This window comes from Chanos chanos, chromosome 5 (assembly GCF_902362185.1).
Source record: "Chanos chanos chromosome 5, fChaCha1.1, whole genome shotgun sequence".
NCBI lineage: Eukaryota > Metazoa > Chordata > Actinopteri > Gonorynchiformes > Chanidae > Chanos > Chanos chanos.
Genome location: NC_044499.1, coordinates 47,545,559 through 47,617,006, shown reverse-complemented (window position 1 = coordinate 47,617,006; position 71,448 = coordinate 47,545,559). Strand labels below are relative to the sequence as shown.

Sequence of the window (71,448 nt, the reverse complement as noted above, 5' to 3'; positions counted from 1 at the left end):
TTCGAGCATTCAAAAATATATGAATTTTGTGCTGGAGCTTTCCTAACTATTCCTTTCATACTGAGCGTATGTTTTGCTGTTTCCAACAAAAAAAAACATGTTTGGCCTGTCTTGTTTTTCCGCAAGGTGACTATTGTCAAATAAAATTTGATGCCAAATAAATGTAGGTCTTAAGTTTTAACAGTGTCAGAGACATTTTTCAGCAATGACAAAGCACTCATCCATGCCCATAAAAGACATTTTTTTGGGGGGAAACTTTCGTAATAAAAATTCCACAAAGATAACAAATGTTTGAAGTGAGCTCGAAAGTTCCATTTTTCAAGTGTAGCAGCCAGGTTGACTTGAAAGGCTTCAGTCCTTGGATTTGTTGTAGATTATTGGTGAATGTCTTTGTAATCCTGCAACAATGTTGCAACAATACAGAGACAATACAGAGAATTACAAAAACCAAAATCATCTCACAGGATGAAGTCATTATAACTATGATCTTTTATGCTAGGTCATCGCAGGACAAAACTTAATGATTTTTGAACGGATCAGAGTTCGTTCTGAATGGGCCCTTAGTTTGACCCGTTTCCGATCAGACCATCGTTAAGAGCAGTGTCTGTAAGCCAGCTGTGATGGCTTTTCTCAGGAATGTCTCTGTTTTTTTGCTGAATCCACTCAAACATCTGGATGACCATTTGAGAGACATGACAGGAGAATAATGGGATTTTGACCACTCATCTAACGCCCCCCCACCCAAAAAGAAATCATGATTTTTTTTTAGCTTAGCTTAGTAATCATCATCTTCCTTACTCTTTTAGATCATTTTCCAACTAAAAAAAAAACTGTTTCACTTCAAGAGCATCTTTTATGAAACAGGTGCCAAATGGATAAGTGGTGATAAGTTGTCTTGTTTACTCTTTTCTCAGACTTTTAGGACAACATGATAAATGAGTGGGTGTCCACAGGTGTGTATCCATCATCACAGGATGTGTTTTCATGACTCCCCTTTGACAGGCTATAATATTTAAGAAAGTTTAAACTTGACCCAAATAGCCACACTTGTTAAGAGGCACCCAGTCATGCAGTGGCTTCGCCCCCCTTCTCCCGCCTTCATTTTTACAAGCCTGCTGTCTCCCCCTCATAAAAGACAAATCCCGGCTCTGGAGATTTATGATCTGCTCTCTGGGTTCGTTTACATCGGCCATTACATGTGCCGTTTGACACCGGGCCCGAATTTGACAGAAACAATCCCAATCAGATTTTACCAGCAAAAAAAAGACAAAAAAAACCCCAAAGTGTTGTAACATCAAAAGCATCAGGTGTAAGATTATGCAGAGACAAACCAACCAGGATGATGCATGTGGTGTGCATTAAAAGAGTCTTGTATTATGCCATTTAGAAAAAAGAAATTCTAGAAAGAGACTTCAAAGCATGAAGAACAATGCAAAATGATTGATTTGGATGAGACAGAATGAGGTTGAGAGGAGAGAGAGAGGGAGAGAGAGAGACAGAGAGAGAGGGAGAGAGAGAGACAGAGAGAGAGGGAGAGAGAGAGAGAGAGAGAGAAAGAGAGAGAGAGAGAGAGAGAGAGAGAGAGAGAGGCCTAATTTGTCACACTCGAAAACTTCTGACTAGCTGCTGGCATCACAGGCTATCTCTCAAGCCTGCTCTTCTTCTTCTACTTCTTCTTCTTCTTCTTCTTCTTCTTGTTACATCAGTCAAGGGTGCTGAGAGTTTGTACAGAGGCTCTTCACACGGTGCACATATGACAATGGAGTAAGCCTGGGGAAGAATGGTTCTAATTAAAATGGTGTAGGGGGAGAGTCTAGACGCTGCATCTGGGAAAAAAAGAAAGTCCTGCCTGTCTCTTTGCTCCTCTCAGCAAATTTCAGAACCAACCCCAAGCCAGAAAACACACCTGCTCGAATCTGATATCCCGCTTTTTTTTTTTTTTTGTCTCCTCACAGTAATGTCCCCTGAGCTACACCGTCCTACCACTAATTCACTCCGGCAAAGGCAAAAGCGAACGGCAATACACACTAGTCTCCCTCTCTTCCTCTCTCTCTCTCATGCATTTATTTTGAAACCTCTCCTACAAGAGAGTAAATGGAGTTATGGTTTTCACATTTAGAGATGACCCGAGATCGGACATACACTCACACTCCGTGTTTCTTAGGCCAGGACGATGTTGTATCCTTTAGAAGTATCACAAGATTTAGAGAGTGAAGAAGAAAATTTGAGGCCTATGTACTATGCCAGTACTGGGCTTAAACCAAGCAGTTGGCCTTGAGAATCATTGAGAAACAACAGCAAAAGTTAAGCTATGACAATGCATGAAAAATCATTCATTCTTTGGGCTAAAAAAATCAGACATTTCCTCTCTCCAGTGCAACCATGTAAGCCTCATAGTCCCACTTGGTGAGAACATTTGTTTGGGAGTTCACCGGGGCAGTGTTCGGAAATGTGGAGCAGAGCTCATGATTTCCTCAGGTTTTTGGGTTTTTTGGGGTTTTTTTTCAGCTAAGTTGAGAGCACAGAGGCCTCGAGGGAGAGCTGTCAGTCAAAGCTGGCAGGGTTGTTGAGAGCTAGGCATTGCTACAAGAAGCTGCCACTGTTTATTAGAAATGAAGGTTGATTTAATGTTTGACCATAGCTGACGTGTCCGTCGGGAAAAATGGGAACTTGCCTCAAAGGAATCTCCCTCTCTCTCTCTCTAACTCTCTCTCTCTCTCTCTCTCTCTCTCTCTCTACCTATCTCTCTCACTCTCCCATTTTCTATCCCTCTCATTGCACTCACAGTGTATTTCCATCCATGTACCTTTAATCGCACACATGATTTGCAACACTGTCTGTTCTGGACAGGATCATTTTTGAGATTTGTTCCTTTCATTTTTTTTCCCTCACAGTCGTTTTTACTTTCTGATCATGCCCAAATCACTCTTCCTTCGCTGAGTGAGTCAAGTCATGACTCACCATCTCCAGTGCTTCTCCACAGGAATGTTCTTGTGCTTCTCTGTAAATCAGGACCCACATCTGGCTGTTCGGATGGAGCCCGAGATTCCCGTTTCTCAACACAAGAGCTTCTCAGAACCCACGGTATATTTGGAACACATCGGCTTTCATTCACAGTCTAGTGGTCCAACTTTCCACCTTGTTCTCTTTCAGTCAGCTTCAAGGGCATAGGGTGTGAGTTGTCTAAACGGTACTCGATGGGACAGATAAGCGTCACAGTCTTGATTAGTCGGATTTCTTGTCTCCATTTCGAACGTATGCAATTATCATGTGGGAACCCCTCAGGCAATTTTCGCTCCGTTCTTACAACGCAGGGTGCAGAAGGACATATCAAGCTAGAAAACTTGGCCTCGTGAGCTAGCCAAGCAAATAGAAAACAGATAGGATGTTAAATGGTTCAGACAGTGGGTTTCGTGGAGAAGAAACTCTTTAAAGTTTTGCACGTGAAACTTCCCAGCAGACACTGTTCGTTTGATATCCTCTTGGCTGCCCCAAGGTGTCTACGGAGACCCAGTGTGAGATGAAGATGATGAGAACGCTGGAGAGCACTCGGCTCGGCTTGACGCTGAGCCACGATGCCGGTATGAAGAGTCACGTCTGGGTTTGGTTAGTCCCAATTAACCCAATTCAAAGAGCCTCAGGAGAAGAGCTGATGAGTGAAGGAAGAGGGGTCCAGGTTAAATGCTTTTCACATCTTATATTTTTTTTTTTTTACGATGGACAGGTTCCCTTAGCTTCGTGCAGTAAGTTCTGAAAAGGTCATTGCTGCATGTAAATAAAGACAAATGACTAATGTTGAGAACTTTCCAGAGGCTAATTTTGAAAGATGAGAGATAAAATTGAGTTAAATGTACATTCATAACTGATAAAGAGGGAGCAAACACTTCAGTCCCACCATCGAGACGCGAGCTGTTATCAGTCATCTCCAAGTGAGATCATATGTGTCCACCGAAGGTTCAGGGGTCATGCTTAGAGGTCAGTGGGTTCACATTCCTCCAAGAAGTCACTGAAAAAAAGGAATCTCTAAGTCGGTGACCTTACCTCTTTGAGTCTACCTTTGACCATCAGAACTGTGATGTTATCACATTTTAACAGAACCTGTTTTGACATCTGGCGACTATAACCTATTATTTCATTCTTTCTCATCTCCTTTACTCTCTTTTTAATCTCTCCAAACTATCAATCACTCAGTAAGATCTGCTGTCTGTTCAAATGTCTGTTTGAGAACAGCAGGTCGATAGTTCATCTTAACTCTTGGACAAGTGTGAATAGGTTCGTCTGTTGCTGATATTATAATTGTTCATTACAGTCGCCATTGTTATTGTTATCGATGATTACAATTTTGGGCCGTACGATTTTCTCTACAAGGACACAAAATCTAACTGTGTTCTGGCAAAGTCTCGATCTGTTGGATGTTACATGGATGTTTGCATACTTGCAATTTGTTTTTCCTTTGGAACCAAAGAATATTGCCACAATGATTCCATACACTCAGCGGGCCTCTTTTCGGGGGTGACTTGGAAACACTTGTTTCAGGTCAAAAGCAGTTTCATCCAAAACAGTCTTTCGTTTGGAAACTCTGAGCTAATGTTCAGCTGTTCTCAAAATATACCTTGAGACACTTTTGATGTAAGTATAAAACAGTATCTATGAGTCCATCCATGAACTTTCCTAAATCCATCATGCACAAACAGCGTTGCCAGTTATAAGAAGATATAAGCTACACTGTGCGACTGGATTGCAAAGGGCTCTAGAGGTTCAGACAAATTCCTGTCTGGGCTGCAAATGCTATCAGTTGAAATACAGACAGGATAGAGGCTGCCCTTAACACTGAGGAGTCTTCAGCTAGCAGATTAGTGGAATGAACCCAGATTCACTCTCTACAGGTCCATCAAAAAGGAAACTCAGTACTACAGTTTGAGCAGGTTTCACATGCCCAGATTAGGCAGTTTATTTGTCGACAATTTAAAAACTGAGATTGAGGAAGGCTGAAGATGCTATACAACTGTGCACTAAAGTGAATCTTTCACAAAATGATACTAAACAATTTTTTGTGTAGACCTTTCCAAAAAGTCAAAATTTGACATGACTGAGTGAAAAATGGAAGTGAATTTCAGTAAGCACATCACTGCTGGTTGACACATGGTGGTCCCAGCTTTGTTTATGCCTGTGAGTGAGTGTCCTTTGTAGTTCTATACCACAGGGACGAACTGGATGGGTTATGTACTACTGCACCTTGAACCAGTAAAGCATCTCAAGTAGCTATTTTGGGAGCCTGAGGGTAAGTCCAGGAATGCAGACTCACAGTAGGGTTAGCATGGAAGGAGGGGGGGGAAAGGTAAAACTAGAAATAACACAACAGGGTAATCAGCTGCAATCTTTCTGCTGCTGCACCATGATTTCTTTACTCTAAAAGAGTTTGAATGAAGACGTACCTTGGGAAAGCAGAATTTTCTTTCCAATGGTTCTGAGCATAAGTTGGAGAATTGAAAAATCATCATCTTCTTTTAACTCCACAACTGTGGTTCTACAAATTCCTCGTCTTCGCCGTTCTATCCATTTATTTGTTCCAGTTACATCAGGTCCATATATGGTTTTCTAGATTTTTTTTAAAAAAAAGGCCTCAAGATCAAATCCATACATGGAACAAAATAAACTAGGTTTCCTAGTACATGACTTGCGTGCTGGTTTTCCTAAACAATGTGGTTTCATTGGCCGAGAAGGCATAGATTTTGTGTCAGTCACTCTTAACATGGGTAACAGCTGATTTCAGTTAGAGCGGTTACTTTTTTTCTCTCCTGGAAACTATCCGTTGGAATCCCTATCTTAATTCTTTGTGTTCACTTGGATCAAGTACACTTTCCCATCTTTCTTTCACGTTGGTACGCTTTCCCATCTAGTATAAGTTAAAAACAAAAACATTTTCTGTAGTGAAATGAACAGATTAAGGGTTCAAAGGATACAAAGGATTCACAGGACACCCAGATTGAATTCAGTAAATGAGCTGAATATTTTGCTATTGTAAACTCACTCCAACCAACAGTTATCTTGTTCTTATTAGCATGGGTGGGAGGGAGAAGGGTGTATACAAGTCAAAACAAAGAAAAATGGAGACCACACAAGATTTCATCTAATCTTCTCCAATCCTCTCCATGACAAAGACTTCAGTAACCTAGTTACTTACCAGCAAGATGGAAATGGTTAGTTTTGGCAGTAATGTCAAGTTTTTTTTTCTCCTTTCATCACTTAAAAAGGGCTGGAATCTGGCCTCAACAAACAACTGGAAGTTTAAGAATGAGTCAGTAGACAGCCATCTCCTTTGAAAACCAGTATATTCCCTCTGCAAAACCCCTTTAACATTCTCAATTGATTCCACCAATCACAATTCTGAGTGGCAGGTTCTGCTGTATCATGGTGGAACCATGGCAAAATCCTGATGAAGTTAAATGCTTCACAAGATCATTGGGAATTGCTGATCAGACACTATTTGGGATTCGTTCTTGCTTGATATTGACATCGTGATACATCAACGTCCTCTCACAATGTCTTACTCATGCTGCATGACGATATGAAGTATTATCCATTTTTCTCTGACTCTCCAAATTTTTGTCCGTTTTCCTCTTGATGTGGAATGCCCAGTTACCCACAACCGCGCAAGTCCCCCCTCCCAGCCCCATCCCCCCCCCTGCGCAACAGCTGCCTCGGCTGAAGTGAGTCAGGCTGGCACATGCTTCTTGAATGAAATGTGAAACCAATCATTCACTTCTCCACACTTCAAATTGTGTGTTATTGTTAAGCCAAGTCGTGGCATTTGAAGGGTAGTATTGTTCTCTGAATATATATATATATATATATATATATATATATATATATATATATATATATATATATATATATATATGCACTAATCCATTAGAGACCACTACCTATGTGACCAGAGACCCTGCCCAAACCAAAGGAACACAGTCAGCTGTGCTCCTGTGGACTCCTGGCTCCAGTCAGCAGACTCCACAGACAGAAGTTAAACAGTGTCTTAACTGGTCAAACAACTTGTGAATTATGTGTGTCGCCCTTTTTATATCACTAACCTTTCAGTGATGGCTGTTTTGGTCTCATTTGACTTTATGCCAAATCTAAAATTGTGTTGATGCCTGAAGGAGGCTGTTTCGCTTCTAAATTGAAATACGCAAATGTTACCCCTGACCCTTTTCAACAGGAGGGGAGGAATCCGTCTCTCTAGATGATTCCATGACATCATTACTTCGTTTGTGATTTTGAAATATGATGCTCTCTGGCTGCCACAGAGTTTTAGTGTTGAGCTGGAAAGCATGGTTTTAATTCGTGGGCTAAAAGATGTATAGAGGTTTATATATCAGTGATGAATAACCTGAGGGTTTGTCCTGAAGGTCGGCCCATTTTGTCCCCAGATATTTTTCAAGCATTTGTCAGTTTTAAAAAGTGTAGAGAAAAACTCACATTTCAAGCTGTTAAGGAGGCACGTTTGCAGTTTCTGGTGGATGTTCTTGGATGTTTCTCATAAGTGATGCAAAAAAAAAGCACCTATTGTTTCTTTCAAAAAAATCCCTTTCTTGCTATTGTAAGATGAAGTAAATTTGTCAAGAAGCATTTGTGAAATATTATTGCCTCAAATTACCCATTATATACGCGTTCGTATGCACAAAATAGCCATAGACCTTTCACTTTGCGTTAAGCATGAAATTGAACTATAAATGCATACTCATTCGTGACTTTTACAAGACTGGAAACTATTCAAGGATACAAAAGGATATAGAGAGTAACTTGGTAACAAAGTGAGAGAAACAAAAATAAATTATAGTGATAAAATCTTTTTTCCCCATCAGTCCAAGACAATGACATACTCGTATAAAATGGTTGAGATGAAGTGTGGATTCTTTGGACCTTCTCTCTCTCTCTCTCTCTCTCTCTCTCTCTCTCTCTCTCTCTCTCTCTCTCTCTCTCTTTCTCTTTCACACTCTAAGAGCAGTGGGCACAGGTCCAGTCTGGAAGCCATTAGCCAAAAGTTCCACTGCAAATGACAGATAAGTGAATGCTTAGGGAATCAGCAAAGTGGGAAAAGCTAGAGAGGCTATATTTGGCCGTTATGTAACTCAGCAAATTCAGCCCAGTTACGTTAAAGGATATCTTAAGGCTTTATTCTGGAAGGTGCATAATGCCATAGCTTACCATAATTTATAGAACGGGTAAAATCCAAAGACTTTATAAATGCGCTAGGCCTGAGGTCAGAGCAAAGTAATGCGGATGGTTTATCGCAAGCCAGCTTCCATCTGATTTAGAGATTGTGGCAGAGAAATAGTAGCCCAAGGCGGTTCGAAAAGAGAGGGTCAATAATTTCTGCTTAGTAATAACCCTTGTTTTTGTAAAGATATTGGCAGATTAGAAACATGCAGTCAAGATTCATATACGAATATCTATTAATGGGGTTAACTGCAACGTAAGTTTCTTTTGCCTGGAGGCAAAACCATACCCAAAACCACACAGTCAATTGATTTTCTAAATTACTGCTATTCATTTAGCTTGATGCTTGCAGAAGAGCTATCTGAGGACTGAATGCACAGCTGCAGAGAATGTGATCTTTTGAGTAAACAAATAAGAAACCCTCATGAAAAAGAGTACATCGAACACTAAAATAGGGAACACTAAAAACTGTTGACTAAATTCAGTTTGATTTTGGCGATTTTTTGTTCTGACAGAAATTGCTTAAAATAACTTGACTATTATATGATTCAAACAGAAATATCGTTTAGTCTCAGGACTAAGAACTAAATCGAACAAAATCAAAAACAGCAACACTACTCCCCATCTCCTTCTCATTATCCTCTATTTATTCCAAACTAGAGACTCCTGACATCCAACAAAGTGTGAGAAGCCAGCCCAGAGCTGCATGTCCAAGACATCTGAATTCTCTCTCTCTAATGTTCACCATCCTTCATCAAGTCACTCTCTTAACCTAACCTTAAGAGGTTCAAATTCATCAATTTTTCCCCAAAGGCTCAATTCACTTTAGTGCAGTTTTGTTTTTATGGTGCTTTTTACAATAGACTTGGTCACGAAGCAGCTTTATTGGTTACCATGCCTGAATTAACCAGAATCTACTATACGTCATTCATATTAGAGGGTACTTTTACAATGATTTGGAGTCCAGATAGTGAAATGAATATGCAGTATGGATGTCGTGTATCCTCTTGGCAAGTCTACTTACAGTATTTGGGATTACTTGTTTATCTGCAGAACTTCTTTTTTTTTTCTTTTAATCCAGTCATGCAGTCCCCCACTGATAAAGCTGTCTGTTAAGAGCATCTTCTGGAAATGTCCTCCTCATTTCTGTTGGCACGGCATTAAATGTGGACATCATTTTCCAGAAACAGAATTCTTTCTAAGAACCACAACCATTTGTTACCCGAGTGATGGACATGTTCCAAAAGCAGAAGATGAATCTGCGTTTCTTCAGGAGATTTACTTTCAAGTTTGAAACTGATGACTCCACATGATTCAAAGCGACTTGTCATATTTTTCATGGTGTTATTTTGGGATGTGAAAATCCTACCTAAGCAGTACTTTTATGTAACCGGCGAAAATGAGGCTGTTATTTATGTCATTTTCAGGACTGGAGGACATATAACACACACGCAATAACACACGCACACACACACACACACACACACACACACACACACACAAACATCTATAACATATACTCACAGCATTGTGCAATAGGGAACACCTAACTGTATGACCTGTCTCTTTTAGAAATCAGAGAGATCAAAGTAAGTCATAAATGGTTGCATTATCACTGTCCCTGAACTCCTCTGACATCACATATATATATACTTTATTTCAGCACTCTACGTACATTTCAGGTAAAACTGAAAGCCTGACAAAGTGAAAAGCTCCAAGTCCAGTCTGAGGCATATTTATGCTGTGCTAAGTCCTAAAAATTGCGATAAAATGGTGTTTCCTGTGCATCCACATCTGAACAATATTATCACAGAAGACTCTACAAAACTCTGTTCTTAGTTCTTTCATGTAAGAGTGGTCAAAAGAGAGAGACAAATGTATGTTTTGCGTATAACATGCAGTCTTATGCAATTCTTATTTTGTCGATGGTAAGTACTTTGTGAGTGATAAATACCTTTTAAATGTACTTCTTAGAAATGTAGAAGTCTCCTGTGCAGGCGGTGACTTAATTCAAGGCTTCTGAAAACATTTTGTGAAAGCACAAGGTTCGTTTTGAATGCTATGCTATGTAACAATTCGGTAACTCAAAGATGAGATACACTCTTGTTGAATGTCATATCATATTTGCAACATTTTTAAAACTGACATGAGCCAGAGAAAGAAATATCAAATCGGAATTCCAAACAGCAACAACAAGAACAGCAACAACAACAACAACAACAACAACAACAACAATCACAACCTTTCATGCAGCATGTAAAATGATCTCACCCAAACATCTCTCTCTCTCCCTCTCTCTCTCTCTATGTATCTATCTGTCTGTCTGCCTGTCTGCCTATCTATCTATCTTTTCTTTCTTTCTTTCTTTCTTTCATTCTTTTGTAATGAGTCATGAGCACATGAAGTTTAGTCCACCCATTCTACGGCTCTTTTAACCAAAAGGGACTCTAGGTCTTATGATGAATGCATTTTGGCAGAAAACTTTTTCGGAGTATGTTGTGTACATACATGCAATTCATTTCCACTGATGACTGTTCACCATCAGCCAGAATAATCTCATAAGAGACTGAAAAATATGGAAAGATAAGGTAGAAGGCACTGGGAACAGATTCATTCCAGCTCAAGGGAGAGTGAATAAATCATATTTTCTAACATGATCAGATGCAGCCAAGGCAGGTTATGGAGAAGCCCTTTCGGAGACTGATCACATATTAATGTATAGTGCTGTCACAATACTTTCTTTTCCTTTTTTAAATGTTTTTTTTCTTTTCTTAATTCTAGTACTTACAGTGTAATTATATATTCCTCCACGATTTTCCACTGATGATCCTCTTTCGTTAAGGAGAAACATGTATACTCACATATTTGAATCAGTCTTTTCTGATACAGCTCAAGAATGATGAAGTCTTGCAGGGTAAACCTTTTCAAATTAAAAACCTACTTTTCAAAAATACTGTGGTGAGCTGGGTTTTATCTGGAATAATGACACTGCTTTAGCTCTTTTGGCATCAAGCCTTTTATTTTGCAGCAGTGCAAAACAGGAAGTAACAACAACAGGCAGACACAGCAGGAGGGAAGTACACCATTCACAAAGACAGTAACACTCAGAGTGCACAGACAATATAAAACTATTGCTAGAATTAATAACACAACACAAAGACTAAATGATCAGCAATACACATACGATTCTACTAGACACAATGGGAAAACATAAACTGAACAACAATGAACTGGGGTTAGGCGACAGTCCATCACCCCAAGGCATGCTGGGAAGCTCCGCCCACCTACCCCCCCCCCCCCCACACGCTACACAGCTAACCGCCTAGGTGGTTAGTTGTCTCCAGCACCCAATGCGCCCATGACAAAGTCCCTGAGGTGTTGGGGCAGCCGACGCTGTTGCCGAGGCAACTTTGAGGGTTCCTTGTGGCTTTTGGTGATGGAGAGGGGGTCTGGGGCTGGCCCTCAGTTTCTGACTCTCAGACAAAGCCAAGGGTCGGTAGGGTGCGAGCTGGTCATGGCGGAGCACCGCCACCCGATTCTGTTTGACCAGTTGCACGATATACACAACGTCCAACAATCTCTCAAGCAAAGTACAGGGTCCGACCCACTGGCTCATCAGCTCACTGTGTGATATACCTACATCACTGTTACTGAGAGAATCCAAAGACTCGCGGCTCCTTTGTTCCCTGTGAAGGCCTCCAATCACAAACTATGACAGGCTGTCATCAAATGTCAGAGAGAAACTGTCCAGCAGTGTTTGCAGTGATGAGGTAGAGGAGGGTTGAGTTCCTCACAATCTGAGCACTTCCAGTAGTCTGCCTTTGTAACCTCAGTATCCTCATCAAGCAGCTATCCTCAGCTTCAAAGCTAGTGTCTTCATAAACCTCATCATCTCCAGACAAAGGAGCCTCATCGTTCTCACTGCAGGCGTTTGGATCAATAGACTCCACCTCGAACTCCACACTGCAGTTATCAGAGTCTGAGTCCTGGCCTTCCTCTGGCTGGTGGCGACAACATGGAGGACCTTCTGGCTGGCAGTGACGACGTGGAGGCTGGTCCCACATTCAGCAGCATGGCTACGTCTGCCAGCCGGCCTGCGTAGGCCTGGCATGCCCCCGGCACCAGCCGGGGGTCTCGGAGGAGCGCCGATGACGGCCAGGGGTCGCAGCGGCATTGGAGATCCGGCATTCTTTCGGCGGTCCGGGCGAAGACGTCGCGTTGGGGATGCTGGCTCCTTCAGCGGCCTCACCTCGGCAAAATTCCGTGCAGGGACACAGCGTTAGGTAGTCTCGCTAAGCCTTTTATTTTGCATCAGCATGAACTAGGAAGTGACAACAACAAACAGACACAGAAGGAGGGAAGTACACCATTCACGAAAACAGTAACACTCATAATGCACAGAATAACGTAAAATTATTACTAGAATTACTATCACAACACAAAGACTGAATGATCAGCAATACACATACGATTCTACTAAACACAATGCGAAAACATAAACTGAACAACAACAAAATGGGCCTAGGCAACAGTCCATCGCCCCAAGGCATGCTGGGAAGCTCCGCCCACCTACCACCAACACGCTATAATACGTTTGCCACGTCATCCACTTTTACACACTATACCGCTATTTAAAATATAGGCCTACAACGAGACAAGAAATGTTGGTGTGGTATGTAAAATTATAGCTTTTACCACGCGACATCTTACTCCGTGATGTCAGTGTTTAACTTGTGGTTTTCAGCTTAAATATAGAATGTTTCGGTGATCCCTTTTCAAAGACAATTTCTTTCTCCCGTGAAACGCACAGTGTGTGGCATTCTGAGTTAACGAGGTCACCTTCTTTCCACTCAGTTACTATCTAAACCTGACCCTACTCATAACCTCTTCGCATACCTACAAATGCAGGCGTGACCCCAGCCCTTACCCTGAAAGCCTCGGGCAAACTTCTTGCCAAAAGCAACAACGAATGAGCAATGTCACAAAGCACCGACGTAAACCACAAACTCTCTCTCTCTCTCTCTCTCTCTCTCTCTCTCTCTCTCTCTCTCTCTCTCTCTCTCTCTCTCTCTCTCTCTCTCTCTCTCTCTTAAAGACTCCTCCTCGAAAGCGAAGAAGCGCACACCACACTATTAATAAAAGTGAATTCAAGGGTCTTAGTTTTGCGGAGGCAACTGACGAGGCTGCAGTCGTCAGGAAATACTTGATGCTTGATATCATAACCTCATTGCGCATCTGCACATTAAAATAAATGTAGAATGTAAACTGACTGACGGCGAATACAACTGCAACATCAGTAAACTTTGTGCGCGCATCACTCAAAGCCCCAGTGCACAGAAGCCGCTGGGGTCGGATATTACGCACGGTGCTTTTTGGATTATTTTTTGCTGTCCTCAACACTGAGAATCTGGTTAATGAAGAAATTTAATCGGTTTTTCGAACTCTTTTAAGAGATCTCACTTAAGTTCTTAATAATAAAAGGACGTCGTCCTTTCTTCAGGTAAGAAATACCCGCTTCTATATTCTACACGGAACTTTTATCTTTACCGTTGGTGGCCAGTTAGTGTACCACATATTAAAGGGATGGTTTTGGCGTAATGTTTTATGATTAACAACAATGCACGGTGCTTTCACAGCTTTTATAATTACACACGGTTTCTTAGGGTTCATGCTAAAGCAATACTCTGCGCGCGCCAAAGCCCGCTATTTTGGGTACCCTAGAATGCCGAGTTTTGATGCTGCTGGAAAGCTGAGCATGCACAATACTCTTTACAGGATTTTCCGAAATGGGTTGTTGTTGTTGTTGTTGTTGTTGTTTGTTTCTTTTTCATGAATTGATGTCTAACTTAAATATATATCAAATGTGTTGCACGCTCTGAGAAACTGAGAAAAGTGTCATCTTAATCGCAAAATCGAAAAAAAAAATGAAAGACACCAACGTGCAGGTGCTTGTCTTATGTCCAAAGGCATTATGACTCTCAGAAGATGTCACGTCTGGTTGATCTGTTTGTTTCTGAGCGCTTCGGCTCTCACTCCAGGTAATTATCTCAGACTTTACTTTTGTTGTAAACAGTCATATATTTTTAATTAACTATGATGAGTTAAAAGTAGGCAAAATCATTGATGTGTCTCTTTAATTCAGTGTCAACCTTTTTCACAATCTCTCATAGACGGAGAGGTGGAGGATGAGACCGTGTTTGACCTCTTTGAAGCCAGTGGCATCTCCCGAAAGACCATTGGTGTAAAGCTTTTCAAAGGCCTAGATCCGGACGCGCCAGCGTACCGCTTCATCCGTTTTGACCAGCTTCCCTCCGTCAGCCCCGCAGCGCTACAACAGCTGCTTCAGCAAATCCAAAACAACGAAGGTTTCATCTTAATAGCCACGCTGCGTCAGGACCGTACGTCCCGTGGCACTATTCTGTCTCTAGAAGGCCCTGGACAACGGCGGCAATTTGAAGTCGTTTCAGATGGACGCACAAACACCCTGGATTTGGTTTACTGGTGGGCGGACGGCTCACGCAATGTGATTTCGTTCGAGGACGTTGACCTGTCAGACTCACAGTGGAAGAATGTCACGCTCCACGTACACGGTGAGACAACGACACTGTACGTGGGCTGCAGGTTGATTGACAGCTTTATTCTGGACGAACCGTTTTATGAATACCTGAGCGCCGCTGGAGGGCGCATGTTTGTTGCCAAGGGCGACACACGAGAAAATCATTTCAGGGTGAGAATATTTGTTGTGTGTGTGTGTGTGTGTTTCTGCCTAAACAAATGCACTTGTGTATGTTTTCAAATGACAAATAGAATATCTGGTCTGATCAAATGAGCACTTACCATGCCTAGTTCCCTTGTACATTTGGTTTTCTCTTGGGTGTCTCCTATGAGCACCACTCACTTCAAAACCAGCTTCGAATACCAAAAATCTAGACATTACCTTCTGTTTCAGATTTAGAGCTCTGCTCTATTACAGTAGATTATAACTTAGTTTGTCTCTTTCAGGGTTTGCTGCAGAATGTGCAGTTTATCTTCGACACTCCACTTGAGGATATCCTGGAGTATCGTGGATGTGATCTTTCAAATCCAGGTATTTCATACCCTCTGCTCCACTGTAACACAAATCACGTCAGTGCATCGAAGCCGAAATAACCTCATAACACATCATCTTCACTGCTGCTTTCACCATCATTTGGTTTGAAACTGAATGCTGAGAAGCATTTGAAGACATTTTAATTTTTGTCCCCTCCATTCGGCATGAACAACAGTTTGACTTGTGTGCAACCGCCGTATATAATCAGTATACTATCACCATCTGAGATGGAACCAGTCAGTATTGCATTGAAATCAGATGTGCTGGCTCACTTTGTATGAAGACAAGCATGTAACCATACTGTAAAGTGCAATCACGCTGTAAAGTGCAATCACGCCCATTTTAAACCATCTGGACAACAAAGTCGTTATTGTATATTTTTCTACGGTTCGTTCTGTGAGACAGAAATTATTCCTCTCTAAAGCACACTCGGGACATGACTGAATTCATTTGTGGTTTACAGGGATGATTTGAGAGAGACAAGATGTGTGTCAGATGTTTCCTTCTTTGGTCTATAGTGTGTGTGTGTGTGTATGCTTTTGGAATAGGTATGACACAGCCAAGTAGTTTTCCAAGACCAAGATTTTTTAAACTGTTTATCTGTAATTTCACAATGAAAATGAAATGTTCTGTGGTCTGACGTTAGAGCTCAATTCTGTGGTCTACCACTTTGTTTCAAAGTCAATTCTTCTATTTCTGTATGCCGGCAGCTGACTCTCAGAATTCCCTGTCAGCACTGGAGAGAAAAAAAACCTGATTCTAAGAGCAGACACACTTACTGGGGACGCACTCTTCTCATGGTATTTTAACACTTGGCAGTCAACTATAAAAGACAAACAGCTTGAGCTACACACACACACACACACACACTCACCAGTCGGCAGTGCACACATTCTCCCAGACACAGATATGCCACAACATGTTTGACTGAGAGAAATGATTAGTGAGGAAGGCTCATGACTGCATAGGTGGCTTTGTCATAATGTACTTATTTACATACGTTTAGGTCATTCATCACATGATGGTCATGTCTGTGTTGCAAATAAGTAGGTTAATGTTGCTAAATGATAGCTATACCTCTGAAGCCGAGGAAGTTATTTTATTTTGGCCTGTTTCTTCTTTGGCCACTGGTCTCAAATGTCAGAAGCCATGTGTGTAGACGAGAGACATGGACCAGTACAAGAAAACAGAGAAAAGACAGAGGAAGTTGGCTCATAAAAACACACACACACACACACACACACACACACACACACACGCACAACGCGCACACACACACACGCACATGCACACACGCACACACACACACACACACACACCCCTACACACTTGCAAGTGCTCACTAGAGACTTAAATAGATTAAACAGACACAGAAAAAATGTACGGAGTAGAGAACAGGGTCCAATGGAGACAGATTTTAAGCCAACATGCTCTTATGATTAGAGACCTTTTGATTGCTGTTTAGTGAATGACCAGCAGGTCTGTGGGTGAACTCTTGGCTTCAGCACCATACATCCAAAAATAATACATTAATCTTCATGTGCATAGCAAAAGAGCACTCACATTATAACTACACAAAGGAAATCACAGTTTCATGCCTGGAGCTGTCTAAATGGTGTTTTTGAACTGTCTTGGGGAAAAACCCGACCGTCTTGTTCTGGATGGGTCATGCACTGTTGTAGGACACACAGAATGAGAGTCATGAAATCCAGAGACTTGGAAACAAAGGTTAAAGGAGATGGTTAGCACTTCCGTTACACCAAACCACATTTTGGTGAGATAAAACATTGTTTTTCTATGCTTTAGATTGCCCTGTGGCATCTTTAATTACATTTTACATTCAAAATTATACAATGGACAAATGAAGTCATCTCTCCTCAAAAAAGAAACGCTACTTTTAAATACTTGCTCACTGCATATGTGAATGAAGTTGTGTGTGCGTGTGTGTTTTTGAGTTGTCCTTTTCAGGACAGTGTTTACAATCGTGCCCAGTAGGTGGGCTTTCACAAGCAGCTGCCCTGCCTGTGGTTTCTTTAATTCAACGCTTCATTTCTGAAGCTCCCAAAATAACTTCAAAATCGTTCTCTTCAAAAAAAGAGAGAGGGCGAGAGAACAGCCCCGACGAACAGCCCATGAAACGAACCTTTGCCACGGCAGAAAATTTCCACACGCGCGATGACACAGAGGACCCTGAAACGTATTCTTTTGGCTCTGCGAGTCCAGCGCACAATGAAGCTTTATTGCAAACACGTTTTGTCATCTGACTGTAAGCAACTTTTCCGTTGTTAAATTCCGCGCGTTGGGTTTTCCGCGCTTACCGTTTTCTGCAAAGCGTGCTCTTCCCGTTCGCTGCGGTTGACTGCCATCCAGTCTCTGGGGAGAGCTCGACAGGCAGAGAGAATGAGGCCTCTTGACAAGCCTGTGTTTCCTGGATGTCTGTTTCGTGCGCGATACGACGGCAGAGCCATGTATTAAATTTCCAGATTGTGTTTGCGCAACGCCGTGCCCCCTTGGAGAAGGAACGCTCGTTTAAAAACGCTGTGTTACCCGTTTAGCCAATTAAAACACTTTTCCTGATGGGGTCCTCACTGGTTTTTCAAAACATGTTTTATTACTCAGTGGACACTGAGAGAATGAGCTATCTAAACTGTAATTTGTAAGGGACGTTTAGTCTTTATGGGGCTAGAAATAAGGTTGATAAAAGTTAAACTGCAGTCATTCAACGGTTTCTCCAACTTTCCATTTTTCTTGTTGTAACTGATTTTTTTCAGCAATACATCACTTAAATAGTCAGAGAAAAAAAATGAAAGAAGTTTTCTGTACCAATTTTTAGAACCAAACAGCTACAAAACCATACATTGCAGATTCTAACAAAAAAAAACAACCAGCAAACTCTCGGTGATGTCAGTGCCACAACTCCAAATTGTTTAACTTCCAAATGTCCAACTTTTCTCCCTCCATGTCCCAACTTCCATCATCACTGTTCTTCATTATCCATTCTTCTCCATCTCCACTTCTCTCTGTCTGTAGAAGAGGAGAACATTGTGAGTGAAAGTACCGAGGTAGTGGACGTGACCTCCTCCTCCATCTCCACCAATGTGATTGGCCCGAACACGGACCCTCCTGCCACCAGCTCCTCAGAGGTCATGTGTGAACGTTCTTGCGAGGAGCTCAATAACCTCTTTCAGGAACTGAAGGGCCTCCGCGTTGTCGTCAGCAACCTCATCGATGGACTCCAGAAAGTGGTAAGGTTCTCTCCCTGCCCTTGCCAGGGGTTGGGGGGTGGGGTGTTGCGATTCAACCCTCGATCTCTCCCGGAACGCCACGGAGTTCTCAGCTTGTCAGCTTGACTTTTCATTGCTTTGGTGGACAGCCATTTGAGAAAAGTCTAAAATCAGAATTTGGGCTGAATCCACGACTACTGATGGCAATGTTTCATCATTTTCCAATTTCCATAAGTGTTAAACATGTAATTGGCCCCATAATTGGTATGTGTTCACATACCTGAGGAAGGAATGTTTGCACAGTAAATCATTGCATGTTTTTACACTTTCCCTGTTTCATGGAAATTTATGACCATTCAACTGGTGGAATCCGTTGTAGGCGTGTGTGTGTGTGTGTGTGTGTTAAGGTCCCTTTGGTGCATTTAGACTGTCTGGTGCCTCATGTATTCCTGACTTAATTTCAACAAACGCGCTAACGCTAGTTTTCTGGTATAGCACAGAATTCACTTCAGATTTACTTTCCATTTCATTTCTACATCTATGACGCTGCAATTATTCACAAGCACGTAATGTTCTCAAGTGCTCGTTACGCGCCGCATGCGAACCCACATACAAGTTTTTTTATTTCGGGGCATAATTATCATTCCCAGAGATAATCTAACACGCTCCCAATCTTGTGTGCAGACAGAGGAGAACTCGGTGATGCGCGACGCACTGAACCAGCTGCAGAACCCTGCGGAGCAGAGCCTGTGCTGGCACGATGGCAGATTGTTTGAGGATAAGGAGGACTGGATCGTCGATAGCTGCACCAAGTGCACCTGTCAGGTCAGTGCAGCCATCCTCTCTGGGACCGGGAGGGGGGAGAAGGGCGGAACGGCAGGGGGTGGTAATACGTGAAATTCACTGAGGAATTTATGCGGCGAAAACGCGTGCGCTTGTTTTTTCTGAGGTAAAATTTCTCAGAGTTACGCAGGGCTGATTTGACATTACGTAAAAAGGTTATGTTGCATTACATGGCTACGCAGTTTCAGTAATAGCAAGTGTGGATTGTACCAAAAAGTCTCAAAGTTCATGAAAAAGTGGTAAAAACGGATAAATTTGTTGTGTAGCCTAGTCAAGGAATATACGGTTATGTTGTGTCTAGTTTTTATTTACCTGGCTGTTTATCAACGGAGTATCACCCTGTAGGTGCTATTCTAATCTACTCAGAGTGAGTTGTATGGTTAGTGTGAGTGACCTTTTTTTTTCGTTCTTTGACAGGAGGGAAAGGTGGTGTGTCGTCAGATCACATGCCCTGCAGTGGCCTGTGCCAACCCGTCCTTCATTGACGGGGAGTGTTGTCCAGTCTGCCTTCGTACGTATGCCAGCCAACCAGCTTCACATGCATAGACATGGTCATACATAACACGCATGTTCATATGTGTGTGCCTGTATACTCGCTCTTGTTTGAAACTTCTGAATAACTGTGCTTTTCCAGCAAATTTTATATACGTGTGTGTGTGTGTGTGTATATGTGTATGTGTGTGTGTGTGTGTGTGTGTGTGTGTATGTGTATGTGTGTGTGTGTGTGTGTATGTGTGTGTGTGTGTGTGTGTGTGTGTGTGTGTGTGTGTGTGTATGTGTATATGTGTGTGTATGTGTATGTGTGTGTATGTGCATGTGTGTGTGTGTGTGTGTATGTGTGTGTGTATGGTTCTGTGAGCAGCTCTGCCCGACAATGAGGACGGCTGGTCTCCGTGGTCAGAGTGGACTCAGTGCACAGTGACGTGCGGAAGCGGGACGCAGCAGCGTGGTCGTTCCTGTGACGACAGCAGTAACACGTGCTCCGGACCCTCCATCCAGACCCGCAAATGCAGCCTGGCAAAATGCGACAGACGAGGTAACCACACCGCCACACAGGCTCTGTTAAAATCTCTCAAAAAGAAAAAGAGTTTTACAACACCAGAGAAACCGTGTTTTACTCTAAGTGTCTATGCTGCTTATTGTGGATGACTGGACAAGGGCTACCTTCTAAGGAAAGGAACAAGTACACAGAATTTCCCATTTGAAGTCAAAAGAACTGTTCCTGGAACAAAACTGTGTTCCACTGGTTTCTTTATTTTAAATGCTTTCATTGTCAACGTCTTTGGTTTTGTCCTCATCTTATGGGCTGTTTTTTTTTTTTGTGGTCAGTTCGACAGGATGGCGGCTGGAGTCTGTGGTCTCCCTGGTCCTCCTGCTCAGTGACGTGCGGGGAGGGGTTGATCACCCGAATCCGTCACTGTAATTCCCCTGTCCCTCAGAGAGGAGGCAAAGACTGCCAGGGTGAAGGGAGAGAGACACAAAGCTGCCAGGCTGAGCCCTGCCCTAGTGAGTATGACAGTCCAGATGTGACCAATCACAAACGTTCAGCCACGTGAACATTCACTTAACAACCAATCTCACTAGCCTCTGCTTGTAGCCCTGTTTGCCAGCTGTGAGCTGAGAGAGAGAGAGAAAGACAGGGATAGAGAGAGAGAGTGCGAGAGAGAGAGAGAGAGAGAGACAGAAGGAGTGATGTCATTTTTTCCAGTACTCTTAACTATCATTAACGCAGTGTGGGTACATCTCCATAGGGTTGGTTAAACTTACCGCAAAGAGATTATGACTAAGACACTCTGGACATTCACAACGGATAGACTCATCAGTCAGACAAAGAGAATGACTGTCTTCATTTGGAAACACCCAAAACCTTCAACCCAAAACTTCTACCCAGTAACACCAAAGGCTTAGTAGCTGGCAACCCCCCACCCCCAACCCCAACCCCCCCCCCTCTCTCTCTTTGCTGTGTAGTTTCTGCGAGGAGGTGTTCCAGAGGAAAAAGAGAAAGAAAGGGACCTATGTGCTGCGTCTTCTGCAGATTTGACTGTTTATTTTATATTTCCACATCAACAAAGCACATGGTGTTGAGTGTTGAGGGGGTTTTAAATCAGTTCAACTACTTAATACAATGTGCAACCCAATTAGAGAGAGAGAGAGAGAAAGAAAAACCAGTTTGAAATCAGCGACTCAAATTATGGGAAAATGTATCCAATCTGACCGCCGTTAATGACATCTTTGGTTTAAAACTGAAATAAAATATTATTTCTCCTTAGTGCATTTTTTCACCTTTTTTTTTTCTGATGATTTGATTGTTCAAGTGGAACAAAGACCACATAAAACTAAATAATAAAATGAACAAATGCAGCGTAACTCCAAACAACAAACAGATGGACAGTGTCAAATCCAATGTGTGCCTTGGATTACGCAACCTATTTCAAAAGGCCCAAGTGCAGCTGTTTAAACAGGATGTGTATCGTAAGCCCAATCTGTAGTAAGCCCAGAGATTATACATGGCAGTGTTTGTTGGCATGTCTAACGCAGCCCACTGTAAGCTCACATGGTGTCTCTGTACAGTTGACGGCGGTTGGGGCCCCTGGTCGCCGTGGGCGACTTGCTCGGCAACATGCGGAGGGGGCCTGAAGAGTCGTACCAGAGAGTGTAACAGCCCCGCCCCAGAACACGGCGGCAGGAAGTGCATGGGAGACGCCATCGAAAATGAAGTCTGTAACAAACAGGACTGCCCCATTGGTGAGTGCTTAAACGGGAAGGGCCTCTTCTTTTTGCCGTCTTTCCCAGAAAGAAAAAGACACAGGGAACGTTCCTGCGTGACCATGGTCTTGAGCCTTTTCATAGCGTAGTACCTCCAGCTACCTCACTCACAGTTCACGAGTAATCCTAAAAGCCTCGAAACTTGGACGTGCGCACGTTTCATAAAACGAAAAGAAAAAAAAAAACAAAAAAAAAAAACAGCAGTTAATATTTTGAGCAGCATTTTTTTTTATGGAAAGCTTTTTGTTTTATGGCACTTGCTGTGTTATTTTGACAGATGGCTGTCTGTCCAACCCCTGCTTTGGTGGAGTGGAGTGTAGCACAGATGCCGATGGCTCATGGGAGTGTGGGCCTTGCCCTCAGGGTTACCGTGGAAATGGCACCACCTGTGAGGATGTCAATGAGGTCAGTTTTTTCTACAGGTGTATGACAGTTGACGATCCTGTCTGATTAGTTATTAAGTCGACGTAAAGAGTTAAGTTCTACTCAAAAAAAAAAGGATGTTTTCATTATGTACCATATGATGAAGTTCTCATTAATCCAACGCTCTCTCTCTCTCTCTCTCTCTCTCTCTCTCTCTCTCTCTGCAGTGTGATATGGTGTCAGATCTCTGTCATAAAGTAGGAGGGGTCCAGCAGTGCGTGAACACAGACCCAGGATTCCACTGTCTTCCCTGTCCTCCACGATACAAGGGCCCCCAGCCTTACGGCATGGGAGTGGAGGCAGCTAAGCGCAACAAACAGGTCAATAAAACAGCACTAAACTCCCACGATACTCACTGTTCAGACAGCGCTTGTCCCTGCAACATATAACAGTAGACCGGGGTGAGGAAAGACATACCAAAACCATACAAATGACAGTGGGTGTTAGTGTGTAACTTAAACATGCAATGATTTTCTCACGTTGAACCTCTTTTTCCTTCTTTCTTTCTTTCTTTCTTTCTTTCTTTCTTTCTTTCTTTCTTTCTGTCTTTCTTTCTTTCCTCCTTCCTTCCTTCCTGCCTTCCTTCCTCCCTCCCTTCCTCCCTTCCTTCCTTTCTTTCTTTCTTTCTATCTTTCCTCCTTACTTACTTTCTTGCTTCCTTCCTTCCTTCCTCCCTTCCCTCCTTCCTTCCTTTCTTTCTTTCTTTCTTTCTTTCTATCTTTCTTTCTATCTTTCTTTCTTTCTTTCTTTCTTTCTTTCTTTCTTTCTTTCTTTCCTCCTTACTTACTTTCTTGCTTCCTTCCTTCCTTCCTCCCTTCCTTCCTTCCTTTCTTTCTTTCTTTCTTTCTTTCTTTCTTTCTTTCTTTCTTTCTTCCTTTCTTTCTCCATAAAAAGGTGTGTGAGCCGTACAATCCCTGTAAGGATAACAGTCACAGCTGCCACAAATATGCACAGTGCATCTTCCTCAGTCACTTCACCGACCCCATGTACAGGTGTGAGTGTCGTATCGGCTACGCCGGCGACGGTATCGTCTGTGGAGAGGACTTTGACTTGGACGGCTGGCCCAATCAAGACCTGGCATGCAGAGCAAATGCCACCTACCACTGCAAAAAGGTACTTCGTCATCCACAGTTATCTCACACATAGATTCACAAGGTCACCTTCAAATGCAGCGATGGAATGTCTGCCAACGTTGATTCTGAGTATGTCGCTTAGAGTCGTACGGACAGAGGCTAAAAGAATAAAGACATTCAGTTATTTTTAGTGATACTGATGAATTCAGAGAGGAATGTAGTCTACATGTGTTCATCACAATCCTTCCAGCGAAGAATTGCTAAAAAGCTAAAAACTGATTTCAAAGAATAGTTCCCCAATTAGAGGGAAATTACTGTCACGGCATAGATGGAAGCAATATAAATCTCGAAGCAAACAAACTTGTTAAAATGTTAAAAAATAGCTCTGTGTTTACCGTCTATTGTCCTTCTTGGAATGTGCGATTTTATGAGCAATGCACATTTCGACGAAATCTTTAATAAAGGGGTAAAGAGAGTACAGAGAGAACTCAGGATATTAATGATTACATCATGCTTCTCATGATGGATAATTGCCTGATTATGTAATTTTACGTCCTGGACAGAAACCAGGACCACGATCCGTAGTCTGCAAGATGTCTAAGGTCTCACATGTTGAATCACAGCAGCTGCTGGTTGAGTGAGGAGAACTGAGAGGACAAAAATATACAAAAATAAGAAAGAAAGAAAAAAGAAAGGAAGAAAGAAAGAAAGAAAGAAAGAAAGCAAAGCAATTCTCACAACAGGGAAATTATATATATATATATATTAAGCATATCTAATAAGCATAAGCATATTAAGCATATATATATATATATGCTTAATTTAATCTAATATATGTGATCTGTACTGCAAATGGTCATTTTGTGCACTCACCAGGTGCTAGCACATGCTAATTTCTCAAAAATGTCTTTTACTCCCATAGGACAACTGTCCCAATCTACCAAACTCAGGTCAGGAGGACTTTGACAACGATGGGCAGGGTGATGCTTGCGATAAAGACGATGATAATGACGACATTGTGGATGAGAGGGTAAGATTTGGATTAAACTGAGCTCTGAATACAGATTTTGAGATTCGAAACCCAATTTAATCCAAAGCAATATTAATCTATATCTAAGGGGTGGGCAGTTCATCTTTTTTACGCAAATAACAGGTCTGAATGGTTAACTATCCGCCAAACGAGTAAGAAAGCATGCTGATTGTTTGTTTACGTTTGCCGCGGCAGGATAACTGCCCGCTACAGTATAATCCTCGCCAGTATGACTACGATAAAGACGATGTTGGCGACCGCTGTGATAACTGCCCGTACGAGCATAATCCCTCACAGACCGACACGGACAACAATGGAGAAGGAGACGCCTGTGCCATCGACAAAGACGGAGATGGTACAGAGGACCCTGTCATACGTTTGTGTTTTAGAGACTCCTTTATTGCTCACTTTGAATGGAGGAAGCTGAAGAGGGGTTTTTTTCCCCTCTTTTTTCTTTTATCTTCTCTTTTGTTTCCTTTTTCTGTCTCTATCTGCAGAGATTCTGGACGACAGGGATAACTGTCCGCTCATTTATAACACGGATCAGAAGGACACCGACTTGGATGGAGTGGGTGACCAGTGTGATAACTGTCCTCTAATTCACAACCCACAGCAGGTCAGTGACACCTCAGACATGCCTATGAGAAATTAGTTCATTTATGAAACTGGTTCATTCATGGATGATTTTTTTTTTAAGCAAGAAAATTCATAAAAGCTCTTCCATTCTTTATTGAAGAATGAACATACCGTAGAGTAACTGTAACATAGATTTTATTGGCTTTTTGAAAAACTCTGCTTCCAGAGTACACTTTATTTATAAAACATTTTTCGTCATGTCTGTTACAAACGTCACCTTGAAAACCCAATTAGTTTTCTTAGAAACAGTTCTCAGTAAAAGCGTTAAGTGAATGGTCATTAACATGAACACTCTCACTTCTGTAGACTGATTCAGACAATGACCTGGTTGGGGATCAGTGTGACAATAATCAGGATATTGATGAGGACGGTCACCAGAACAACATGGACAACTGTCCGTACATTGCCAACGCCAACCAAGCTGACCATGACAACGACGGCAAAGGGGACGCCTGTGACCATGACGACGACAACGATGGCATACCTGACGACCGGGACAACTGTCGACTGGTGCCCAACACAGACCAGGTGGATGCTGATGGTAAGGAAAATATAGGAGATAATGGAAAGGTAACAGAAACAGTACAAATGACTGTAAACCATCGTTTTTGGTAAAATTGTTTTACTATTTATCTTGCTGCTGAATAAATTACAGTAGTTCAAAGAAACAGACATGACATGGAAAAACAGATACAGCCTTTTCTGTACAGTCTATATGGGAGCACAAAAAGTACAAGCCAATCAACCATAAACCCTTTAATGAGGCCATCCTCACCCGTAGCATCAGTGTTGTTCCGGAGAGTTCTGGAGTTAACGGGAATATGCTCACTGCCAGAGCCTGTTTGTCGCCCTCGGCGACAGCATCTGATTTGTGACTTCTGGCTCTAAACTCCCACAAGCACAGTTGCTCTGCTGACTGTATAGATAAGTGATAATGATTTCTGGAATGTTCCTCCAGGCCTTCCGTGCAAGTTTGTCTTAGCGTTAACTTTGAATGACATCTATTTTGGAATAATATCCTTGAATTAATTTTCTATATTAAAGTAATCCAAGGAACTGACACTTGAAACGGGAAAAATATACAAATTCTAGATGTCTGATAAAACTGTAGATATGAATAGGCACTTTCACAAAGCGTAAAATTTGCATCTTAGCTAATGCTTGGTCGATTAAGTTGTCCTCTCGAGTTTATTTAGGATACCTCAGATGTAAAGAAGGATATTATGTTACTGAGTTAAGGACTGACAGACAGTTTAAAAACTAGATCCCGTGCCATGTTGACCATTTCACTAAATTACTGTAAGCTAATGGAATGCGACCTTTATGCAATGAGAACACACTTGGATCCGATTCTGGAGTCAACTGACTTGGGTAGTGCATTGGGATGAAATTAACGTTTGGCCCATGTGTATGTCTGGGTGAGCTTCTACAGAACTACATGTGTCAGGGCATGAACAGCTCCTGGAGATCTCATGGTTTCTCTTGGCTGCGGTAACCAGAGCCTAAAGCAGTGGAAACTGACATACTTTTCCCATCCCTTTGAAAGTAAAGCGCGTCTAGCTTGGCTAAAATTTCACTTAAATACCAGCCCCGTGGATCAAACGGTCAACCCAATTTCATTTCACAGCTATCTTACAGCTGGCGATGTCATAAATCCTATTATGGAATTTTAAAGGTCAAGTCGGTTTGGCTGCATAGCGAAAGTAATACTTTATTGCCCGATAGAACTTTGCGCTATAATACAGTTATAATGAGTCATTGCTCTAAGCAGCTAAAAGCCCTTACAATAGGCTAATAAGAACTTCATGATCTTAAAGAAGTCTCTACCAACCTATTAAACAACAACTTCAGAGAGGAATGTAACCAGCTGTGAAATAATCTCAAAGCATTAAAATAAAGTGAGACTAGATTAGACTGGATTAAGAATATATTAAGAACTGCATCAGACTGAACCTCAGTTTCGTGGTTCCCCCAGGTGATGGCCGGGGTGATGCCTGTAAGGATGACTTTGACAACGACAGCATTCCCGACATCTTTGATGCCTGCCCGGAGAACAGCGCCATCAGTGTCACAGACTTCAGAAAGTTCCAGATGGTTCACCTGGATCCAAAGGGAACCACACAGATCGACCCTAACTGGGTCGTTCGAAACCAGGGCAAAGAGCTGGTACAGACAGCCAACTCTGATCCTGGCATAGCAGTTGGTGAGTGAGTGAACAAGAGGCACGCGAGTGACTAAGTACTTGAAGACTGAAATATTAACTACTTCAGTGGTTAACTGGTTCCATGAAGTCTGACTATCCTTTTTCCATCTGTTTTCAGTAATCTTAACAAATACTGTGGTTTCAGTGCGAGTTTGTATCTCTCTTTCTTCTTCCTTCTTGTGATCAAAGGTTTTGATGAGTTCAGTTCGGTTGACTTCAGTGGTACGTTCTATGTGAACACCGACCGAGATGATGACTACGCTGGCTTTGTGTTTGGATATCAGTCCAGCCGGCGGTTCTACGTAGTCATGTGGAAGCAGATCACACAGACTTACTGGGAGGACAAACCCTCAAAAGCCTTTGGCATTTCTGGGGTGTCCCTCAAAGTGGTCAACTCCACTACTGGCACAGGGGAGAACCTCCGCAATGCCCTGTGGCACACGGGCAATACAAAAAATCAGGTGAGTTGTTTCAGTCTTAACTCTCACAGTAGTTTCCACTTTTAATCATACTTGTAAGGAATGCGATCTATCTATGAGTGTGGTGGTCCTGCTGTGTCACACAGACCTACTAATCTCAGTAGGTGTAGATTTTGCCTTAGAATGTCAAGTATAATCCAGGAAATTCTCTGTCCATGGTGAGGAGAAGTTCATCATGCCTAAATTTCTTTTTTTATGGGCTAGGGCAGGGTTCCTCACATCCATTTATGGAGGGCCGAGGTACTTCTGGGTTTTTATTTGAACCAACCACTGTGGTCTCTGGTTGGCTAAAGAGCACACAAACCTGTTTTCCAGATAAAAAAAAGAATCAGCCTCTAATTATGAGGTGAGACCAAAAAAAAAAAAACCCAGCAGGACTTCCAGCCTAGAGGGCTGGATGAAGGAGGCCCTAAGCTCGGGCTACCTGTGTTTTAAAAATACATCTGGTGAGCACTCACCCGTAATCATCCAATGAACAGAACTGTGATTGCTATTTTTTACTCTTTCAGGTCCGGACCCTTTGGCACGACCCTAAAAACATTGGCTGGAAGGACTACACTGCATACCGCTGGCATCTAATACACAGACCTAAGACTGGCTTCATCAGGTATGGCCTCGAACACTAGTTCATTGGTACCACACACATTCAGATTATTTGTATTTTACAGGGTCAATTACTTAGTGAGGTCAGTGCTATTATTGTGTGTTATTTGTGTAAGCTCAGAAGAACAAAACAATGCCTCGGCTAGACTATTTGAAATATCCTGAATTTTGTTCCAGCTGCATTAACCTAAGGCATGTTAAATTATGTATCATTTTCTTGTCTGCTCTTAGAAATCAATAAATAAATGTTTTCCTTAGCATGTCAAATCAGAAGAATGGTAAAGTCTCTCATGCGAGATGTTCTACATTTATTTCGGCCGGCTGAAAGAAAGTTTGATTTAAACCGAATTTTTTGTTCCTCGTTGTCTGTCCAGGGTTGTAGTTTATGAGGGGAAGCAGATTATGGCTGACTCAGGGCCTATCTACGATAAGACAATTGCTGGAGGGAGACTGGGCCTGTTCGTCTTCTCACAAGAGCTCGTCTACTTCTCCGACCTCAAATACGAATGCAGAGGTGAGAGAGAGTGAATGACATCATTTGTTTTGAAATGAACTTCCTCTATAAGGATAGGCAACTGAAACCTGAATGTGTGTTACATTTCAATAAAATATGTGGTTTGGTAATTAAGCAAAATGTTTTCTTCTTACAGATAACTGAATTTGATTTGAGAAAGTATGCGGCCTACCCTGGACATATTTAGAGAAATTTACCATCTTGGATAGATGACACAAGAGGACGACGCCTTAGAGAGATAACACACTAACAAGATCTCAACACTTTATATATAACTGAACCACAAAAAAAAGGTGCAGCAAATCTCAACAAAAGTGATCAGTCAAATGATGTGTCAGTCCATTTGAGAGCTGCCCAAATCATGTCCTCTTGCATCCATGAAATGAAAGTACCAGTGAATTTACCTTAGACTCGATTCACAGCACGTGGAATAGTTCAGCTAGATCCAAATGAAAACAGCTCTCTATGTTACTCTCTCTGCTTTGTTGCACAAACAGCCTTGGCAATACCACATTGAGTCCTGCCTTCTTGAATATAAACCTAAGGGTTTCATTTTTATATTGACTTATTTAGACCTTTTTGTATGTGCCATATTAGTCATTTTTTAAAAAAAAATAATAATAATTTTATGCAATTTTATGTGGTTTCTAACGTTCTAATTGCCAGAGGAATGAGATGTACTATATTCGAACTGTCGTAATTTCTACTGTAAATTATTTGTCTTTTTTCTATGCAAGGATATGAATTAGCAGGTTTTGTTTGTTTTGCTTTTGCTAAATATTGTAAATACTTATTTATTTGTTTACACTGTCAAATTTTCTCAAGTGAATCACCAAAGATACTTTTTACATCAGGATTCCAAATTAAAACAAAACCAGCTACCTGATTTCATGAAACAAGAATCAGAATTTCAACACATAAATCATTAAATGTTCGCTTAAAAATGATCTGAAATGTTATGTAAATATTATGTTACATCATGTAAAAGTTTCAATTTACTATCCCAATTCCTCACCAAACTCTTAACCTTAATGATTAACAACTTTTTTTCACACAACTTTTTAGCATTTTTGAAGAGATCATGTTTTAAATTTAAATAACAACCGGCAAAAAATCATAAATAGCGGCCTCCAATGGAGGGAGTGTGGAATTGCAAACATGTCAAATGTTGACATTTTCCCATAAAGTGTGTCAAATTCTGACCCTTGTCCACCACATTTCATATCTCACACCAGTTTCATGAGACCAGGTACATATGAAGCCTGGGACAAATGGAGGATATTCAATCATTTACAAAAGAATTTTCAGAGTAACAGAAAACATCTGGGACCAGGAAGAATGCAAAGTGACATCTCTGAAGTAACTGCATAACATCAGAAAACATACGGTAAAAAAAATCAGTGTAATAGCAATACCCCTAATCTTTTCATCTGTCAGAAAGTCCTGACTTGTGATGGTATGTTTCCCTCTCCCTGATGTTTGACTCCATTCTTCTGTCAGAATGTAATGTGTTTATCTACCCTCCCATGTCAGTCTTGTCCAAATTACGCTGGAACAGATGAAACAAACATTTGTGAACATAATGTGTGTAGCACTTGTCGTGTCGGTCAGTGTTTCATCGTGAAGCACATGGGAACATGATGTCAAATGAAACCAGATGTAGCAGAGACAGTGTAATCTCTATCTGTGTCTCTGTCAGAATTGGAACAATGCTCACATCATATGAACTCTTATCATACAAACCTTTTTTAGATTTAACACTTTGATTTAAAAAAAAAAATACATTATAAACTTAACCGGGAATCCTTAAATTTTTCACATTTGACCAGAAAATATCTTTTTGGTATTTTTGGTTTCTAAAAGGCTTTTTATACCTTTGATTTCATTATCACAACTTTAAGTCTTCACTTCAATGGCTCTGTCTACAGTATGAAATGGATCACTTCACCTGCGATGTATAGCTTGCTGCTATTTGTCATCTTTTTTGTATAACATTTTAAATGGTTAACGATGTGACATGTACTTTTCAAAATTAATAAGATGATATTGTTTGTCAATACATACGGTGCACTTCTTTTCTGAATAGCTTCTTAGAAAAAGCATTTTAAAACCACAAAACAAAACCTATATGTGATGAAAATGTAATAAAAACAGTTTGTTTCTTAAATAAAATTGTATTCATGAAATCCATGCTCTTCATTGTTTTGGTAATTTATTGGTAATGTCAATTATAAAGGTGTTCTCCAGGTATGAAATCTGAGGCTTCCCCTCCACATTTCGGATAAAAAATATGAGGTTTCCATCGTTATGTCATCCTTCTGGGGCGGGGTCCTCGGACGTCAGTCATCTGTTGCAGAAATCACAAACAACTATACATTTTCATGCCTGAGACAACTAAAAGGACAATTAAATAGGTGTGGATGAGCCATAGAAATGTAATTACACTATGAAATCTAACGTCCTGTTTCTCAGTTCTGCAATCAAGGACCCAGGGCAAGGCCCATTTTAGAAGTCTCCCTGCTCTAACACACCTGTTTTAGCTCTTCATCTAATTATCTAGCCTTTGACTGAATTAGGTGTGTTTAATGTCAGGAGGAACCTAAACCGTGAACAGCTATAGCTGTTCAGGAGTGGGACTAGGTAAGACACATCTAGCTTCATATTTGCAAATGGTGAATTCTTTCAATATGTGTAATCAGAACAAGTCTTGTCTCTTAAACACTTTGTGTATAGTGAGTTTATAATATTTTTAGTACTAAATAAGAACAGAGAACGTTTGACAACAAACACGCAGAATATATGCCAAAATATATCACTATAAACAATACCAGTTATAATCTCTGTTTAACTCTGGAAGTTTAGATCTAGATAGAAGCACACACATACACATGGTTTAAAAAAAACATTATTTATTATTTTACTGGTTTACTGGAAGTGCTGGCTACAATGTACTTACCATGTTATAACAAGATAATTACAATGATTATGAGCAATTACTACTCCTGACTATTTATAGTGTGTAGTTAAAATCGAATCACCAAATTCTTGGACGAGTTTTGTATACTTTGACGGACGGTGTTTTCATCTGCTGATAAGAGATTGTTTCATTTGTTTTTCCTCCGTGGAGACTATTTGAAGAATGAGAAATGCTGCTAACTTGAGGTCTCGGCTTTCACTTTGACTGATGTTTTATATACATCTGACAGTAATGCCAGAAACTCATCAAGAGAAAAGGTTACATAACCCCACTATGTATAAGACAACGGCTATTCTTCATCTGAGGTAAGGGCACGAGGCAGAGTGATAAAAAGGGTAAGCTATAATCAAATCCCCGTGTATCCTTGAGTGAGACCATATACTTGAATTGTTTCACCATGTGTGAATGGAACACAGGAATCATTTCGAAAAATGCTTTGGCGAAATACGTGCTTGGTAATTGATTAAATGCTTGTAGTAAAACAGACTGATGGGATAGACTGCTGAGGAGCATGCTCAAGTTTGGATTTGATCTTCAGCCTTTCGCCCAGTGATGCCTTAGTTTCAATCTGATGCATCTGAAAAGGAAAGACACTGGCGGTGGGATTAAGGAAGCATGCAGCCCCACAGTAACCCACTGCTTTGAATGTCTGCCCACATTGCACCGCTTTCAGATGTGGCAGGGTGATTTGCGAGGAATCCATGAGCTGATGTGGTAGCAGTTTGTGTGTATGTATGTGTGTGTGTGTGTGTGTGTGTGTGTGTGTGTGTGTGTGTGTGTGTGCGTGTCTGCAGCTGACACAACAGTATAATTAAGGGCTAATTAGGAGGAAGTGCTGTGTTAAATCTACAAAAATGCCACATGGAACAGAAACACACACACACACACATACACACACATCTGCTCTCTTTTTGAGTTTGTTCTTGGTGCATGTGCGCACATCCATGTGTACACACCCAGCATTAACACACACACACACACACACATCTTGCTCTGCTCTCTTTTGTTCTTTGTGCATGTGTACACACCCAGCATTAACAAAAATTTTATGTTCAGTCTGGTCAACAACTGCATGTTTTTGGTGTTTTAAGGCTTACACACACGTGTGTGTAATGTGAGAGGACTTTGAGTCCTTAAAGACGAGCACATTCTAAACCCCTAAATCATACACTTCTTTAATCCCAGAGACCACAACTAACACATATTTCTTCTTAAGAAAAGATCACTTTCTCACACGCAATTGCTCCACTATTCATCTCATCCAAAAGGCAGTTACAAATTTAATATCTAGAATGTTAGACTCTATTACATATACACAACCACACCGCGATGCATTTTTATCAAAACTCAAAACCAATACCAGTTCACATAGATCCATTTAATTTATCTTTATTTTTTGAGAGAATATATATATATCAGGATTATTGATCTACAAAACGTTTTACATTCTCTAAACAGTGGAAAGCGAGGGAAAGCAGAGTTGTGTGCAAGTCTCTTACCCACATGTCTCAAGGCAGATACAAAACATGACTCACCCTCTTCACTTTTCATTAAGAGGAAATTGAACAGGGCCTACCCAAAGAAGAGATGTAATATTTCAGAAGTGGATCTGTTTCCGGGGACGGGCCCAAATTTAAGAGCCCTGCTTCCCAGTTTCGTAATTCGGCGAAATGGGGAAAACAAAGAATCAAAACACAGAGAGCAAAATACGAGCAGGAAACTTAAAAAAAAAAAAAAAAAAAGAGTGGAGTACAAGGTATTAGATTTAACCTGCTCTCTCTGGAATGGAAAAGTCCAGCGTTTGCAACATTTCATTTGATTTATATTTGGAGATGATTGAACTGAAAGTTTGAGAGAGTGTAACGAGATTCCCGTCAGAGGTTCACCGTTGTCTGGAAAAACAAAAAGTACGCTTAGAGTTCCACCGCAGTTCACTAAATATCTTATATGTAGAATGTCATTACCAGTTAGCAAGAAGACTTGCAGGTAGAATTTTTTTTCAGCAAAAAAAAAGATAACGCTCAGCTCTGACCGGAGTTCGTTTTAAAATTAATGACACAGAGACGACAAATGTCTCGCCAGAGGACTGGAGTCGCTCCATGCCTGTTCAACATTATTGCTTCAGTTTTTTTATTGTATGTTTTTCAACAAACGTATCATATCTGACAAGCTTCTAGAACCGTAGAAGTGAGGGAGCAAAGCAGATGCGTGCAGAGAACAGCTATAAAAACAGGTCTTAATGGGTCCATACCAGGAATCAACATCAAATCACTCCAGACCGGATCCAAACTCATCAAACCAATCAGTAGATGACCGTACCTGGGAGGCACTAGGGGTCTACGGGTTATGATGAATTTCCAAACAAACGTGAGACATCCTTCCTCATCTCATCTGCTTTTATATTCTGTGTGCTCGTGTTTTTTCCCCTTCTAATGAAGTAAGAAAACACGAGGAAAGATTGAGCCGAAGGGTTTTCCACTGCACCACTGTATGTACCAGCCTCATATGACCAACTCTAAGAGGGTGAGGAGTGCATGCAAAGGCCATTTTCCCCACATGTCAACCTGGAAAGAGATTCCCTTCCATCAGCTCTTGGAGAACGTTAAGGTAAGCTCTGAAAGCCAAAATAAAAGGAAAATCTTTTTCCAGTTTAATAAATCTCCTTAGACCTCTACAATACAATCTGCAATCTTGCCTTGGATATTGGATAGAACTTGTATTTTACTGAATTAATTTCTTTATTATTATTATTTTTTTTTTTTGGCTTAAGTTTAAAAACAGAATATGAGAACGAAATAGCACTCTGTCCACTCTTATGGGCAATAAAAAAAAAATAGTGAAAACATATTGGTTTAAGGACAAAGAAAAGCACAGTGTTCTTTAAGCACAAATCTCCAAACGATGACTGAAAGTTGTACAGGGCCACAAGAAAGACTAAATAATTATATTACACAAATAAAAACAAAGTTCAACCGTCCAACATGTAAAGTTCAAATGGGAACGCAGCCGAACGCAATCACGGGTGCCGAGAATTCATATACCTAGACAGCGGTTAGGTGAGAACGCTGGCACTTTGCAACACAGCGACCTTGGCACCTGGCTGACACAAACACAAAAATCCCATATAATTTTTTAACTGGTTCCACTTGTTTGAGGGTTCCTGCAGATGTTTTTGTAACAGCATCTTAAGGGCCTTGGAACGGAGTGCCAAGAATGACCTCAACTCAGTGTCCACTCCTGTGCTAATGCGACATGTTAGGCTTGGCACTCGTGAGTCACTGCACAACATGATATGATGTATGGAGGTCTGGGCCGACTATGCATGCTGCAGCGTGACAGCAAACACGGTTTGGAAAGTTCACTGTGAAGACAAAGGAGGATAAACCCCATTCTGTGCCCTCTACAGCCCCAGCCACTGCTTCCACAGCCAAAAAGGACCGGCCTGTCTCTTTCTCCACCGAGAGGGAAAGGAAGCACCTTGTCTGCTTGACGCCGTTGCCTTCATAAATCACTCCGTGGCGTCTGATCTTTGAGGTCATTAAACACAGTCGCGCGTTTGTTCCTTCATTTGCTAATTTGTCGTGTGGCCCCGGGAGTGCTGAGGTGTGACATCCAGTCTGTTTTCATGGCATTGGGTCTGAGTGTATAACAACAACAAAGAGGTACCAGAGCCAGAAACGCTCCCCGACCCAGAACCGTCAAGCGCTAATGCTGCTCCTGCCGCCGTTGGCGCCGGTTCGCCAAACAAACAAAACGTTTTCCGTGCTATTTTCAAAATGCAGAGTGTCGCCAAGGAAGCTTTGTCAGTTGGCGTCGTCAATCATGCTTTCGGTCAAAAAGAGAGAGAGAGAGAGAGAGAGAAAAAAAAAAAGCGAAGTGAGACCTAAGTTCATTTTGACGGAATCGTTTTCATCCCAAATCCACCAAAATTGCTTTCCACTGTGCAGTGTTTTCTAGTACAAACATTTTCCAGGGGAAGAAAAAGAAATCAAATATCGAGTCATTTTCTCTCATAGAGTACAGTTAGCTCTTAAGAGCAGCTATGAAGCAATGAAACACTAAATCGTAGACACGCAAAAACTAACTCGGACCTGGAAAATATGTTTGGTGGATAAGATCGTTGTGGACTGCCTTTGTGCAGAGTTTCATAACTTAAGAGATTAATTAGTGATTAAAAACGGCTGCCACCTGCACCCTAGTTTCTTTCCCTAATTAAGCCCTTCACCAAACACACGGAAAAATCCGTCATTCACAAATAAAGATGTAAGTCATCTAAAGAGGTGACATGCGGCCACTGCCTGTTTGATGTCAGTAGAAACTACTTATTTCAAGTCTGACATCATCATGTGCAAGCTAGTTAGGACAGAGTGATCTTGCATGAGGTCCAGTTTTAGTGTTTTCAAACACTGGCAGCCTAGTGTTTACCTGGGGATGAATCACAGACAGGCTTTATGTTTTGACACCAACGTCTCCCTATGAACCAGGGGCGTGATAAAGATTTTATGCTTTAAAGACACTTTATGGTAACATTACCGTTTCCACAAATTAGCCCATGCAGTGAGGTCATGGGGATGTTTAGTATGGTAAAAACACAAGTTTTCAGGTTTAATGTGTTCGTTCCGATTATATACCCTCCGAACAAGAGAGTGATGGATGAGTTTTCTCCTTCTTCTCTAAGCACCGGAGAATGCGCTGTTGTAACGAGGGACACTGTCCAGCTGCATTCAAGAAGCAGCACATTTAAAGACAAGAGGCCATTGTCTCTCTAACTCTATGAGAGATCAGTCAATATTCCAGCAGATCCTAGTGAAAGGCATCCCTGTCAGTGTGCTTTCAAGGATTTGTCTTAACATCATGGTGGCATTCCATGTTCTGAAGCCACATCACCAAACAGGATGTATTTGGAGTTAGAGGGAGAATTCGCTGTCTTATGAAGTGAGAATAGTCTCCAGGTAGCTTAATGTTGGAGCGATTTTCCCAGTAGGTGCTGATGAAGTCTCTCTCTCTCTCTCTCTCTCTCTCTCTCTTATTCACTTACACATATGCGCAAGCTGGGGTGTTGGTTTGGCCAGTGAGCCGAGAGTCTTAAAAGAGGTCACAAAGGAGGAGATAAATCAGATAAAACTAAAGCAGAGCTTATTTCTCGGAGGAGTTTACCGAATAAAGCATGCACACGCCAAACTTGCTCAGACTTAGCCAAGTTTAAATGCCCCTGTGGGATAGACCTGACAGCATCTATGGCTTTTCCAGATGTTTCTGTCCAGCAGAGACATCGCAGTCAGCACCATCTGGGAGCCTTTTCTCCTCTGGGTCAGAACCAAAGCCTCTGTCTCTCTTTCTCTCTCTCTCTCTCTCTCTCTCTCTCTCTCTCTCTCTCTCACTTTCTCTCTTTCTCTCTCTCTCTCAGTGAAGCAAGCCAGCACTGCTCATAACGAGAGCCATGTTGAGCCAGGAAACTTCACTCCATCTCTGCCTGAAACATATGCTGTGGCATGTATATAGTTGCATGTGGTCCCAATCAATGACATGACAAGTATCTCAAACCTGGGCTGAGAACATACACACGGAGTGGCAGCCACTGCCAAACATGAGCTCTGACAAATGAGGGGGTTGCCTGGCGGAGACATGGCGTCAGAATACCTCTGCGTGACACACGTGAGGCAAAGCAGGCCCAACTGGCATCGTTACGCGTGATAACTCTCACACACTCCCCGTTGTTGTATACTGGTAACATCGAAGTCCGAACACTTCAGAAGCTTACAGGCGGTCCAACGAAAACATTTCTCTGACAGGAACGCAACCGCGCCGACGACCGTTAAATGTTGACTCTGGCGAGAGTCAGAGAGAGAGCAAACTTCTATTTGTTTCCTGTCAAAAGGGCGTGTGCTTTGACTCCAGCAAATGTGAACGGTGCGGTGGGGTCTCTACATCTTGCCTGAGTGGGTTTCTGTAATTGTCTTGAGATGTTCTGTGCTGGGTTTCGACATCTTGTTGAAAGAATGGAAACTAAAAGAAGGGGGGGGGGGGTTGCCTGTAGAGTGAAGAGAGGACATCTAATCCATGTGCGCTTTTCCAAATTTTTATTAGCCTGTTTTTCAGGACTCCCCACCAAAAAAAAAAAAAAAAAAATCCATTATGCTTATGCACAAAAAACGAACAGGAATGCTTTGAAGTATATCTGTGTATGACTCATTCTCCCTGGGATCACAGTGCATCAACAGTTATCAAGAGATGACTGTATTTCATTTCGCACCCTGTCTTTGACATCAAAACTATTATATAAAATGTCTAAAGCATTCACGTACAAATGAGAGCACGTATGCATGTGGGTAAAATATGGACGCGTGTTTTTGTGCAGTAGCACGTCAGCCAAAGTCAACAGGGACAAACTGGTCATGATTCCTTATGGAGGGACCGTTATGTGTCTTCGGGTCAACTGAAGCTACAGGGTCAGACAATCAGAGGCTCAGTCACTGTGGCTCTTAGTCTTTTAACTGCAGTGTAAATCTTTTATGAGTTACGTGTATGAGTCTCCAGTGAGGGGCGGTGACACACAAGAACAGGCCAAGAACACTGCAGGAGGCCAGGATGGTCTGCCCTCATTAAAACAAAGGAAGTTTTAGAATGTTGTGTGTGTGTGTGTGTGTGTGGGTGTGTGTGTGTGTACCATTCTTGCGGACTATTTTCTTTGAGAGACGTTTTATGAACACCCCATGCCCACAGCTGACATAAATTTCCTGCTCTTTGTTAGAAAAAGAGACCTTAACCTTTCAATAAAAGTACAAAAGTTTTTTTTCCTAATGTGTAAAACAATGCAATAACTCCATTTTAGGCCATATGCAGTCAATCTATAATTTTGTTGTTGAAATATGACATATCTGATAACATATGTTGTATAGGAGGGGTGCAGTAGGAGTTCTTATGATGAGAAAGTCATATGTAGGTGATGAAGGAGGAGCACCTGACTTAATGCATATGGAAACCTGACGAAACCTCTGTTCCTGTGTTGAGGGCTGTAATTCTGCAAGGGTTTTTTTCGAAGGCAGATTGATAAGTTTGACAAGACTGAATGCTTCCCACTTATGCTGAAGTGTAACACTTTTTATCTACAATAGTTTTTGTTCCTAAATGAAAACCTGAATAATGCTTAAGAGAGCGTAATAAATAAGTTATTGTATTTCTGCAAAGCTATTTGTGTAAGCAATTGGTGCACATTCAGGTAAAAGGATTCGGTGTTCCAAATTTGGACCAACTGCTCCCCCTAGTGGTAGTACAAGAACGCGCCATGAGCAAAATTTTAAATCTTATTATTGCAATGCTCTCTCTCTCCCTCTCTCCCTCTCGCTCATTGTCATTCCCAGCAAGAGCATGAATAACTAAGTCGTCTAATTACTGCAGGCGCCAGACCACTTCATCTCCCTTCACACAACAGGCCCTTTCATTAGCTGCACTGATTATGGGCAATGCCCCCCCCCCCTCCTCCCAGACATTAAAAGCTTGAAAATGAAAAGAAAATTGTGTGTGGCAGAGGAAATTTTCAGTAGAGCAGGATCTTCATAGCTTGGTAAATGTACAAATAAATGAAAAAAAAAAAAAAAACAATCACAAAGATGAAGTAAGTTGATCAGTACATCAGTATACTGTCTCTCATCCGAATACTGTCTTTACAGAAAGAAAAATCTACTGATGTGTTTACATATTTATCTAAACTTCTGTATTAAGTATATCCTCGAATGGCCATTACTTACAAACTGACACATATCTTCCTCCAGTCAAGGGTATGTGACTTGAAGCCTTTGCTTCATAGGCCCAATGCGACAAACAAGAGAACAACCTTGACTGGATCTTTATCTCTCGGGGCCGGCCAGACATCTCACGTTCCCACACCAGCATCCAGAAATAACCCCGAGGAACAGGGCAGTCTATTATGGGCAACCTCTCCCTGACTGACTCCTGATCAGACTGCAAAGTGAAGGGGGGGGGGGGGTGGGAGGGGGTGGGTGGGGGTGTCTTATTCATCAAATGATGCAGCGAAACTGCAGAGTTAGCAAGAAGCCTTGCTGTTTTATGAGGATGGATGACAGCAGCAAGAAATCAGGTATCATTCCCATGTTCATTCAACGTTTAAAAAGAGAAGGGAAAAAAAACCCCAAGACAATTATATAATCCTATTGAGCAACAAAGGTGTACGATTCATTTAAGTATGAGCAAGAGAGACAATAGGTAGGTTAAAGTTAAAAAAAACAAAACAAAAACGACTTGGTCCAGAATCTCGTTTGTGTGGGTATGATTGCAATATATTACAATATTTCAAATCACCCCGGAAAAAAAAGACAAAAAGTTTCATATTGCTGTTGAGGTGAGTCTGTTCGTGGAGAAATGTAATATGTCGAAGCCCTAGTTTGACTTGGCAGGAACGGGAAGTGAACTGTGTTGAGAACTGCAGCTGATTGCCAGGCAGAGAGATGTGTTTTGATGTGGGGCTGATGAAAACTTGCGTGACTGGTCTTGCTGGTTGGAGTAAGGAAAACATTCTTCTTTCCTCTCTTTGTGCTCACAATGAGAAGGTATGACGGAGTTCCCACATGTGTTCAAAACCAGTATGACGTCCATTATCAAAGTCCTTAATGACTGTCATCATCCATTTATAGCAATCAAAGTTCTGTCACTCTGTCATATTTTACTGGGTTCAGTGATTGCTTGAAACATCTCCCCCCCCCCCCCCCCCCCTTCTCTCTCTCTCTGGGTGGGGAGACTTGTGGGAAAATAGTGAAGCTGAGGGAACCAGAAGTGTTGTTGTAGTCAGTTACTGTTCTCTGTGACAAAGGGAGTCACAGGAGACATCTTCCCCAGTTAAATTACATCAGTGAAAAGCAATGAAGTCACTGTCCCGCGGCACTGACGCATGTATGAAGGTGTGTATCGATGGCCTCTGTTCAGCTATTGTTAAAGCTTTTAAAAGTATCATGTGATCTGTACCGCAGAAAATTAAAAACCGGTTTGACCTGCAGTAGTTGATCAAAATTCATGCAAAGGTATCTGCAGTGAGCGTGAGTGTGTGTGCGCACGCTCGCTGACAATTGAATAAACACGTAGTTTAAATTCAAATATTGACAGAGTATTCTGAATCAACCTTAACCCCAGCTTTTAACAGCCTTCAATACAGTGCTGATGGCAACAGAATTACACTAACTTTTTGTGTTATGGTGTACACAAAGTCACACCCTTATCCGTCTGTGCATTAGTACACGGAACCTGCACTGACCTGGCTAATAGTGAGGCGTCGAGAGGTGCGACGTCATGCGTCCATCCCTCCGGGACACATTCGTCACATCGTGCCATCGTTTACAAGGAGAAGGAAACAGGAAACAAATTAGAGAGGGAATCGATAGTGTTCTTCATTTAGTTGTTCAGAGTTATATTACGAATGAAGGAAAACTGTACGTTTAAAGTCGTTCAAACGTTTTCCTGTTCTCTTTGATACCCTTGAAACGATTACCATCACCTGTTCTACACCAGGCATTTACTGAAAAATGCTTCACTGCTTGAATGGGAGTTCATGTATGCGTCTGATACAGGGTAACAAATCTACGCTGTATTTCTTGTGTTTAGTACTTGGATATATACTGTACCTAGTTTTCGGGGCCGTAATCTTTTCCTCGGTGGAGCTACCTAACGAGGACCTGCTGCGACAGGAGCTCCGAGAGGTGAAGCAGCAGTTTCTTCAGGACAATGCCTGTTTGTCCGATGAGCGACTGGAAGAGTTTTTGGCTAAAGCTTTGGAGGCCAGCAATTATGGCGTGTCGGTGCTGAATAACGTCTCGACTAACTGGAACTGGGATTTCACCTCGTCGCTGTTTTTCGCCAGCACCGTCCTCTCCACGACAGGTGAGCAAAATCCCATTTCAAGAGTGGCATCTTATCAAATAGTTGCGGCTTAATGTCCTTGGATACGGATAGCCTCTTACTGATCGGCTAGTTCTCATTTTACAAGCCAAATTATACGTAGTAATTACATTCAGTTAAATCGATCTGTTGTGAGGTAGTCTGCAAAGCGATAGTTTTAAATTAGATCCTCTGTCCTTGAACAAGTTACAAACGATTGATTAATGGAAGGTTGTCTCGTAAATCAAGCCCTCTGTGAACGGCACGTTAACACGCATTTAAAAAAAATACGAAAATACAATCGTTATTCTGTGTTTCGTTGGATTGCAACACAAAAATGAATTTCAGTCGTAATATCCAGGTAAATTTTATTTTTCAAGAACAAGCGCCAGTTCGCGCGGTGGAACGGACACTGCGCCGGGCCGGTGGTGTCATAAACTGTACACCTGCCACGAGTGACCTTAAGGTCATTTTGTCTGATTCGGGGCAGTCAAATATCGATACATTCGGTTAAGAGAGAAAAGGAGAAGAACCAATAAAGAGAGCAGAGGCCAGAAACAACAGAAATAACTTCACAAATTTCACAACTGAAATAGAAAAAGATATATCTCTGTTCTATTCAGTACAAGTTGTCAGTCAAACGTCGACTGCCATACTAAATATCAAACTATTGACCACACAGGCAGAGCAGATTTAGAAACATAGATGTGACAATGACTGAAATACTCCTTTGTTTTTAGATCATGTCTTTAGAAAACATTGTTGCTTATTCAAGCTATTAATGGCCAGATTAACACACTCTAGCACACAGACACACTCTCACTGGGTCTCACTGTGACATTGCCTTATGTAAGATGTCGTGACAAAGGCCTGGATGTGATGAAGGGTGACTGAAGGATAAGCTTATGGCCAGTGTAGCATTTTCTCTTAGCTTATTGAGCTTAATCCTGCATTGAGTTCAGAACAGGATTTCAAAAGTCACACTCTTCACAGGTAGCCTCCTGATCTCTGTCCTCATTTCCAGTAGGCCAATGTAAGAATGACTGTTTGGTACAAACATTAGTTTGGTCCCAAAACAAATTACAATGATACACAGTCAGTTTTGAGATACTACAGCACGATGTGTTAAGATATAATTGATGATATGACTTAGAAATCATTTTAATCAGTTAAACTCAGTTGAAAAGATTTGTTGTGCTTATGTTTTTTTTTTCTTTGTCATTTCCAGGCTATGGGCATACAGTACCACTGTCAGATGGGGGCAAAGCCTTCTGCATCATATACTCAGTGGTTGGAATCCCTTTCACTCTCCTCTTCCTCACTGCCGTGGTCCAGAGGATCATGGTGTTCAGCACACGCCGACCCGTGGCATACATACACAGGCGCTGGGGGCTGTCCAAATCTCTAGTGGGGGCGGTACACGCGACTGTTCTGGCAATCGTCACGGCCTCTTGCTTCTTTCTCATCCCTGCCATCGTGTTCTCGGTGCTGGAGGAGGAATGGAACTTTCTAGAATCCTTTTATTTCTGCTTTATATCCCTGAGCACCATCGGTCTGGGTGACTACGTCCCAGGCGAAGCTTACAACCAGAGGTTCCGTCAGCTCTACAAACTGGCCATCACCTGTAAGTTATTACGGGAAGGGGGGGCGGGGGACCAACTGATACTCCAAAACTGGCGATTAAAACTTGAAGCATATTTTTAGGAACATCAGCTTTTACGTTTGACTGTGGACTGTCATTTAGCCGTGAGTTAACAGTAGCTTTTCCCTACTCTGTCTCTCTCTTTCTCCCTCTCTTTCCGTTTTCCCCCCAGTGTATCTGATCTTGGGTCTGGTCGCCATGCTGGTCGTCTTGGAGACGTTCTGTGAACTGCAGCAGCTGAAGAAGTTGAGGAAAATGTTCTATGTCCAGAGGCAAAAATCAGAGGACCAGCTGTCCATCGTGGACCACGATCATCTTTCCTTCTCCTCTGTGTCTGATCAGGCAGCCACCATGAAAGAGGACAAAACTGAACTCTTCCTAGACAGCGGAGTCATAGCCTCCCCCATAGTCCCCACTGACGGTTCAGTCATTAAATGAGTAGGTTCAGTATCCAGGGGCTACTCTGTAGGGTTGTCCTAAAGACCACAGAGGTATTTCACAAAGCAAGGTTTTCTCAGTAAGATAAGACCTTGTCAAAAATCCAAATGGTCCAATAAAGATTTAAAAAAAAAAAAAAAAAGGTGTATTCCTTACTAGAGAAATCTTAGTTTGTGAAATATTTGCCCCGATCTTTTAAGTGATGACACACGGCAGGAGTAGGCAGTCCTTCTCACGGAGATCCTGCCTCTGTGTGTTGGGATGTAGGTTATAAGCCAAAGCCAGCATACAAAGCAGCACTTCAAGTGGAGGACTCTCAGCTCCTGCTTTAGGGGAATAGAAGAATTAAACTCAGTTATAATTGTATATAGTCTGAAAGGTACACTTATAGAAATTGTATTATTTTATTATTAGAGTTACTGTGCTGCTCAAAAAAGTCATAGCATACTTGAACTGCAAGGTATCTAACCAAAAGAGGCCAGACAAAATCTGTGTTAAAGAGAATTTTTTTTTTCCTCACTTTATTTTTTTTATTACCCCATGAATGCAACGTGGCAATATAACTCCATTGGTAACCTCCTTGGTTTTCAGTTTCTACTGTAAATATCACATATTTCTTGTGCCTCGCTTATTGAACTGTACTGTAATTTTAGCCGTTGTGTATGCTGGTAATTTAATGTCCTTAAAGCAGGAGTTCTTTAAAGGGAATTTTTCCTGGATTTACAGGGGCTGGCCCCTGGTAACATTGCAGTATAATTGTTTATGTGTAAGTGTCTTAAACAGGTTTATGAGGAGAGAGATGTTTGCACAAGCGCAGAGAACAGGGTCACTGAACAAACAATAACGCGCATATTCTCCTCAATCTTCTAGAGATTAAAATTGCCTTGTCAGGAGCACAATGACTCATCCCGTTCTTAAAGCTGCGATAATAAAGTTAGCCACAGAGGGGCACCATTACTCACTAACTTTGCCATTGAATTAATGCTGCAAAGTCCATATTAAAAGACAAACACCATTAAGACTATGTTGTATGACAGCAGTCATCGTTTGTAGCTAGAGGGACTCAAATTAAGGCGTTACACCTATTTTCATGTTTGATATCTTGAGTATTTGTATATTTGTCTAGGATTGGTAAACTGGCGAGACGTGTACTATGGGCCATCGCACTGGTAGATTGTAATTAATCTTGAGATGAAGTCTTCTAGCGTTTCACGCTTAGTTTATCCAGCCTGCTACAATATTACAGATGAGTTACGAGCTGACACTGTTTGTTTCCTCGACACAGAAAACATCTTATGTTTGTGATAACTGTCATACGTACAACATTTTGCATTTCAGCTGCAAAATGACGATGTTTTCAGCCTCTTATTTTGGCAATAAATTGTCAGAGATTTTGTCATTATGACATTCGTAGACATTAAAAGTCTAAAGGCTGTCATAGTTTTCTCCTGAAGTATTTAAGAGCAAAACAGTGATTCACCGAGTAGGCTGGATGTAATTACCATGTCTATATGTGTAAAGAAAGGGACGGCATACTTTTTTCTGTATGTTTAAGAACAATGTATGAGTAATAAACCCAACAATTTTACAGTTTGTTTTCATCTGTTTTTCAGTTTTCATTCATTGCACGTCTGTGCGCATATGCACATGCAAGTCCAAGAGAATTGAAATAATTTTACCACATGCTAAAGGTTTCGTCATTATGAATTTCTCTGAAGCACGTAGAGCAAACACTTACAAATCACTGACGATTTTAATGATTTATCATAAGCTAATTTGAATTATATGTAAAAGTTTCGTGATTAAGGTCCTTTGAATAATATCGTTAAAATCTAGTTATTTTAATACTCTATTTTAATCTATCCCAGCGAACCCAGCGTGGTTCGTCAGAAACGTGTACGCTCAGTTCATTCCTTTTTGGGTGAGTGGATAAGTAAGAGGGGCTTCATTGTCCAAAGCAGCTAGGGACTCTGTTGACAGTCTATTAGCCTGCGTAGCGACCGCTGTTAACAACATTATTTGCTTAGTTGTTAAGACGTGAAAGCGATCCTTTCCTCCGATAGCTGTGCTGAAAGGGGCGAGGTTATGCTAACAGAGAGGCGCAGCTGTGTTCACCACGCTGTTCAGTTATCCCACCCTCAACGGTAAAACAGATTTTACCGCCATGAATTACTCTCAAAATAAACCTCGACTCATTTATTTTGAAGCCTCTCTGACAATGTAATGATTGTTTAGATCACTCTCTTGGTATTAGATGAAACCCATTGTACCAGAAGGCAGAGAAAGTTACGCACACAGGAAATTTAACAACGACCGTTTGTATTTTGGAGTGTTTAGGGATGCACTGGAAATCTACTGAAGGTACACTGTATGTGGCTGTAAACAATTGTTAGGGGAGCTGTAATTACAACGTATTAAGCAATTCTCTCTATTATCTCTTAGGGACCATTACCTAAGATGCAAATTTAGGCCAATAGACCCAGGTACATTGATATAGCTCCACAGCTGCCTGTATCAGACATGTAATGCAGCAGCTAACCAGAATAAACAGTGCTTTGAAGCACTGTATTGAGAATGTACCCTGTACATTTATCTCAAGATTCTGATTGATTTGGGAAGATGTGACCATCATGCATTGTGACTTTTCCAAAAATAACAAATAAATAAATAAAAACACAGATCAATAGGCCAGAAAAGAAAACATATATTTCAGAACAGTAGCTCATTCTTGAGCAATGAATGTTCTGTTTGAACATCAGAGATGTCAAAATATAACATTGCCACACTGAAACGCGTGTAGTCAAAAAGCCTCTTTCAAAGCTGTAATGTTCAAGACTTACTCCCTGACTCTATCAGCGACTATATACAGTTTCATCTTGATTATGTCATCAAAAGATGTCAAGATATATTTGAGGAGCAATCCTTGGATCAGTTAAGATCAGAGGCTGTGTTTGACTCAGGGAAAAAAGCTTGCTTTTACGCAAGAAAATAACACGAGCGTCACGGCTCTAAACAAAGAGTTCAGGTGTTGGCTGACAGAGGCTACGGGAACAGAGCCATAGAGAACTGCATCTCTGTAAACGTATGGGATTCATACGTGGGCCTAAACACATTTCTGGATCCAAAAAGAGAGTCCGCTAATGAGGGCACTGAGCCTACAAAGTTTGCAAATGAAGGAAAAACTCTTTGATGCTACATTTGACTTCAACAGCATCAGTGTTCAACAGTGTTCATCAGTGAAGCGTCGGGCATTCGGCAAAATTTCGCTGCATCACCAATAGTATCAGAGGACAATGTGGTGGCCACGCTCCATGGGGGTCGAACCCTGCAAAGGCCCCGGAGCAGATGGGCTGAACAGCGGGGGTGTTTGGAGACGGTGGCTATGCAGATGTTTCCTGCTCAGCCGCTCTTAGACTCCAGTTTTGTTCCCGTCTTCTGGAGATGGTCAGTTATCAAACCCCATAAAACTCTAATTCATTGTCAGTGTAACGTTTCAGGCCGTTTGCAATATGGATGTGTTGAGATATCTTACGAATCCCTACAGGGCCGATGGCAGTGTAGATGATGCAAATGTAATGATTTTACACACAATTGAAACATCTTGACAGCATAATTGGCATTTCCAGACTCTCACCTATTACGAATTGTTATTTTCACACTTATGGCATTTTCTCTCATTTCTTATACAATTTATGTTGACGTTCTAACCCAATACCTCAACACGTCAAAACCAAGGTATTCCCCTTTCTTTTTCAATCAGAGGAGCTCTTTTCAAATGCTTCTTTTCCTCACGGCTGTGTTTTACCCACCTGTTCTTCTCTATGTGTAACACTGCCAGACTTATTTTGCATGAGTATACAGATAACAGGGTCTAACTGTGAAGTCTGTCAAATCTCACTATGTCCTTATACAACAGAGCAACGTGTGCCAGCTTTCTCCTGGCTGCTTGGTTTGATAAAAGTTATCTGCAAGGAAATCTTGTCAGCATGAGGCAGTGTTTTTTAGAGGTGGCAGAGATAATGGCCCTCACACCCTTTCAAAACCATTTACAGTCATGGGCGAAAAGGTGGAACTGTTGGGACGGTTTTTAATAACTAGGCACTACAACTCAATAGCTCCTTTCATTCTCCTCCAGCCATATGGATTATTATTATTTTTTTTTTTTTTACAAAAACAGCCCTACCGTGTCTCTGTCTGCTGAGGCCACTTAAAAGAATCCATGTCAGTGGTCCGATCCATGCCTCACTAAAACCACTGCTGTATGTGATCTAGTCCCCTGGCTTAACTATCTCACAGCGAAGAGATAAACAAAACCGTAAAAATTCATCTATCAAACAGGCAAAATTACAGGTAAGATTCAAACACGACTACTGGTCTTTTATAACAAAGTCATCAAATAAGCCATGGAAAGACCCCTGTTGCTCTCCCCATAACTCTTTCCAAGTGATTCTACCATGTCGATGCTTGCAAAGAGATTCTGTTTCAGAAGATCGTTTATTTTAAACAGTCTGTTTTAGCACAAACCCATGAAATGATTCCCATAAGCCCCACATAAACCCTCGTAATGTTCAGATTCATTATTAGAACAACTGTTTACTGTCTCTCTTCACTCTAATTTTCTCTTTTCTCTAAATGTCATTTTTTTCTAGTACCGTGCTGGAGTCAATAAACATCAAATCTTAAACAAAATGGACCATAACGCTTTTGGAGCTGTATTTTTCTTTTTTCTCAACTTAAATTTGCATAATAAATTACTAAAGAGTTGAGTCTTACATGAAATCAGCACCCACCAGAGTAGATGAAATCTTTAAAGCACAAATAGAAAGCTTCTATCATATCTTCTCGCATGTAACTATAATACTAGAGGAGCTGATGGACATAAAATAACTCTGATATTAGCTCTCTCCAGTGCCGGCATGTCTTAGGCTGGAAACATCACTTGCGAAATCTCTTTGTGTTAAAGAGACTGTAAAATGCTCAGTGTTTTGCCACTGAAAGATTCCTTACTTCTTTATTCCTTTTAAAAAAAAAAAAAAGATTTCTGAACCTGAGTTTGATGTCAGTGAAGATCAGATGCGCTGTCTTCGTTGCTGACAGATTTGAAGATGGTGCGGCTATGTCAGCTACATGTAACAAAAGACTAGACGTTTCTCTCAGATATTTACTACGCCTCTTTACTCCTTTCCAAATTCCAGCCGTGGCTTTTAGGTGCCACGTCTCCTGCTTGCCAGATCCTTGTTTTGTGTGTGACTTTGCTTTGTCCTTGCTAAACACTTTCACCAACCCCACCCTCCACCCTCTCTACCGGCAGCTCGGTCTTGCTTAGGTTCTCACATGTGAGTTTTACATTTCTTTTCCCCTGCTCTGGGTATACTCTGGCCAGCTGGGCCTCTGGGGTGGCAGGCCTAACAGGGTCTCTCTCTCTCTCTCTCTCTCTCTCTCTCTCTCTCTCTGCCAGAGCCTCTAAGTCAATGAAGGTAAGCAGATGCAGAGAGAACCTGATCGCCCTGTCCCCACGGCATTCTCCATCTGAAGGTGTCTAGCGGCTTATTGACGAGCACTGTCAGGAGTTTTTGCCTGACTAAGCACAGGTTTCCACGCTGAGGCTCGCGTTGGGTTGGAGAAGGTTCTTCACCGATCGATGGATGCCAAGCCCCTGTTCTCTCCCTCCCTCCCTACACACACACACACACACACACACACACACACACACACACCAAGCCACACACACCCCAAAAGCCATCTTTCAAAATCTGGCTACAGACAGCAATGCTGCCACACTGCGGGGACAGGATTCCCACGCATGATGATCCAGCGCAATGCAGAAAGGGGAGCAGAATCCAGCGCCCTATGTCCAGCCACGCCACCTCAGAGACAGGTAACCGATTTACACTGCTACACCTGTGCCTATGGATTCATCTTAGACACGCTCAACACTATAACAGCTCTTTAAATAGAGTTCTGTGAAGGTTGGGGACCTTGAGGAGGTGTTGAACAGCTTAGTTCAGGGGCAAAGAGTTGGATTGGTTCACTTGGGGGCAAAAATTGATATGCAGCTCTTGAAATGTGTACTGAATGCAACTATTCTTGAAAACAGACTTTGTTGGTACTTTTGTTAAGTTTTGGATGTTTTGCAATCCGAAAAAGCTCGGGGGGGGGGTTGCTGTTTGACTATTTGTGTAGAGTCAAAAAGTCAAAAGAATCATCTTCTATCCTGATCTCACATTAACACAACATGGCCAGCATGACAGAGCACAGATGTAGATGCATATCTATGACAATGTATCTGCACTTTTACGAAAGAGGATGTAATTAAGACAGTGCAGTTTTAGAAGGAATATTTTTTACAGAAAAAGATCATTTGTAATGGATCAGTCAGCAGCCTGTTTCAGTTGTCCTGACAAGCCCTGATCCAGCTGTTTACAAAGTGGATCGGAACCTGAGTATACAAATAAAACTCAGGAGTGCTGTTCTTATTTTGTAGATTGTTCTTATGCTAGTGATTGTATGGCGTGTACAGTTACAATCTATAAGCACTAAATAGTTACAACCACATGGAACTGCCAACAAAGTGTAGCTCTAAGCAGATAGCTGACAATCTACTTTTCACAAAGCTGAAGCAAAGTTGAAAACTCCTAAGAAAAAAAGAGAGAATTTTGTTTTGAAGGGTTTGTCTTTGAGTTCCCATATCCTAAGTCAGCATTTGAGGAGATCTGTAGATTTGTTTTGGGTTGTGTGTCTGCATGTGTGTGTGTGTGTGTGTGTGTGTGTGTGTGTGTAATAGAACAGACAGGACAAAGCTGGTATGAAACATGCGGGTTAAATCAAAGAAACTCAACCATATTGATTTCTCCTGTTCTGTCTCCCCAAATCCACTCATTCCCCTCTCCCTCCCTAGGCCAATTTCACACTGTTCACAGTCACAGCCCCCTCTCTCGACTGAGACAGAAAGATGGACAGGCTAAACTTGGGTGGCACTTAACTGCAGCCCACCTGCCGCCCCGCCAATCCTCCAACACGCAGATTCACTAAAACAGGACTGTGTGTGCGTTGTCCATACAAATACCGATTTTTATTAGTCGGTCTGATCATCGTTTAGTCGGCTAAATAAAATCCCCAAGGCTTCTGAGATCATCAGTAAATTTTCACGATATACAGGTAACCATACAGCTGAACTTAAAAAAAAACTTATGTTGTCTGATTATCTTATGTCTTATCTTATCGTATGTTATCGGTAATTTTGTCCAAACAATACTGAATGCGCTTATAATTGTTTTCATAATGTTTTATTGGTGAAAACGCGTTGTTACATAATCGATGGCGCTGAAGCAACAGAGTGACTGTGCATGCAAGCTGACCGACACACAATTATTCAATTCAGATCACGCTCACGCCGGAGGTTTGTTAATGCTTTGATGTGGTCGATTCCAACATACGTCGATTCCAATTCGCAGAGCGGGATTATTCGGGTTTAGTCTGATACAAACACGAACAAACTTTAACATCTGACTTTTTATTGGAATTTGGCTACCCTGAAAACTCGTAGGTAGAGAACAGACCATTATTATCATTCAGAGAGAAATATTTAAATGAAAAAATGCCGCTGAAATTATTAAAATAACAAGTGATTCGTGTTCACTGAATAACTACGTCGTAATAACGTAATTAGCATTTTACTCTGTCTAGGTTCTGAAGGATTGTCCCACAGCGAGTACAGGCGTACTAGAAAAGAGGAGGTTTTTCTGCAGACCGCATGCAGAGCTCACACTCACCAGTATACATCTCTCTGATGTGTCCTCCTTCCCAAGGCATCACACTTGATGCCGGTTCTCATAAATAAATTATTTCGATCGAACTGCGCAAAACTATGGAAAAAGAGACACCTGTCATCAGTCAGCGATGTACGGATGTAATTTGTATACAGGTGGTACAAATCTGCATCACGTGGGTACAAGAATACGGGTTGCTTCGATGACTTTGATTCAAAATATTCTTTAGTCTTGATCTCTTTGCAAATGTTTTTTATCCTTCTGATCTGAGATGGGTACGTCGGAATCTCAAATCACAGAAAACTGCTCAGTTTCAGAGTAAGTCTTTCAGGTTTGTTTCAAAATACATTACGAGAACAGTTAGCCTACAGTACGTTATTTTCCCTGTTGATTGTAGAGCTGCTAAGTGGCAAAACAAAGTTAGTTATTTCTGTCGCAAAACGAGTTCAAATCATTTTGGGATGCACTTGTTTAATCGTCCTTTTCTATGTTTTCAGCGGAATGCGGAAATCTCCTGACATGAGTCCGCGTCGTTTGTCCGATATCAGCCCTCAACTTCGACAGTTAAAATCTCTCGTCCTCGACGAAGACATAAAAGAGGAGCTGAAGTCCTCTAAATCAGTAGAGGACATAAATAACGCTACGATAGAGGAGCGGATCCTTAGGATTACAGGCTACTATGGATACCAGCCTTGGGGTACAGCCTCCAGAGGTAAAGAAGCAGGTACCTCCTTTTGAACTATGATAATGACAGACTTCCTGCCTTGATTAGTTATCAGATGACGGCGATAACTAAATTTACTACTTTATTATGCTAGATTTTTATTGCTTTTCTTGTTTTAAGTTCTTGACAGTTTTCATTTGATTGTCATTTCGCTTTGACGCGTTTTAACGTCGTTGACCTGTGTTTGACTGAGGTCTGTCCATTCTTTGTATTCTTTGACGACTATTAATCCTCTGCTCCTCTGACGGCGAGGGAGCGCTTCAAGTCTTTAATCTCACTTAGTCTTGCGGCTGTCACTTGTGGCTGTTTTTTTGTTTTTCGGGGGGGCGGTTGGTTGGTTGGTTAGTCTCCGAGATTGCGGTGGATGATAAATTAATGAGATGGGAAGGTTGTGCACCTTTCTCTCACGGCCACTGTAAACACATCGATCTGCTATCACAGCCCCCCCGCATTTCATCTGCGACTTGTTCTTCTCTCGGTCCTTTTATTTCACCCGGCGCGCTGTGTGTCTGTTTTACCTTTAAAACCATGAATACCAATGAGATGCGGTACGGAGAGAAACAGCACAAACTACAGATCGTGCATACATCAGCAAATTTGATCTTTTACAAAGCCTGAGTCAAACAACTCACCGTAGCACCTGCAATGTAGTCAAAAGCTGAAACAGCCATTCCCCAAGAAAATGACAGGAAGAGGTGAAAAAAAAAATCTTTGTGAAGAACCGATGTGAGGTAGTGGAGGCTGGACAAAAAATAGCATATTTGTCAGTTGTCAGTTTGGCTGATTTTGGACCTTAGCATGCAATTGTAATGACTCTATGATCCTATTCCTTGCTCAGAAATACACTTTCAAATGGAAAAAGCTGAAGTTTCTGTCATTGCAATCACTGTTCTGTTTAGTGTCAGAATCTCTTGTTTGCTTGCTTATGAATGAGTTTGTACAGTGTTACAGTAAATGATCAAAGGCATAATAATCACAAGAAACTAGTAATTTTGCTGTAAGTGAGAAAAACTGTATCCAAGGCTACAGCTGTACCCGATTCTTGCTGACTCACCGGGGCAGAGGAGGACCCAAAGCTCTACTCATTCTTATTCTCGTTCTGTCTCCGATCGTACCGTAGTGTTAGGGGGTTGAAACTTTAATGCCAAGGAAGCAGCTATGAGTAAGCCTTTTTTTGTGCACTTACTGTTCATCTTCCCACTGGACGGATTCCTAGGGCCATTGGTATGGGTAGTATGAGTGGTAATATACTGAAAACTTGAACGTAACCCATTAAGATTATTGTAACTGTGCACTCAGGTGTACTCTGTGCTCTGAGTGGAGAAAATGAATATCTAGATACATCTAGATCTAACATCACTTTTCTCAAACTGTGTGTCTTCATATCTGTCGTTTTGAAATATCGGCGTGTTAAGTCATGTCAGAGCCTTTAGCTCAGCTTGAGCACATATGTAGCTGACTGTGATAGGTTAGGACTGTTACAGCAGCAGATCATTCAGACTTGATGAGATCATTGGAGCTTGACTGTGTGAAGCCTTCTACCCTTACTCTGGACCATCACATGCATCTTGTGAAACAAGTGTGACAGGGCCTGTCTATATCACAGGGGGGATCGATGGTGCGATGTGACTTGGCACTCGGGCGTCGTCACAGAGGGGTCTATGTCTTTATCAAGGCATGTAAAAAAAGTAGTAAAAAAGGATGTCTGTGAACCTCTCTCTCTCTCTATCTCTCTCCCTCTCTCTCTCTGTCTGTCTGTCTCTATCTCTCTCTCTCCCTCTCTCTCTCTGTCTGTCCCTCTCCCTCACTTTCTCTCCCTCTGTCTCTCTCTCTCTGTCTCTTTCCCTCTCTCTGTCTGTCTCTCTCTGTCTGTCTCTCTCTCTCTCTCACTTTCTCTCCCTCTCTCTCTCTGTCTGTCTGTCTGTCTCTCTCTCTCTCTCTCTCTCTTTCTGCAGCAGTGCAGAATACCCTATTTGTGGTCGTCCATACACACACAGTGAGCCTAGCTATGCCGAGGCCCATGGAGGAACGCTGTATCTCAGTGTGAAATTTAGACTGCTGAGAGAAGCGTATTAACAGTAGTCGGGCAGCACAGGGAAAGAGAGTCTATAAAGTTAAATGGAAAGAAATGAAAAGGTCTCTTGAAACGTGTTATGAGTTTCTCGTCCAGCTCCTTTAACTTATCCAAAGAGCATACCCAAGTTTGACAGCTCCTAAAATTATATCAAATTCATTTTTTACTCCCTGCAGTTTAGCCTGAGGGGAAATAATGAGGAGAGGCAAGAGAGAGAGAATTTAATGTGAGGTTGAGCTGTAAGAGATTTGTTTAGATGAGAGGAAAAACTGAATGAAAAAAAAAAAGAAAACTTTATTTACATGACAGTTTTTGAAGCTGGCACCTTTTGAGTTTAGAAAGTAAACTAAAAATGCCATTTCTAAACACTCTCCAAATTTGATTTATTTTAAAATTGATTTTCACAGTCATCTTTCATCATTTTTTATGTCATATCGTCATTGTAATGAGTGAATCTGCGTTGCTGTGTGAGCAAAATATACATTTATTTGGAAAACAAAATACAGAGTAATAATTTAGGGAACATCCCTTCAGCCTATGATAAGCACTTCAGGTACATCGCCACTGATGACAGTAATGATTTCTTCTACGGTTTTAATCACTGCGTAAACACAGGCTCACAGTTAGAGGTTTTGAACAGTGAGAGACTGTCTTAATTCCCTCAAGATTTCAAACAATCACTTGTACATAATTATAGTTGAGAGAATTCGTTTGAGTTTCTATTTGTGCTGTTGGGATGTGTGCATGGTGTATGCTTGGCCCAGATGACAGCAGCCATCTTAGTACATACTGCTGGTGTCTCACTGTGGTGAAATAATGAGAGCTTTGCCTCACTAGCTGACTGCTGCATGGGGACAGTCTGTCTGTCTCCAGGTCCCAGGGATGGCACTCCGAATCCCTGGCAGTGGCGGGGCACCGTGCGACCGCCCACGCCTGGGGGAGCAAGGTTAAACGGAGGGCAACGTTAAACGAAGAGACTTGCTTTTAGAGGAGAGAGACTGTCTCTGTGAGAAACCTAATTACATGGATTTGTGTTTAATGCTTGTTGCAGGGGAAGAGCTCAGACGTTCTGTTTTGATCCTGCAAAATAAAGTGAAACTATGACATAAAAACAAACGGAAAGGGATGCTGCATGCAATGCTCTGTGCAGTGTATATGTTATATGCAGTGTATATGTTACATTTTAAGACCAGCGGCCTTTGTCAGAATTGTTTTGATCGAGCCGTCAGAATGGGTGCATAGGCTAATTTTGTCCTTGATTCTAGAAGCTTCCGCCTGTCATCTCAAGTGCATTTTTGTTATATCTAATACTGTGTAATAGAGGCACAGAAGTAGGGGGGAGACAAATAGAGATAGATCGTCTTCAGCACCATGGACAGTTCTTTCCCCGGAAAAGGTTTTTTTCTTAACAGAAGCACTGCTCTACTCTCCATTCTGTGACACTGGCTTTGATTTTTCGATTCAGTCCATGTTTTATGACACTGACGAATATGTTTGGAGAACAGTTTTATTCACTGAATCGGAATTTTCATCACGCAACAGCTTGTTTTGCCTCTTTGTGTACAGAAATTGTTTGATTTCACTGGATGAGAACTAATAAAGACAAAGCTTTTTGCAAGCCCTCTTACTAATTGTTACCCAGATATCAAGTATCCTCTGCATATTGCATAGCCGTTGCCTTGTGTATTGCAAACTTCCCTGTGGAAATTAAATATCAAACAGGCTTTAAAATCATGTAAACCTAGTTCTTAAATGGAAGCGAGACGAAATTGAACCGAGCACGTTATTCCCTGGCTAAATTTCTTACCGTCCTCATGATACATGGAAAGCGCTACAGAATGTGTGATTAAAGTTGTGCTTTTAAATCATTTTTGCACCCTCTAACAGATACTACTGACAGTAGCAGAAAATCTGATTGGATAGCAATTTGGATAAGCATATTCATAATGGAAAACTCAAGTGACAGCGCACCTCTGGCAGGGAAAGACAGGCGGAGGTCATCCCAGGTCACATGCTCAACCCTGTGTCGTATCCTAAGACTTATTTGAGGAAGTCACCAGAGTGTGTGCCACCAGGGTGTGCACTCCTGGAGTGTGTGTCCCCAGAGTGTGTTCACTCAGATTGAGTGCAGATCCTGGACTCAACATTCATGTTCACATTTGATGTGATGTTTGGTCCGTAAAAATGCAGAGGAAGATGACTAAAGACCTACTTATCCCCTTTGATGTAGATTTTTTCAAAATGAAGTCTCTAAACGGTCAAAAGCAGTGTCAACTGAGTTTGCAGAAAAATGCCAAAACATGTACAGGCCAATAACACACTAAGTCTGTAATACACTGGTAGAGTACTATTAATATTAATGTAGTCTAGTGAGAGATTCAGAAATGAGAGAATACTTTAACAGTGTGTGCCATTATTTTAACAGTGTGTGCTTGATATGTGGGTGTGCGTGCCTGTGTGTGTCTGTGTGGGTGTGCATGCATGTGTGTGTGTGTGTGTGTGAAGCAGAGGATCGTTCCAGAGAGAAAGCCGACGTGAAGGCCGACGGTCACGTGGGCGGGGCCGCGGGCGTGTCCAGGGCGGAGCCTGCAAGCAGACGGCAGAGCCTGCGTTGTTGCGTGCAGGTGACCTGTGTGCACCTTCGTCATGCGCTGTGGGGATTCGCCATGCTGATATGCGTGTGCTCGTCTTGGTCAGGCTCCACCCAGCTGGCCAAACTGACGGTCAGGCGCTTAAACATACCTTTTGCCATCACCTGGTTCTCCACATCCTGGAACTGCCTCATCTTCCCTCTGTACTACCTGGGTCATCTGTGCTGCAGCAGGGAGAGACACACACCCAGGCAACGCTTCAGGTGAGTGACAGTTGTGTGTCCAGGTGTAGCGTGTCCAGCCGCAAGTGACCACGTGGGAGGCATTGCTCTTTCAACTGAAATGAGGAATTCAGCACTTAATTTTTTTTTGTTTAAGAGTATGGTTACTCCTTCAATCTTCACTCTCCATTTCTGACACAGTGAAAGTCTACATGTCTACAAATTTTCAGCATAACTGTTTTGTTTCATAAATGCGAATGCATGGTTTACTACCTTCAGCAACTAGACTTTATAAGACGTATCTAGCCTACTGATTTTATGATTAAGTTGATTCTCATGGTTTTAATTGCTATGGCTTTGAAGAGTGGTAGTCAGTAGCTCTGTACTGAGAAAACAGCCTGTAAGAGACAGTAAATGGTGTGCATGTATGCTCTCTGTTTGGTTTTTTTTTGTTTACATGTATTTTAATTTGTCATTCGTCTCTTTGTATTTTATACATGTGTGATTATTACTGAGTGACTGTTTTCATGTGTCTGTGCGTGGACGCACGCATACACACCTGTGTGTGACATCATTATTTATGTACGTACGTATGTATACGTGTGTGTGTGTGTGTGTGTGCGTGTGTGCGCGCACACATCCATATGTTGTGTCTGTGTGTGTGTGTGTGTGTGTGTGTGTGTGTGTGTGTGTGTGTGCCCCTACGCGTCTGTGTCTGTGTCCAGGGAGTGCTGTCGGTTCCTGGGAGATGACAAGCTATCTGTGAAGGTTCTGTTATCCAGGGTGGCTCCGTTTGGTCTGCTGTGGACTCTTACACACTACCTGTACCTGCAGGGCATCCGCAGGATCCCGCCCACCGACGCCAGCGCCCTCTTCTGCTGCAGCCGAGCGTTTGTCTTCCTGCTGTCTTGGATCGTGCTCAGAGAGCGCTTCCTGGGAGTGCGGGTAAGCCCAACACACTGGGCGTGGATACGACTCCTGTGTTACTTCAGTGTCAGTAGAGCATTGGTGTAATATCAGTGTGACTCATGTTTGTCATCAGCGTATTATCAGTAGAACCTGCGTGACGCCAGAGTAACATCAGACTGACTTCAGAGTCACATGAGTGTAACATCAGTCTGGAGTCACTATAGCATCAGTATGAAGTCAATGTAGCATAGGTATGACTGTAGTGTTATGTAAATGTGGTGTAACTGTGATGTCAGGGTAGGATTAGTGTAACTTCAGAGTGGTGTCAGAATGAAAATCAGCATACAATTATTGTAAGATTAGTGTGACACTGATGTTGTCTACCTGCAGATTGTGGCAGCTATTTTAGCCATAGCTGGAATAGTGATGATGACATATGCAGATGGTTTCCATAGTTACTCAGTGATTGGCATCTCCTTGGTAGTTGGGTCTGCTTCAACAGCAGCTGTGTACAAGGTGAGCACTAATACTGGTGGCATAAAATTTTACATATGTACTATGTAATGCAGTATTGTGAAACTCTAGCTGTGTGTGTGTGTGTGTGTGTGTGTGTGTGTGTGTGCGCGCGTGTGTGTGTGTGTGTTTGTGTGTGCGTGTGCGTGTGGTTGTGTGTTTTCAGGTTCTGTTCAGGTTGATCTTGGGCAGTGCCAAACTGGGTGAAGCAGCATTGTATCTGACTGCCCTCGGAAGTGCCAACATGCTCTTCGTCAGCATTGTGCCGTTCATACTCTTCCTCACTGGTGCAGAGGACTTTGGTTCACCTGGTGATATACCGTGGCCTTGTTTATGCGGCATAGCTGGTCTTTTAATAGGTAAGAACTGAAGAATGAGATAAGAGTACACTATCAACTCTATGCAGAACTTTAGAGACATAGTCCATGATCTATTGATTTTTTAGAAATTAGTTTTTAGCATTTTGTTTCAGCTGAGGTTTATGGTCAGAAAGCAAGAAAATGTTCAAAATAGACACTTTATAATTTAACAGCTGTTTGAATTTGACAAGACATCTTGTTGGCACAGTTGGGTATTTGTATTTTTGATCTGTTGGACAATTAAGAAAGAGGAAGTTCTCATACAATGGCTGTTAATGATTTATTCAGTGGTTGCCAGGATACGAAACCATGATTTTATCCATGTTTTTTGAATTTGTCTTGTTTCTTTTCCCCATCCTGTTCTAGTGTTTAATTTCCTGCTGAATTTTGGCATTCTGATAACCCTTCCGACTTTGATTTCGCTGGGAGTAGTCCTTAGCGTACCAGTAAATGCTGGTGAGTTCCCATTGGACTTGTACCCAGTTTTTGTTGCTGTAGTAATTAGGCTGTACTGACAAAGAACCAACCTACTCTACAGTATCACCACAGTATAGCATCTCCTGGGCAGTTATAATGTTGAGCGTGAACATAAAATGTGTTTTCTACTTGTTTATTCTCCCGTACGGCAGTCATAGACCGCTGCAGTGGTGAGATCCAGTTCAACAGTGTCCGTGTGATCGCAGTCTCCATCATCTGCCTGGGCTTTTTATTAATGTTGCTCCCTGAAGACTGGGACCAGTGCTTACTGCAACTCCGTTCCTTGTTGTGCCGAAAGAAACAACCAGCAGAGGGCGCCAAAGAGATGCATACAGAAACACTGCACATAAAAACTATGGAGACTAGGAACTGCAACTCCAAGTCGACTCCTTGTCACTGATCTGGAATCAGCCATTTCCCTCAATCATGCAGCCGAACTCGATCAGTTACTGAGGGATGATGTGGCAAAAGAGTGTGACTGGATCAGAAGTGCCAAGATGCCAAGACAGGTTGTCTGGACTTGAAGAAATACATGAACACTTAGAGATAGAGATCTGTAGACACAGGAATAAGTTTTTGTCTTCTGCCTTTTAGATAATGTTATTCGATTGATTTTTTTTGGACTGTCTGGACTTATGAGAAGGTCAATTTGGAGATTGATCAGTTTTTGGCTGAACTGCCTTTTTTTCCTTTTCTGAGAACAATGGGCAAGTTTGTGAAATTTTGGGGTTGATCTGTTCACAGAATATGAACATATTTCTTATGGACCAGTTTTAAAAGGCAGATGTGTACAGCAGTTGATTGTATGGTTCAACACAGCTCTTCTGTCCAGCAGGTCCGTGCTTTGAGATCCATCCAATATGAATGGAGGACCGGGCTAAACTAATGTCGCAAGTTTGACTGTTAATGAGAAAAAGAGACTCTCTTGGCCCAGAGGGACACTGTTGCATTTAATCTCCCACACTTGCAGATTGGTACAACCATTTGCGTATTACCCAATGAATGGCTGTACTTTATATGAAATGACTATTCACGGGCATTCTGTGCTTTTCACAAAATATATACATGACGGTGAAGTATAAATGCAAACTTGGTAGATATATTGTATATTCATATTTTCAGGTCTACAATAATCCCCGTAATCCAGATTATGCGTGTAAACTCATCAAATCAATATGGCAGATTATTTCTTTGGATTTCAGTGGCAGTATGTTGGTATTGTATTCCTGTGGAATATTGGCACACTGTAAACCTTTGTAAGGAATATTTTTGTTTTGTTTCATTTTTAACCTGGACATACTGAGTAGCGATTCAGAAATAAAGAGTATCAGATATAAAGATCCCTGCCGACAACTTCCATGTTAAATGTCAGAATTTCACTGTTAAGAACCTACGCATACAGAGAGAGAGAGAGAGAGAGAGAGAGAGAGAGAGAGAGAGAAAGAGGTAGAGAGAGAGAGAGAAAGACAGACAGATAGATAGATATACATAGATATACATATATTTTGCTGTAATAGCCTCACAATAGTACAAAAATAGTAAGACAGGTATGCGTGAAGGCAAAAATATAAAAATGCCATTTCAGTGTTTAAATATATAAAAACATAACATGACTCTAACAAAAAGCAGTTGATTTCCAGTCAACTACAGCACAATTCGCAAGAACAACAAAGACATTTCATAAACGTTTTTTTTTTCTTTTTTTCAGATTCCAGTGAACTTCTGTTGAAGTGTTGTTTTTTTTTTCTGGTTGTTTTTTTTTTTTCTTCTTTTTTTCAGACGTGAAGTCAGCAGGGGTGATACCAAATAAAACAACAACAAAAAAGGATATAGAAAAAAAAAAAAAAAAACAGAAAATACAAAAACAAACAAACTTCACAGGCAGTTGCTCAATTCACACATAATTTACAAAAAGGGAAACGCTGAATGATTAGGAAATTGGTCTGAATACACTGAATTATTCTGAATTTAGTGCAGCCATAAAAGAGAGACAGAAACATATATATGTATGACCAAGTGAGGACCTCCTCCACGGCTTCAAAACACTCCTTAAAAAAGAGTAGGAAATACTGGCAAAGGGAAAAAAAACTGCTACATGTACTTTTCTATAGACATACTGTTGTAAAGACAGAGAATGTCCTCACCAAAAAATGAGAGACATACAATATCATTCAGTGCATTTTGCCTTCCAGCTACATGGTCATCTTCTTCTCCCATTTTTGAAATGTCCTGAGACAACGTTTGGAGGTTACGTTTAAAACTGTGGTCATACAAAATCATTAAAAAGTATGAAATCAGGGTACATCATACCCAACTCTGTGTGTGTGTGTGTGTGTGTGCATACATGTGAGTGCATGCAATCATTTGCCTCCCAAATCCACCAGAAGGTACACAAATAATTTTTCCTGCATCAAAAAAGTTTCTTCAGCCTTCCTCATCAGTTGAGGTAAAACATTCAAAGTGTGTTGAAATACAAGACCTTTTTTTTTTTTTTTTCTTCATATGGTTGGTAATGGATTTGCATAACTCCATACCCAAACATCTTGCTGATCTTATTTAAAGGCTAGACATTCACTTAGCAGAGGCGGGGGGGGGGGGGGGGGGGGGGTTGTCACCAGAACACGCTGAGTTAAACGATGTCCTTCGGGGCAGAGCTGTAAACCACCGGCCGTCGGAAACACTTGTAACCGACAATGACGAGGCTGAAGATTAGCAGTGACAATACAAGCATGAGGCTCACGAACCCGCCGTGAGGGAGAGGGGGCGTGTCCGGGGCCTCGGCGGGGATCATATTGGTCAGATTGAGCATGTAACCTAAAGTCCAGCCGGCATCACTGTCCGCAATCTGCAGGCGGAGAGACAGGCAAAGGGTTACACGCATTGACTATCAACACAGCGTCCTGCTTCCTGACTCCACCTCTCACTCACTCGCTCATTTTCAAAGCCACTTTTCCTAATTAAGGTCACAGGGCGTGCTGGAGCCTATCCCAGCGCTCATAAGGACGAAAGGCGGGGAAACACCCTGGATAGGTCGCCAGTCAAACGCAGGGTAGACACACAGACAAACACACTCACACACACATTCATACCTAGGGGCAATTTAGCGTCTCCAATTCGCCCAACCTGGATGTCTTTGGACTGTGGGAGGAAACCGGAGCTCCCGGAAGAAACCCAGGCAGACACGGGGAGAACATGCAAACTCCACACAGAAAGGACCCTGGACCTTCTTGCTGTGAGACGACAGCGCTACCCACTGCGTCACCGTGCCGTCCCTGACTCCACCTGCATACGGCTGATCCATATCTACTTCCATTTCTGAAACTTTTGTATTAACGACACTGTCTGATAACATAAATCTGCTTCTACGCATGCATCTCAAATGAGGGTTAAGCCCCTACATTTTGAGCTTATCATCAAAATAGTTCACCTTTTTGATGAACTCGATGTTTTTGAAAGTTGTGCTGGTAAAGTTGTAACCATCCTCAAGCAGAGTAAGAATGTAAGTTCCCGAGAAGCAATACTCGGCCAGGTACTTCTCCTTCACGCTGGGATAGCTGCTCTTTATCTGAGGGAGTTCCACAAATTAAGACACAGAGTTATGATGAGTAACGGACAAAACAAAGCCGTGGGGGCAGAATTGTAGGATTAGGGGACAAAAGCGATAGTCTGTGGGCAAAACCCTCTCACCTCTTCCCATGGGGTTGAGCAGTAGTTTATAAGCTTGGCCTTAGCCGTCTCCAAGTCGTCATTAGTCAAATTCAAAAAGTTCATCACAAAGTAGAATGCAGAAAAAGCCTAAAGGATGAAAAAAATGAACAAAATACTTCACCTTAAGTTTTTTAAGCTCATATGTTTCTAAAGAAATTAGTCGTTGGGTAATACATAAACCTCAAACTTTTTTTCATTACTACAAGGGTGATATGTCTCAGAAAAAAACAGAGACAAATGATCTGTCTATCATTCTCACCCCAAAGTGCCCTTCCACAGGTGGTTGGTAGACCCCATTGAAGGAGCACGTTGAGTATTGACAGCAGCTGTGGTTGAAGACTTTCCTCACAGCATTTTGACATTCTACACCATCCCCAGTGCCCCAGTGGATGAAGCTTTTTGGAGAGTCAGCAAGCTTTTCACTAACACACGGTGTGTTGAAAACACTCGAGAGGGTCTTATTAGCTTTATAGCCGTGGTGGAAACAAGCGTCTTTCAGTACATCTTCTTGCATCTTGGGAAAGAGGGTAGCAAAATACACAGAAGTAAGACACGTGACGTACTAAGGACGAACTGCTGTTTGAAAATAAACAAAATGATCTTAATATCTCTACCTCCAGTGACTGAAGTTTCTTTGCCAAAGCAAGCTTTAGAACCTGGTCCTTCCCATAACAGAGGAAGCTATGCGTGTATAGATGGTAAGGATTCCCATAAAGCCGGAAGTCCATAGAATTCTCTGGATTTTCTGAATTCTCCTTAGAGACAAAGGTAATTTGGGTTGAGGCTCCACCCAGGTCGAGTGCTCCTATTGTTCCTGATGCCTGTCATGTTAAAACATGGGGCGAAAACCAATTTAAAAAAAAAGCATCACACTAAGCCAACTTCAACATCTGAACATTGACGTGCTAGCTTTAAGCAAATATACGCACAAACTTTTATTTTACTGCACCTTCCTGAAATTGTCGCTCAGATAGTTAACTGTGATCCAGCCAAAAGCTCCCTCCTCTTGGCCTGTGATTATACGGGCACCCTGGTAGTCAAAAGGATATGTCTGCAGAGATCTCTCAACCGCGTCAAGAACCTGATCCGACAGGCTGCTGTCCTCCATCCTAAAGGGAGTTTTGAAGTGAGACACTCAGAGACACAGAGTTTGAACTGTATTCCAACTATGTGTCTGTCTGGTAAGAGTGAATTATGTAAGATATTCTATTACTCCTTTTAATTTACCCACCAACTTATATTAAATATATTATACATCACTTTTTAACAAACGTCGAATAATCCTTGACAAAAAGTTACAAAATCTCCCTTTGTTTTGCGTAAAACTGCACTCTGATTGGTAATCTTGTACGCCAGCGAAAGTCAGATTTACCTTAGTAGCCTCATCCCTGCGGTAGCCCCGAGATAGACTGGGGTTTCCTGGTGCCTGTGGACTGGTATGATTTTTTGGGCTTCTGCCATGCAGTCAGTCAGAGAGCTGCCTGCCCCTGCTGGGTTACCTGAATAACTGGAGATGCCTTTGCCTGGAAGAAACAGCACCCAACAAAAACAGAGAAATGCAGTTCAGTCACGCTTGTAAAAAAACCCCCAAAAAAACAGCCACTCACGTTAACAATCGACGCACAACCTCAGGGGAATCCACGTGCGTTTTCACGAAACAGACACGCTTCGCTGAGCTCAGAACTAAAAGAAGAATTTCCTAGGGTTTCCATATGTAAAAGCAAGATTAAGATTTTTTTTATTTGATGATTAATCAACAAAAACTGCATCGAAATATGTCATCCCCAAATATGGCATAAGTCGGTGAACATCAAAGTAAGTTGTGAGATGTGCGCTTCCACACGTGGAGTCAATTGAAATCATGTGGTGTAATCCGAAAGAGGTGCAACGGATTTCTCCGAAAATACAGTACTGTATATGCTTGCTGGCATAACTCACACACTGACTCTTATTTATGATCACTGGGGGGGGTTTTTTGTGTGTGTACCTTTGACATCACAGGCATGTTTCTGACGAACCATTCCAGTGTTGTTCTCCTTCTCTGCAGGCCACTCATAAATAAACACTGAGGTGTGGGAGGAGCCTGCATCCAGAACTATGCCATACTGCAGATACAAACACATGTCAAAGGCAAATTAAACAGACCTTTTCTGTTTTTTCAACCGAACACAAACCGATACTGAAACACATACCTGAATGCCTTATCTAAATATGAAATGTTTGAAGTTTCCAGAAACATTGGAGAAAACAGAAAACTATCATTACATAAATGGAGTTTCCTGACTTTTTTTTTTTTTAAATGTGTGTTTTCTCATTGGCTGCTGAATAGCACAGACAGAGTAACACTGTGTGCCTATGGAGAATGTATCATTAAGTCCAGTAGACAACACTGTAAACAATGGATCCATGTTTACCTTATATTTCTGATGCAGAGGTTTGTTCTGTATGATAGCTGTGGCCACCATAACAACGATCCCTATGGCAATGAGGACTATTATTAAGATAATGACCGGCCTGTGCCATGGATTTTTCACCTTCATTTCTGAAAGAGAGAGAGAGAGAGAGAGAGAGAGAGGGAGGGAGGGAGGGAGGGAGGGAGAGGGAGAGGGAGAGGGAGAGAGAGAGAGAGAGAGAGAGAGAGAGAGGGAGGGAGAGAGAGGGAGGGAGGGAGAGGGAGAGAGAGAGAGATAATAAAAGGACTTTGATATTCACAGTGTTCTTAATCACTTTGTATTGGCCTTATGTTTTGTTTCCATTTGATTATACATCAAACAAACAAATAAACAAAACGAAGACAGACAATAAGAAATTTTGTGACAACAGTCACAAACAATCACCTGACATCTCTTGCTCGTTGATACTGCAAATCTGGCCTTAAAAATCCAACCAAAATTTATAATTTTTTGAGAGTAGAACTCGTCGAGCTGAAGAGTGCAGATGAAGCGCTGATGTCTTGAGGCGGACTAAGTAATGACAGTTTAATTATTTAGATATTTATTGGACTGCCCTCCGACCGACTATTTTTCAATTTACTCCTCCAACAACAACAAAAAAAACTTCATCATCAAGCGTGTCCGTATACTCAGTCACAGGACACAGGAAAATTATACAAAGCTTAGCCCAACTCGTAGTGTTGTTCAGCAGTCTCCTCTGGTGTGCTAGCCCATATGTTCTCTCTCAACACTCTTTTCGGTGCAGTGTAGGGGAAGTGTCACTGTTTTCCTGTATTGGGTGTAACCTATGTAATCTAATGCGATGAATGATGCATGGCTTGTTTAAACAGTTAATTACTTGCACTTAGGTTTTGTAAACCTGTCCAGAACTTCACCCGGCACACACGGATGTTGGAGAAATAACGGCAGTAGAAACGACCCACAGATCTAATGAGCTTTCAGACAACTGCCAAATTGACCAAACTATCTAACAGATCAGCTGACCAGCTAACAACTTGCCAAGTTCTTACCTGCGCATACGCGCCACCCGCTAATGCACACTGGTGGTTTGATTCCTGATTTTAAAGGGCTGCTCTACGTTTTGCTCATCTTCACCTTTGGTCGGACGGCGTTCGGGAAGCCAGTGAATTTAGCATCGGTGTGCCAAATTAAATTAACCCTGTCGTTGCATCTGCTCAGAAGTCGAGCTCTAAAATCATCGGTTATTATAGTCCAAAATGTTTCTCTTCGCGGGGAATTCTTGTTTTGAACTCAGTAGTACGATGTGATGACGTAGCAGTTAGTGAGCGGAACGCGATCTGCAAGTTAATGCACGCGAACCGCATTCAGCTGTGTATGTCTTCAGAAATACCTTTTTTTGCGTTAATGACCCCCGTTTTCGGCAGTGTGTGTTTATTTGTTCATGTATTCATTTACTTACTTACATACTTATTTATTATTGCTGTGATTACTGTCACCTGCATGCCAGAAATCGTTAAAATATTAGTTCAGGACACAATAAGATAATTAAGACACTGAGGAAACGAAGTGGTAATGATGATAAGAGAGAATGTGGGAATAAACTTTCCCAATCTTATCAGCAACTCCTACACTTCCTTAGTTGTTGATATTGTAGCAAGAATATCCTGCAATTGTTCCCAGGCATACAAAGACTTTATACAATATTTTCCACTATAAAGTTTATGCTTGACTGATCCCTTCAGTACAGTCGTTACGGATTCAGTCATTTAATCCCTTCATTCAAGAGAGGAAAAGGTGTCGTGATTCATTTTGTACAACACAGAGGTCCTATCGGAACCTGTTCACTCAGAAGCGATACATTTTGACGAAGTGTCCCCAAAGTTTCGCATAAATGGGTTTTTGCAACCCCAATACGAATGCAGTTAAGTAAATTTGTCAATACTTAAATCTGTATGCAGATTAAGCAGCACCACTAAACGAAACACAGCGGATGCTCTAATCTGGGAGCGGCCTTTGAATGCAGCCAACCCATCCAGACGTCTGTGTATCTACCTCATTCCTCTGGACCCCAGATGTCAAAGCAAAATAACATCATCTGTAAACTCTTATTGTGTGTCGCCCTGGTGTTTACCAGTGGTTACCATGGAAACAAAGGAAACAAACTCCAAGTAACTCTCAAGTGCAGCCTAAGATTTAATGCCAGGCTATGTCAAATAAACCAATAAGATTAGTCTGTGTCGGTCAGATAAGTATTAGTGATAACAACCATGTCATGTAATCATAACAGCTGTTTTACCCTAAGATGGGAACTCTGGGATAGGACAACCCAATGTTCCACATGACACATAACACATAGTGTCATATGAATAAGAAATATTTGAAAAAAAAAATCAGACAAGTTGGATAACAATGCAAAGTACTTAACACAATAATAAAAAAATTAGACATGGTATTGACTATATCATAATATTACCTGTTTTACACTAATAAAACTAACACTAATATATATATGAGACTGAAATATTTCCTTCTCTGTCATTATGAATGGTTAAGGGCTCCATCATTACATTTTGAAGCCCTTAACTCTAAACAAATTTCATCATCCGCAGCAAAGACTGTGTTATGACTGGGCCATACAAACAGAAAGCACTCACCCACACTAGTCCGCAAACCAAGTGTTGTTCCTCTTTTGATTTCTTCCCCAAACACCTCTTTCCTTTAAGTTACTCTAAGTCACTTTAACGTCATAGTTTTATCGAGTAGCAGTTAGTGCTGTGGTTATCAACCACAAAAATGTGTGTAGCAGCGCTGTTCAGATTCTCCAAACCAGTCCTCTTTACGGGGCTGACTTAGACTAGACAGCTCAACCAAGTGCTTACTCAACATAGGCAAAGATGTGTGTGTATGTGTATGTGAATGAGTGTGTGTATGTGTGTGTGTGTGTGTGTGTGTGTGTGTGTGTGTGGTGGGGGGGGGGGGGGGGGGGGGTGACATGTGCATACACAACGGGATCTCTGTTTCTTCGGAGCGATTTGCCTGTATTAACTTGTCTTTTGGCTGAAAATAGCATTAGGTAATGCAGCGTCTTATCCATTACATACCTAAGTCAAAGTGAATGCTAAAACAAATAGTGAACATAACCCTGGATTTTGCTCAGTTCGCTTACAACTGCAAGACCAGTGACAGAAGGTTTTAAGTGTTCTCTTTTGTTGGTTCTTTCTTGACTTTAAAATAGCATTGGTTAGGTTTAAACAAGGCCAACGCACTTCAAGGCTGTCTTTTAAACACTCTTTGATTATCTTTTAGGAACTCAAAACTAGAAGTACAGGATAATTCCCACAGGGTACATTTTTGGCGGCTGTACCTTATAGAACCCCACAGTAACAGAAAACAAATGCATGCTGCGTCGATTCACCCTCTCCCGAATGATGTCATCTGTGCCTGTCAGAAATGACATCGCCTATATATGACAATGTGAATAGGGAGTTAATGCTAAGTTTTACCCTGCACATGGTAATTACTGGTGTAAGGATAGTTTAGCCAACAGTGTTACATGCAGAATTACTTCAGAGTATTATCCATCATCATTGGCTTTGTGTGACTCGTACATGGTATTTGAACTTCAGTCAAGGAACAATTAGAGTGATGACAAGTGCACTATTCTTTTTAGACCTTTGCACAAAAGCAAGGTGTTTTGGACCACTCCCTGACCGATGATGACATGCGCTGGAGTAGCTGCAGGGATTTTATGACACTGAAACAATTTTTATGTTGTGTCTGACAGTGGTAAGGCCTAATTCAGGGAGTGTCCCTGGGAGGAAAAAAAAGTTTTAAAGTTTTAAGCGAGCTAAAATATTGCTTCACTTTTTTTTCACTGTTGGACTGTTACACAAAATAGAGCCATTTTTTTCTAGGAGAGGTATACAGAGAGAGAAACAGCCCACCCTGCTTTAAATGGCTATTCCCAGAACACTCACAAGAATCTATGGATTCCCCACACATCAGGAGTCAATCAAACTGGAATTGTGTAAGAGCCACATTCCCAGCTGGCTGAAAAGGAGAAAACTCACCCAAGGCAATTCATACTGTCTTGCCTAGCGGGGTTTCATACACAATGACTGACAGTGTGCGAAGCGTGTGCATATATGAGAGACCGCTTGTCGCATGATGTGTTTAATTTAAGAGATGTCATGCTTTGTGGTAACAGCTTTTTTGTCATCTCCCACTCAAGTTCAAAGAGGTCTGTTTAAAAGGCAGACCAGAAACTTTTTTTTTCACCCCCCCCCCCCCCCCTCCTTTTATCATTCCGACCAATGTCTGAAAACTCTGGAATAAGCTTCAGCGATTGCTGCCAAAAAAACAGACAGGAAAAAAATGATTTCCTCCCTAATTACAGCAAATATGACTTTAACTGTCTTCTGTTTCACTAGGTAAATCATAACGGCCTGTAATGATGACCCTTAAAAACCTATGTGTAGATCTCTATATTTTAAATGTCTTTCATGTACAGTTTTCACTACTGTAACAGTAGAAGCTAGTCTTCCTTAAAAGGCATCTTTCTCTCTTTATCCTATTAAACGCATTAAACGCATTCTTTTTCAGGAGAGTCTTTGATGGGTCACACACAGTGGAAAGGTGGTCTCTTCACAGCCAGTTTGCTTTTAAGGTTTCGCAGTGAGTGATGCAGAGGTTAAGGGGAATTTGCAGTTCTACAGTCTGAGTTGCTTAGCCGTAAAATGACTAATGTTTCTAGACATAGCCAGACATGTTTTTCCTCCACAACATAATCAACAAAGCACAATGGATTTGGCACAGAGCACTGTTACAAATTTCAACACATTTTCCTCTCTAGGAAGTCCTCTTAAAATGTTTCACCGCTTTTATCTCTTGGCCACGGCGTACAGTTTAAGAGCATCAGGACAATCAGCTTAATAAAGCTTAAGAATATGAACCACAAAGCTAAGACAATGTATGCTATACCCACAAACATCCACAGCTGGTGTCTAACTGACTCTCTGCGTTTAAATGTTATTACTCATCGGGTGTTAAAACAGGGAATCCCTCAGAAGCGCATGAAAGAAAACCCGTTTCATTTAAAAAAAGAAAGGAAAAAAAAAGCCGGAACATCAAAGGACCGGTCTCAAAACTCTGTTGCATTCAGCAACAAACCTCAAGGCCAGTTCAGCTCCATCATATCAACACATAGTAAATGAACTAGATTTTTATTACTAATGAATGCGTATTTCCCCTCCGCCCAAGACATTTTGTCCTCTGAGATTATTGAAAATGATATTTCCACACCCATTTCCTCAATGTTTCCTGTTTCTACCTTAAAAAAGACATGTCCACACCAGGCTGAACTCCTTTATACATAGTTCCCCTGTCTGTTCTCCAGGTCAGGACTTACTGAATGATTTCTTCCTTTGGTCTAGGCACCAACCACGGTCACTCCTATTGAACTTTTTGTTGTTGTTGTTGTTGTTGTTGTTGTGGTTGTTGTTTTTTTTCCAAACAAACATTCACTGTATTTCCTGTGATTTGAGGTATTCATTTACATTTTGGTAGATGCATTCTAAAATTCTAAGGTATTAAAAATAAATAAATAAATAAATAAAAATCAGCAGCTATGTTGTTAAATCTTAAATC

General features: G+C 41.6%; 4 protein-coding genes across 4 annotated transcripts in view; 3 read left to right on the top strand and 1 right to left on the bottom strand.

Annotated features, from left to right (window-relative positions):
- The first annotated feature begins 14,188 nt into the window (after positions 1-14,188).
- Positions 14,189-29,618, top strand: thbs2b (thrombospondin 2b). Its single transcript, XM_030775124.1, has 21 exons — positions 14,189-14,255; positions 14,388-14,944; positions 15,220-15,304; positions 18,338-18,552; positions 19,216-19,356; positions 19,792-19,885; positions 20,237-20,410; positions 20,704-20,880; positions 21,946-22,119; positions 22,418-22,545; positions 22,731-22,883; positions 23,458-23,676; positions 24,559-24,666; positions 24,862-25,021; positions 25,164-25,282; positions 25,609-25,843; positions 27,278-27,505; positions 27,695-27,966; positions 28,494-28,591; positions 28,962-29,101; positions 29,599-29,618. The coding sequence occupies exons 1-21, from the start codon at positions 14,189-14,191 to the stop codon at positions 29,616-29,618; spliced, it is 3,564 nt and encodes a 1,187-aa protein (XP_030630984.1).
- Positions 29,619-41,611: 11,993 nt separating this feature from the next.
- kcnk1a (potassium channel, subfamily K, member 1a) lies at positions 41,612-44,043 on the top strand. Its single transcript, XM_030775123.1, has 3 exons — positions 41,612-41,966; positions 43,192-43,587; positions 43,778-44,043. Exons 1-3 carry the CDS (start codon positions 41,612-41,614, stop codon positions 44,041-44,043), a joined length of 1,017 nt encoding a protein of 338 aa, XP_030630983.1.
- Positions 44,044-49,862: 5,819 nt separating this feature from the next.
- On the top strand, positions 49,863-60,080 carry slc35f3a (solute carrier family 35 member F3a). Its single transcript, XM_030775122.1, has 8 exons — positions 49,863-49,921; positions 52,310-52,524; positions 57,116-57,464; positions 58,148-58,367; positions 58,722-58,847; positions 59,011-59,203; positions 59,570-59,659; positions 59,833-60,080. Exons 1-8 carry the CDS (start codon positions 49,863-49,865, stop codon positions 60,078-60,080), a joined length of 1,500 nt encoding a protein of 499 aa, XP_030630982.1.
- A 2,209-nt stretch (positions 60,081-62,289) lies between these two features.
- Positions 62,290-71,448, bottom strand: part of entpd1 (ectonucleoside triphosphate diphosphohydrolase 1) — a 14,586-nt gene continuing 5,427 nt past the window's right edge. Inside the window, exons 2-10 of the mRNA XM_030774337.1 lie at positions 65,803-65,930; positions 65,376-65,493; positions 64,761-64,911; positions 64,338-64,497; positions 64,003-64,209; positions 63,648-63,902; positions 63,368-63,475; positions 63,108-63,245; positions 62,290-62,525 (exon numbers count right to left, since the gene is read on the bottom strand). Coding sequence (XP_030630197.1) covers positions 62,310-62,525; positions 63,108-63,245; positions 63,368-63,475; positions 63,648-63,902; positions 64,003-64,209; positions 64,338-64,497; positions 64,761-64,911; positions 65,376-65,493; positions 65,803-65,930 — 1,481 coding nt within the window. The 3' untranslated portion in view covers positions 62,290-62,309. The remainder of the gene's footprint in view (positions 62,526-63,107; positions 63,246-63,367; positions 63,476-63,647; positions 63,903-64,002; positions 64,210-64,337; positions 64,498-64,760; positions 64,912-65,375; positions 65,494-65,802; positions 65,931-71,448) is intronic.

Excerpts from the sequence above, each read along its gene's own strand:
- thbs2b (XM_030775124.1), top strand. The coding sequence starts at position 14,189 with ATGACTCTCAGAAGATGTCACGTCTGGTTGATCTGTTTGTTTCTGAGC. Across the intron at positions 22,546-22,730 it reads CCTGTGAGGATGTCAATGAG|TGTGATATGGTGTCAGATCT; the intron begins GTCAGTTTTTTC and ends CTCTCTCTGCAG. Across the intron at positions 27,967-28,493 it reads CGGGCAATACAAAAAATCAG|GTCCGGACCCTTTGGCACGA; the intron begins GTGAGTTGTTTC and ends TTACTCTTTCAG.
- kcnk1a (XM_030775123.1), top strand. The coding sequence starts at position 41,612 with ATGCTTCACTGCTTGAATGGGAGTTCATGTATGCGTCTGATACAGGGT. Across the intron at positions 41,967-43,191 it reads CACCGTCCTCTCCACGACAG|GCTATGGGCATACAGTACCA; the intron begins GTGAGCAAAATC and ends TGTCATTTCCAG. Across the intron at positions 43,588-43,777 it reads CTACAAACTGGCCATCACCT|TGTATCTGATCTTGGGTCTG; the intron begins GTAAGTTATTAC and ends TTTTCCCCCCAG.
- slc35f3a (XM_030775122.1), top strand. The coding sequence starts at position 49,863 with ATGCAGAAAGGGGAGCAGAATCCAGCGCCCTATGTCCAGCCACGCCAC. Across the intron at positions 49,922-52,309 it reads CCACGCCACCTCAGAGACAG|CGGAATGCGGAAATCTCCTG; the intron begins GTAACCGATTTA and ends CTATGTTTTCAG. Across the intron at positions 59,204-59,569 it reads CATAGCTGGTCTTTTAATAG|TGTTTAATTTCCTGCTGAAT; the intron begins GTAAGAACTGAA and ends ATCCTGTTCTAG.